The 72,089-nt window shown below is 37.4% G+C and overlaps 4 protein-coding genes across 13 annotated transcripts in view; 3 read left to right on the top strand and 1 right to left on the bottom strand.

The window, feature by feature from the left end:
- The first annotated feature begins 2,678 nt into the window (after positions 1-2,678).
- Positions 2,679-43,758, top strand: clint1b (clathrin interactor 1b). Of its 4 annotated transcripts, none has more exons than XM_084387453.1 (12): positions 2,679-2,863; positions 19,927-20,031; positions 23,981-24,077; positions 24,590-24,698; positions 27,579-27,749; positions 29,453-29,633; positions 30,364-30,605; positions 32,197-32,274; positions 34,893-34,970; positions 37,381-37,649; positions 39,880-40,054; positions 41,953-43,749. In XM_084387453.1, exons 1-12 carry the CDS (start codon positions 2,823-2,825, stop codon positions 42,291-42,293), a joined length of 1,887 nt encoding a protein of 628 aa, XP_084243579.1. In that variant the 5' UTR covers positions 2,679-2,822; the 3' UTR covers positions 42,294-43,749. The 4 variants fall into 4 exon arrangements, with proteins under 4 accessions (XP_084243579.1, XP_084243578.1, XP_084243580.1 ...); XM_084387452.1 differs by having other exon boundaries at positions 30,364-30,604; positions 32,193-32,274; XM_084387454.1 differs by lacking the exon at positions 34,893-34,970 and having other exon boundaries at positions 30,364-30,604; positions 32,193-32,274; positions 41,953-43,758.
- Positions 43,759-45,317: 1,559 nt separating this feature from the next.
- Positions 45,318-48,851, top strand: LOC311276828 (uncharacterized protein). Of its 2 annotated transcripts, none has more exons than XM_084386774.1 (5): positions 45,318-46,086; positions 46,481-46,705; positions 47,238-47,399; positions 48,117-48,231; positions 48,316-48,851. In XM_084386774.1, exons 1-4 carry the CDS (start codon positions 45,432-45,434, stop codon positions 48,212-48,214), a joined length of 1,140 nt encoding a protein of 379 aa, XP_084242900.1. In that variant the 5' UTR covers positions 45,318-45,431; the 3' UTR covers positions 48,215-48,231; positions 48,316-48,851. The 2 variants fall into 2 exon arrangements, 1 of the variants encoding a protein (XP_084242900.1); XR_014625132.1 differs by having other exon boundaries at positions 45,360-46,086; positions 48,020-48,231; positions 48,316-48,567.
- A 1,836-nt stretch (positions 48,852-50,687) lies between these two features.
- On the top strand, positions 50,688-68,417 carry tcerg1b (transcription elongation regulator 1b (CA150)). Of its 2 annotated transcripts, none has more exons than XM_084387466.1 (20): positions 50,688-50,818; positions 51,908-52,124; positions 52,239-52,385; positions 53,881-54,145; positions 56,201-56,449; positions 58,962-59,159; positions 59,305-59,405; positions 59,485-59,573; positions 60,240-60,400; positions 60,516-60,594; positions 61,717-61,852; positions 63,760-63,849; positions 63,933-64,051; positions 64,206-64,356; positions 64,449-64,613; positions 64,761-64,943; positions 65,034-65,213; positions 67,327-67,410; positions 67,495-67,595; positions 67,820-68,417. In XM_084387466.1, exons 1-20 carry the CDS (start codon positions 50,772-50,774, stop codon positions 68,019-68,021), a joined length of 2,964 nt encoding a protein of 987 aa, XP_084243592.1. In that variant the 5' UTR covers positions 50,688-50,771; the 3' UTR covers positions 68,022-68,417. The 2 variants fall into 2 exon arrangements, with proteins under 2 accessions (XP_084243592.1, XP_084243593.1); XM_084387467.1 differs by having other exon boundaries at positions 60,519-60,594.
- Positions 68,418-68,463: 46 nt separating this feature from the next.
- The window catches only part of ppp2r2bb (protein phosphatase 2, regulatory subunit B, beta b), a 73,109-nt gene continuing 69,483 nt past the window's right edge, over positions 68,464-72,089 (bottom strand). For 3 of the 5 annotated variants that reach the window (XM_084387468.1, XM_084387469.1, XM_084387470.1), the window contains exons 6-9: positions 72,016-72,089; positions 70,245-70,414; positions 70,011-70,102; positions 68,464-69,730 (exon numbers count right to left, since the gene is read on the bottom strand). The exon at positions 72,016-72,089 is cut by the window's right edge and continues 91 nt beyond it. In XM_084387468.1, the coding sequence (XP_084243594.1) occupies positions 69,451-69,730; positions 70,011-70,102; positions 70,245-70,414; positions 72,016-72,089 (616 nt within the window). In that variant the 3' untranslated portion in view covers positions 68,464-69,450. The remainder of the gene's footprint in view (positions 69,731-70,010; positions 70,103-70,244; positions 70,415-72,015) is intronic. The other 2 variants (XR_014625185.1, XR_014625186.1) reach the window with 1 other exon arrangement.

Here is a 72,089-nt window from a genome sequence, read left to right on the forward strand (position 1 = left end):
TTTATTTTCAAGGAAGTAACGTGTCTATTAATGGGTAAAGCTACAGTAACGTCTTCAGCTAGTCAGGTTGAGATCATTTCAATTTAAACTGGTTATATCTCTTAAGCCTATGAGCAGTAGGAGAAACCATATTTATCCGCACAATCACACAGAGCCAAAGCACAACCAAAACAATGTTCTTCCACAAAATACAGCACCGCTAGAAGGCCTTCTTCCTTATTTTTCTGCCCTAAAACTGTATGGTCGTCAGACACTGTAAATCAAAGAGATCCTCAAATTGGCAAGATTTTACCAATCATGCACCGATACACAGGTGCACAGACACACACCCGTCTCTAAAATAAAATAATTTGCATTTTTTATCATAACTTTGGAATCCCTAGAATATCCCTGAGTCAAGCACTACAAAATGTATATCTCTTATTTCATTTCCACCAATAAAATTTTTCCACCATTTAAAATGTTTCTAAAAACCTAGCCGACTTTTTCGAACTTCTAGGTTGTTGGTCTAATTTTGACCAAAATAGGTACACAGTAGCTAGGGATGGTGCTGGCAAAAAGTTATCAAAATAATTTAAATGTTGATTAAGTTAATTAGTTAGTTAAGACAACAGCCATTTAGGAGTTGACCTATAGCTGCTGAACGCAATCTTCAAGCTTTATAAAACGTAACACAAATACAACAGGACATTCTGAGGAGGACGACACAGGGCTTTTGTAAAATTCCACCAATAGGGGGCACTACAACTAAAAAAACATTATAAATCCTCAAAAGTATGATCCATGAAGTTAAAAATTGACATGCATCTTCTTTGCTGGACGTCTTAACATATCATCTAGTCTAATATGACTTGGATGATTGAAAAAAACATCAAATTCCTGTAAAAGCCAAAAGGTGATGCTATTATAACCAACTTTACATTTTAGCTAATAACTCAGCAACTGTGCGACAGAATCAAAATTCGTATTTTTTTCTGAATCCTTGTTTGAAGCCCAAACAATCGTTAATAAGATTTTTATGATTATTTAAAATCATAATCCTCCATTCTAATTTGTAAAAAAAAAAATGTTGTCTATACGTCTTATAACTTCTCAAAACTTTTTACATACTGAGAAGTAATTCTGAGCAAATATGCCTATTTTCATGAATTTATGATGCTCAGGAGGCTAACAGCAAATTCAGAATTTCAACTGAAAGATAAAGGCTGTCATATTAAAGTTGTCCACATAATAAGGAATCTTTTAAGCCTAATGTTTTTTTTTATTTTTTTTATCAGTTTCCATCCCTTTGAATGGAAATAGATCTAGATCATTTGTATATGGTGTACTGACAGACTAGTTTTATATAATTAGTGTAAGTGTAAATATAAATCTGTGAAATGCTTATAGATCCTTAAATGTTTAACTTTTTTAATAAAAATAAAACACATTTTCAAGTTGCCAGACATGATTAAAAATATGGCTTTACACTTAAATAAAGAGACAATTTTTTTCACTATAATTATTATTTTTTAAATCTATAAAGACCATTATTTTTGTTGTGGTATGAATTATAAAATAAACACTTATGTGTTAAACTGCAAGCATAAGGTTAGAAAGCAATACATATAGCCTACACTAGAAAACCATAATAAAAATGAAAAGGGCCTTGATATAAATACTTCAGATAAATAATGTTTTGAGCAGCAAATGAGCTGAAAATCTTCACATTCATTTGAAATTGTCCTGTCCATGCATTTCATCTAAACTTAAATATGAATCCACACATATTTTGATCAAACGCTATCTTTCAGTGAATATTCAAAATGGACTTTGCTATAAAAACCACATCACATCATGGGCCATTGGTGCTTGGACCCCGATGATTGCCACTTTTATAATATAGCCATGATGGCTATATTATTAATCTTCTTTTCTTTTAGATGCAGCATTTACACTGTATTGGCAAAATCATATGGTTTGGTATTGAAATGGTATTGCGTGTATTATTAAATGGTATTATTAACTTTTTTTTATAGACATTTAAAGTATTCTTATGTGGAGAAACCTTGTATTTATTTGACAATAATAAAGGCTTAAGTCTAGGTTTTCTAATACAAACGCTGATGAGTGACATCATTTGACATCTTTCTTTCTTCTGATATAATATTTTTAAGGTACACTGTAAAAAAATAAATATGCTGCTTTAAATTCAAGTACAATCAACTTGGATGTTTATATCATTTTAACTTACATTAAACTGACTTTAAAATTAGTTGAATTTTGTATAACAAAAAAGTTGAAAATTGCTAAACTTATTTTGATGAGATAAAGCAACATGTTGTCATACTTGTTGACCATATAATTTTTACAGTGTACAGAGCTCAATAATTCAGTTGGGTTACCACTATAAAGTGTAGCCACGCTATGATGCTAACCTGGTTAGTTCGATTTAAAATCTTTAATGTCTTAAGAAATAAAGAATATGCCTGATCTGTATCTGCAAAATATATAAACTAACCTGGAGGAACCTAGCATAAAAATCTAAAACTGCATTTCATGACCCCTTTCGGTGATTAACAAAACGTTTCTCGAAAAACTACATTTCCCATGATGACCACATACGACGTCATGCCCGCGTCCTCTCCATCCTGACGCACAATACGCGTCACCGTAGTAACTGTCCGCTCCGCTGCGCTGCTGCTGTGTCGATTAGCGCTGGAGAGGCGGAAGGGGCTGAGGGATTCTGTTATTATCGGTAACAGATATCCGAGTCCACCTGTGTTTTAGTGCGGACTGGACGACGAGATATTGAGGCGGAGAGCCCCTGCTAAAGCGCCGAGATGTTGAATATGTGGAAAGTCAGGGAGTTGGTGGATAAAGCGTGAGTATGCCCGGGCTTTTGCTTTCTAAAGATCTTGTGTGTCGATGCAGAGGCCCGTTACTTATGAAGGTGCGGATCCCGTGACGTCACACCCTCAGCTGATCACGAGCACCACACGGTTAATATAACAGGATGATCTCTCTTATTTCACAATTCTAAACCTATTTATGACCCCTTCCCGTTGAAGCGTGTTCATCTATTAAATCTACACAATCCACACGCTTGTCTTTCCCTCTTCTCTGGGCTGTGTTTCAAACCCTAGTGAGCTGCCTAACGTTACTTAGGCATCATCTTTGGGCATGACAGGAGCGTGCAGCATTTTGGAGCATAATATGCGCGTTTTACCTTCATATAACGCTTTACAATGTTGACTAGGTAGACAGGCCACTACTTTATCAGATACATTCTTCTTATCTGTACATTTTTCTTGCCAACAGTGGTATACCGCTAAAACATCTCTTTAGTCAGCAGCAAATGAGCTTGAACGGTCTCTGACGGCATATGTCCAACTGTCATATCTGTTTTATTTGTGTGTATAATGATGGAGTTTGTGTTGTTTAAATGTTATCAATTTAGACGGTTCGCAGGCCCGTTATTCATGCTAGCTAATTAGCCTATTAGCTTAGCTAAAGGCACCATGCTAATTTCATGTGGTGAATGGATAACGGTATCGCTCAACCTTAACATCACAACACACTTTTGTATTTTGTTGTTGTTGTTGTATTTTTAATAACAAACTTGACGATTCAGCTGTCAACCCTTAAATACAACGCCGAATGACCTTAGTAGTACATACCTGCGGGCCTTGTTTTGATCCGTCAGTGCTCTTCACCTGAAAATGAGTTTCAATTCAATCTTTCAGATGATTTATTCTGTAAGTGGTCACTCTTTATGGTGCAAATTGATGAGAAACATCATAATTAGTCAATATTAGCCCAGCTTAGCCCAATGAAAAACTGCATGGCTTTTCTCAAGTTTTGAAAAAGTTAGTGCATGCATGTGCTTTATTGATGGTCACAAGTTCTCACAACTAAAACTAGATTGACTGAGAGAAATTATTTGTCTGTATGACATAATAGAAAGTTTCCAACAATAATCTTATATATATATATATATATATAAACCATCCTGTTGCTTGACTAACCAGCAAAAGGATGCTTTACTTAGTCTGCAAAATAGCTACCAATGTGATAATCTCAAAACACTGGTGTACATTTTTCCTAAATGACTTAACAGAAATTACTATTTATCTGCTGGTAACATCATTATATAATTCAAAGACCAAACAACAGCTGTATCTTAAACGTACAGTATGTCATTTTTTTCGCCGCTAGGGGTCGAACCTCTTACAATAACAAAGGCGTAGTTTGATGACGCAACATTTGCTAAGAATAATGGATCTTGTCGTCAACGTCAGGCCGACCGATTTAATAATGTTTATGGATGAGTAAATACATCGATGTTTTTATCATGACTGTGATATGAAGCAGGTCGGGATTGCTAAGAGACAGCTATCAGCTCCACACGCGACGCGAGTCCCGCGGATATAAAAGGAATATGGACATTTTATTCTACCGAGCTACACGCAAGTGCAGAATTACTACTCACTGGTCAGTTTATTAGACAAATTAAACTTGTGAGGTAACGCAGCGCTGTTTCACTTGGTCTAACATTACACTATCACACTAAACTGCATTTGAATGTGTTGAAATTTATGTTATTCTATGTGTTAGTTTGTCTGTATGAGACTAGCAGTAAGCTAGATCAACATTAGAATAACATACAGATCATATTCTAACATTTTATCATTGTTGAACTATATAACATTGATTAGTTTTATGTAAATGTGCTCACCTGTTTAATAAAGTACATGTAGGAGCGGTCGAAGTCTCGGACGTGGAGCTCTCGGCATCTCGAAAACACCGCGCTGATATTGATTCTCGTTTTAGTCCAAAGTCTGCTTGCCATGGTCCATAAGGCCATCCTTAAAAATATTCTTGTTTGCCGTAACCCGACCGACCCTGTCAATTTAGTACCGACCCAATTATTTATTTTTTTTCCCTTTCAGTCCGACCGACTTGCCGGTTGTAAACTTGCGTTAAGACCGACCGATTTTTTTTTAACTCTTCAAACAACTAATACAAATGCAATAAAATAATATTAGTTAAGTATTGTGAATATAAATTGCCTAGACCTACATACAAACATAAGCTACGTTCTTTCTTTTAAATAAAAACCCGTGGCGCGTCATCTATGATTATGTTTACACCATTGGTTAACCGTTAACGCATGTCACACTAATGCCTGCAAGCTAAGTTTGCTTCGTTTCATTCACTGTCAATGGTTCGCGCTTGGTAATGATGGCTGTGGCTTTACTCTAAAGATTATTTCATTTTTATATGTTGTTGAATATGGTTTATTAAAAAATAAACATGCGAGAGCGTGTTATAGGCTATATGTCATGTTTTAGTCAGATATGACGACGCTACTGCAACACGCATTGCCGCAGATGAGAAGCTGAGCATCAACGTGCAAACTATCGCAAATCAAAGTGAAAGTAAGTCGCTGACGCTTAACACACAATCATCATCATTAAATGTAAAGAAACGAAATGATCTTACCAGGGCTGTTTCCGCTTTCTCTTATTGCGGGCTTTGATTCAGAAATTTTAGCTGATGATCAATAAAATAATGTAGTCATAACTGTTGCTTTCGGTGACGTGCACTCCATTAAATCTACATATAGCGGTAATTGAAGATCGGATTTATATCCGCAAAAAAACAACACACATTTAGCCTATGTAACCAGGTGTAAATGGAATCGTTTTGATAAATCAGATTGCAATCCGATCTGAGAAAACGCATGAAGTGGCCTGGTGTAAACAGCCCTTAGACATAGGTGAAAAATGTCATCCCACCCCCCCACCGACCCTGATTTTTTTTTTTTTTTAAATGAAAAAATATATACTTTTTTATATTATTTTTTTTATATATAAAAAAATATAGACCGACCTACCGACCCTTTTTTTCTTTTTTTTTGCTGTTACTGCAAACCAAAATATTTTTAAGGATGGCCTAATGTTTGAACGAAACAACAACAGCGTGCAGATAGACATTGCGAACTACACAGTTGTCCACGTCTGTTGCCTTGGTTACTATCAGAGGGCTCTGGTTGCTATGGCAGTACGAGCGGAAACCAGGGACAACGCAGATATGACGCCATTGACGGCGACAAAACGGAAATAAAGAAACGGGACGTGTCTTCGAATTAAATTACAAATTTCTCCTGGTTTGAAAGTTGTTGGAAACAGTCGGGATAATGTAAGTACACAACTAAAAAAATATATATAACATAGATATAGTGATTTTTGCTATTTTTAAAGCAAAAAAGTTACATATTGTGCCTTTAAAGTTTCATACTGTTTCTATTAACATGGTCTATTGGTGAATTGCTGTGGGGGTCTCAAACAAGTTGAAAAAACAGATAAAATGGCCTCTGAAAGTCTATCTCAATATTTTTGTTGTGACATTCCCATGACCTACCCAGAAACAATGAATTGATTGTATTAAGTCCAAAGGTAAAACTGCAATAGTTGGTGAAAACTAACCCATGGGAATTACATTTTAACTCATGTTTAAGAATACATTTCCTAATCCAAGGTATCAAGGAACATTTTAACTGTTGAACTTAGGCCTACTGTTTTCATTTTTGTCAGTTTGCCCCATTTAGTGGAGCATTGCGGTTTCTAAATTGATAAAACCGGCTGATAAAAATCTGCGTCCGATACATCTGTGCATCTCTAATGTAATGCTTTCTGTAAGAACTGCTTAAATAGTTATCCTACTCATCATTTTTCTGACTCCCTGTTCTTCTGGGTGTCTGTTGCACAAACAAGCCCCGCAGTCAAGTTTCTGTAATGTAATGGATGCCAGAGCTGAAGGGATATTTTAAGCATGCATGAATTCAGCTGAAAGGAGGTGGATATTGATATAGTTGGCCTTTTCATTGTCATTCGTTGTGTAATGTTGGGTTTGACTTCTTTGTATGTCCTTGCAGTGGTACCACATTGATAAATAAATTGGTACAGGTGCAGGCAGCTTTTGTTAAATAGTGTGTAATTGTTTGAGGCGAAACAAAATGTTGCGGTTTAGCATAGTGTTTTTTCTTCTTTTTTTATGGCTGGATAAATGGAATGTGCTGCTAGCTAATCAACAGTTTACTTTTTTACTCTAAAATAGGGCTGCACAATATATCGCAATTATCGAAATATCGCAAATGTATATATTAGGGCTGGGCGATATATGGCTCAGCTTGTCAGTGAACTACGGCTCTGATCAATTTAAAGGTGAACTAAGTAACTTTTTTTACCTTAACTGAACAGCTTCGGAGTCATTGGAATGGTTATAATACTTATTTCGGGTTGAATGGTGGTCGTTTCGCACCCCCCTGGTCCCCGTGAGCGGAAAATACGCACTTGCAACTTTGGGGAAGGAAGTATCGCGTGATATCAGGTCTCGCGATGTAAACAATTGCTTTACGGCCAAAAGAAATCTGCTAAAATGCTGTCATTATTGCGCTCCCTCACGCTGTCCGAACCCGAATGAAGAAGACGTTTTAAAGAATGTCCCATCTGCTTTGATGTCGTTGATCTACTAGCCTCTGGTGTCTGAGAATAGCCAACGAGTTTTTACAACAGTGTTGTCAAATATCTATTCCGAAGCTGTGGGGGGAGCTCTAGAGAGAAACCTGCGAGCAAAAAGCGAGAATACAGCGTAGAAATCCCGAAGCTGCTGAGTGCAGCTTTAAAGCTGTATTTCATCTCTCCCTTATTGCATTTATTTGTGCTGTTGTTTAAAATTTGTTTATTGTTCTGATTTAATTTTTTACTAAAATATCATTTTAAAACTTTTCTTTTTTGACTTTATAACACGCAATTGCGACTTTATATCACGCAATTGCAACTTTATATCACGCAATTCTGACTTTTTTCTCACAATTTCGAGTTGATTTCTCGTAATTGTGACTTTATATTAGCCTGGAAATCCAGACCTAAATCTAAAAGATTAATGGTCTGGCGTCGACTAATGAAAATCGGCCAGCTCAAGGGGCGGCACCAAGCATGCATTTGAAAATCTCACTGCATGCAGTTGGATAACACTACTACGACCAATCACAACAATAAACCCCATACGCTTAGCTACCAGCGGAGCTAACTGGTAGATTAGACTCTTACCGTATGTAAATGCCGCTCCATCTGAAAGCAGGTGATGGCGATTTATCAAGGAACCGGCTTTACTGACGAGATGCGCATAACGATGTCATGCGATATATTGCCTAGCCCTAGTATATATCGCGATATATATATCGCAATAACTGAAGAAAAGACAAAGAGAAAATTACTCACTGCTCTTGGCTGAATAACTTTTGTAGCTTTAATAAGAATCAGTATATATTTCATTCATACAGTGAAAACTAAACAGTGTTTTATTTTTACATTTGATTATTCAGTCTCTGTTGTTAAATAAACCTAATGCAGGTCTGAAACCCTAAACCCCGTGGTTTACACTGATGTTAAAATAACACTTCTTATGCTACAGTAAAACACTGCTGTTCACTTTCAGAAGGTGTAGGGATGTTTTATAGTCACAAAAAGAATGTGAAACATATTTAAATATATTTGACAGATAATTTAAGTTTATTTTACACACTTTAAACATTATCGTATCGCATATTTAATGAGTTCTATCGCATATCGCATTTTTCTTCAATATCGTGCAGCCCTACTCTAAAAGCTTTTGGATGTACTCTAACTCCTCTGGACAGGACATTCACTCTTAAATGTGTTTTTATCAATTACAGTCTGACACAAATACACATTCAATTCTCAGCATTGCTGCAAATTATTGTGAAATTTATTAAAAAGTCTAATATTAATATAACTTATGAAAAATAAAAAATAAAACATTTTAAAGTCTTTAGGACCAGAATTTTCATTTTGGTGCATCACTAATGGTTACACTTGAAATTGTTACAAAATAAATGTGTATGATCTTGTAGATGCTATAAAAATTACAAATGGCCCTTTTTGTTGGAACAAGAAAACAAATGTCCTCAGAGATGTTACCCACCACGGCTGATTTTCACCCGCGTTTGGTTGGTTGACAGGTGTTACTTTCAAACCCTGAGCTCTTTTACAGTCAGTTTTCGCAAAGGCAAGTTGTATTGACTACTTTGCCAAAATTTAGTTTGAGTCTCTTAGACTTTCATCTGTCTTTTAATATCCCAGAATTAGGAAAAAGAAGTATGAAAATTCGTAAATCAATCAAAAATGTTGACATTTGTTGAAAGTACTTAGTTTTGATTTAGTATGACAGGATTCATGTGACAGGAAAATGTAGTAGTCCTTTACTTTTGTAAAATGGATATTTATTGAAAAATCTGCATTAATAATTTTTTTTCTAAGAAGCACCTGTAGTTTAAAGCTTGTTTCCGCCACAGAATAAAAAAAAAAAAGATTATTGTGACTTTATCTCACTATTTCCACGACTTTTTTTCTTGCAATTGCGAGTTTACATCTCGCAATTCTGACTTTTTATCTTAGAATTGCATGATATAAAGTTACCCTGGTAATCCAGAGTTCTCGTGAGAGCACAAGTTGAATTTGCTCAGCGAGTTACTCTGGTGTCGAATAATTAGGCCTGTCACGATAACAAATTTTGCTGGACGATAAATTGTCCAAGAAATTATCGCGATAAACGATAATATTGTCGTTCTGAGACCATTTTCATTTAATATAATTATAATGGCATAATAATGCAGGTACACCTTTTCAACGATCTATAAACTTTTATTTCTAAAGAATATTAAACATTGAAAACGGAAAACATTTTAAATATCCCAAAAAATGAACAAAACAACCAAAAACAATAAAAGCAATGGACTCTCAGTGTCTGTTAACAAAATAAATGTCTGTTAATAAATAAAATGGATGTAAACAAAATTGCACTTCAAAAAATATTAAACATAAGGCTTTAGACATTAGGCATAAATAGTGATACATACATTCCATAACAGGCAAATCTGACAGTTAGGACCTTTGTAAACAAAAAAACAAAAAGCCTCAACAAGCCATATCGCGCAATTTTGCACTGTTACTCCTGTTACTTTGTCCTCCTGTTACTTTGTCAAGTGATTGTGTACTGTCGGGAAGACGGAGACGCGCTTTATTACGTGTATGCTACGCACTGAAAATACTTGGTTAGGATTAGGGGTGAGGAGTGCGTGCGTATTACACGCCATAAAGAGCGTATCATATGCACGCAAAAACTATTTTTGGCGTATAAATGGCACGAGAAATAACATTCGTGGTATAGATACGCATTTTCATGTGATCGGGCTCGCTGTCGCAACTCACAACTAGCGTCTTCTCTCTCTTCCGGCAGTCGCCGCAAACAGTCCCGCCGGCGCTTTCCCGCACAAAGACCATGTGACTGACAAGCGCCGCGGCGCCGCTTCCCCACACAAAGACCATGCAACTGACAAGAGGGTTCACTCCTCCTATACGCTAAAGAACCGAGAGTGGTCATCCAGTCTCTTTGGTAGAGACTGAGAGAGAGAGACGAGGAAAACAAACAAGCATGCAAATGGAATTATCGCGGCCGGAAAAATGATCGAGCTCATTTTTTTTTATCGTGCGATTAATTGACTTATCGACTATCGCGACAGGCCTACGAATAATGATGCTCATTAAATATGCCCCTCGATCTGAGCTGCACCAATCACATCGGGTTATCTGATATAGGCGGGCCAGAGGCGAGCTAAACAGATGACGACAGCGCTGTGACGTGGAAGTCATTAGTAAACATTGCAAGATGGCTATGAATGAACACCAGTTGTTTGAAACGGCTTTGGTCGCTACAATGAACGAGTTAGACTTGGCTTTTTATCTAAAACAGGAACAGAAGACGGCGCTCGAATCGTTCCTTTGCAAGTAGGGCGTTTTTGCTGTTTTGCCGACCGGATACGGTAAGAGTCTAATCTACCAGTTAGCTCTGCTGGTAGCTAAGCGTATGGGGTTTATTGTTGTGATTGGTCGTAGTAGTGTTATCCAACTGCATGCAGTGAGATTTTCAAATGCATGCTTGGTGCCGCCCCTCGAGCTGGCCGATTTTCATTAGTCGACGCCAGACCATTAATCTTTTAGATTTAGGTCTGGATTTCCAGGCTAATATAAAGTCACAATTACGAGAAATCAACTCGAAATTGTGAGACAAAAGTCAGAATTGCATGATATAAAGTCGCAATTGCGTGTTAAGAAGTCAAAAAATGATATTTTCGTAAAAAGTCTATTAAATCAGAACAATAAACAAATTTTAAACAATAGAGATGAAATACAGCTTTACGTTTTTCAGGTGGTTATACTGTATATTCAGGTAAGAAATACTATAGAAATTAAAGCAATCAAATGTAAAATACACTGGATAGTTCTCATTGTAAAAATGAAATGCAGATTAATGCTTGCAATTAGTTAAAAAATGTACAGTTAAGAGCAGAGAGTGATTTTTCTCTGTCTTTTGTTCTTTGATTAACATGACAAGAGAGCAGCAGGAATATTAGACTGCTGTCACTTTAAGAGCTTATGCACGGATCCAATATTATACTATAACACAACTTATATTTCTCAACTAATTTGGTTCCAAAACTAACTGAATACTGACTGGCAAAAACTGGCATTTTGACAATTTTGTGTGTATTTGAACTTTTAAGCGCAGTAAGCCACTCAATTTGGTACTTTCGACTCACAAGACAGAGAGGCGGCTTGTACTCTTCCCTTATATAGATCAGTAGTGCGATTATTGCCTGTACCGCTGGCAACAAAACCGTCCATGAATTGGGAAGACGTGAGACTGACCAGCCGGTTACTGATCATGCAGAAAAATGTCCGATTCCGGTCTCCGGTCGGTCGATCAGTGCATCTCTGTCGGCAAGTGTATTATGTCTAATGATTTAAATGTCGTGCAGTGTATTCCAGCCTTAAGTTGCATGGTATGAACATGTTGCTTAGGGAGTCCCTTTGTGTCCCTCTGTTATGGGACTCCAGAGACTGAATTAAAAAATATATATTTTTGGCAAAATGGAGATGATCCGTTGTTTGGCAGCTGGGAGATGGTTTGGAGTGGTGCATAACCTCAATGACTTGTTTTGGTAATCCACCAACATTTCAACAACCTACAGATGAGAATCATAAATTAGGCTTAAATCCACCCCAAACTAAATTTTCCAGCATATTTCCAACAGAAAGAGAGAAATGCCATGTTAATTTTCCTTTTACATGCCAAGTCATGACACACTGCATGGACCTGATTATGATAACTAACAGTACATTACATGATTAGATATTGCAATATTAATATTATTCCATCTTCATTGTTCTTATATTGTGTTCACTGCGCTGTCTAAGAAGTTAGAGTTAGCAGACACCTAAACGGGCAACAAGCTTGCGGTTTGTGCCTGGCACACGCTACAGTGGAAACCATTCTTGTTGAGAAAGGACTTTTTCCAAACCCTATTTTAAAGTTATTTGCTCTACAAGATTGTTTACAGAAGTAATCTTCAAATTAATGTTAGCATCAGCACTTCCAGGAAAGTTAAAGTTGAGCCAAAGGTGTGAGATTGGTTTCTTATTTGCACTTGCCCAGTATATTTCATCATCATCACATATGGTTTTGTTTCTTTGTGTAACTTTTAATAATAGAATAGTCTAATAGCAATTTTACTGTACTATTCTACTAAATGTGATTTTGAAATAGCTTGTTGCAGGTAGATCAGATGTCAGGTTATGTGAGAATAACATTGCTTGCAGTGGCTTTTGTGGTCAGAATGTGAATGTCCAGCTTGTCTGCTTTAAATGTGTTCTGAATACTAAAATATTCTTCATTGATGTGACTGTCACTGGAAACTTTTAGTACATAATCAATAGCAGCTGGAAATTTCCATGGAATTATAAGTGAGATTGATCAACAAATAGTCTCCCTTTATGCTAACCAATTTGGTCAAATAAGGTATTGTAAATATTTGAGACCAATCTTGATGCTGATCTGTGTGAGTTGAACAAAAGTTCAGTTGAATCACTTGCATTGACCGAGAACGTTTATAGCAAGCGTTGTGAACCTGATCTAAACCGGCTTGGATTTGTTTGGTTTGGTCTAAACCTACTCTGAATCTTAAAGTTTGTTCAACTAGCTTCCTGTAACGGGCCGCTGAGCTTTATTTATACATGTATTTGTTTGCTGTTGAATGAAGAATCCAGTGGTAGCCTCAACTCAGAGTCACCCGTCTCCATAATTCACATCTCTTGGGACTTCTTTCCCTAACTTTCCCTTGTCCGGGTATCACGCTTTTCATCTCTTAGCTGGCGCTTTCGTTCCCTCTCCATCATACTTATTATAAACCGCCAGCATCCTCATCTCCATCGTAAAGCTTTATCCAGACCTTTGCTTCCCTCAGAAGCTCTAGGTAGTCTTTTTAGTCTGAGGTGGCGGAGCAGGAAAGCTGAAACCACTCAGAGAGCTTTCATGTTAGGCGTCTTGAGTTTGTTTTGGGTTTTTTTTTTTTTTTTTTGCAGGCCATAGTGAATGTGCAAGTACACCCATTCATTTCTAGCGAAGAACAGCAAAGGAGGGAATAAAAGAAGTGGAGAGTAAATCTCGGCAGGCCCATAGAACAAAGAGGCTGCGGATGCAAAGGATGGCAAGACGCCCCTACGCCTGTCTGTGCCCCCTTCTCTTTGTGCGAAAGAAAGCCTGCCTCTTCTGCTTTTGTCTTTCCTGCATATTGAATATTCCAGTAAAATATGTGCAGCACAGTACACAGCACCGTACGTGTGTCTGGAATGTATTCATGTGTGTGTGTGTGACTGCTCTACAGGCCGCTTGCCTGCATAAACCCACATCATTCATTATTCAGTTGCCTGAGATTTTCCTTGTAATCTTACGCCAACTTTGCAGCGTTCTCTCTACATGTTTGAGTCGCATTGATTGCCATTCCCACTCTCGTGAACTCTTACTTGTCATTGAAGCAACCGATTTGTGGTCACACTGGTAAATTTGCTTCTTGTGTGCCTGATTGGTGATTTGGATTTGAACATTTGCATTTATTAGGTTGTACTTTTTTAATTATTTATTTATTTACAAAAGTCTCTTAAAAAGTCTGATAATTTGACCATTTATGACCAGAAATGTTATGTTGTAAAATGTGGTGCTACACCCACAAAACTTTTGTTGGAAAATATATTTTACATCTTTTTGTTGAAAATAAATAATGATCACTCCAATGTATATTGTATGTCTATGGCGAGTCACGCAGGTACTGGGCTACTCCGCTGCGGTGCCGACCCGACCCGACCCGACCCGTCTAAAATAGTCCCAATATAAACGCTTATTATAGTGTACCGTAGTGATTCAGGATAAGACAAAAACAAAGTTTGGAAAATGGATTCATGTCGTACTTGCTCATTATTATATACATTTTGTACATTTTGAACCGTTACGGACTGCAAAATTATTATTATTTTTTTTTACTTTGGCACATGCCCTTTCATTGACCCTTGTGCTACAGTATCAAACAAATTATTCCTTTGCAGAACAGCGGATTTTTACCATAATTGTGCATGTTCATTGTACCATATTTGTTAGGCTATTTCTGCATCATGACCGTTACAGTTCAGATGTGTAATATTAAAGTGCAGTGAATAATAACAATAATAAACAAAACAAAATCACAAAAATGTATCACTGGATCTAGTTGCCTGTAGAAAACAAGATGTGAGAACCAAAGAACTTAAGTAGCATCATCTCGCCTTTAAATTGCAGTTACCTAAACTCTAGCAATAAAAAAAAACTGTTAGATGACCTACTTGTTCGTTAATTGTGCTTTAGAAAAGGATATAAATACAAAGGATAAAACGTATGGGTTGTTTTAGAAATAGAATCACAATATAAAGATTAATAGGTCTTATTTATAAAATATGAGCAGAGAGAGTTTGTAAATTGTACATAAAAACATTCGTATGGATTGGATTAAATGACAATTTACATGCTAATGGATTCCTGAACGATTTACTTATTATGCTCGTGTTTTATTAATAAGACCCAAAGATTGTATCCACACGCACAAATACATGATGTAATGAAGCTGGAAGAAGAATTTAAGTGTGGCTTTTTATGGAATAGTGCTGGTTAAGCAACTTAACATTCTTCCTTGCCAGCTGCCACACAGTTAGATCCATCTTTCAGTCATCAAGACCATATGTGCAGCATTTGCCTCCATCTGAATAGTCTGAATTACTTGAGGAATTTTGAGGTTTTGTTTTTGAAAGTGTTTACAGATTGAATTTGCTCTTCCATTAAGTCAAACTGGTCCATTGGAACGACCACGCCACCCACAAATCCTGAAAGTGACGCAGCTGAGCGGGATTGATTTCCTTGCTGCCAGTTTTTGCTGAAGTCATTGATTTGGATCAGATGTGATTTTGGCTCTCTGACTCTTCGAATGATCGTGAATCAGCTACGTTGTATTTCCAGACCACCTGCTTCCACGTTCCAGCGAGATGCATGTTGCCCACCTGCTCATCATCCAGCACCACTTGACTGTCTTTAATAACTTCCAGAAGTTCACTTCCACTCTCCCACCCTCTTTACCCTTTGGGACTGTCAGAGTGAGGCGGGAAAAAGCCACGTTTTCACATTAGTAATGATTATGGAAAGTGTTTGCAGCTGTTTTGAGAGTTCGCATTTTAAACCTCTGCTGAGTGCCACCTCTGCAGTGGTTATGTGGTTCTGATTTCAAGTATGTTATTATCAAATGATGTGGAATTGATCTTTTATTTACAGGCTGTGTCCATGTTGATTGTCTGTATTAGTAGGATGCACTGGATAGTCTGGCCTTAAGGTCGTGCTACGCTAAGCTTACAGTCGGCCATTGTTGAGCGTCTGTGGACCTATTTTTTGCCGTTCTGCTCCGTTGACTCTAGTCGGCTCTTGGAACTGTAATAACAACAACATATTTGCATACTAACAGTTGATTGGACAACTACTCTCACATGAAATGCATCAAACCATATTATAGATGCGTCTTCAGATTTGGGATTAACCGCGGTGCACGTACATGCTGAAATGCAAGTAGAGAATGGTACCTACATGTACCGGCCATAAATATTTTTTAACAGCCATGAAACAGATTAATCCTTATTAAAGTTACAAAAGTTATTCAGTCTAGAGCAGTGAGTAATTTTTCTTTGTCTTTTGTTGTTTGATTGAAATTAAATACATAGACAACAGCAGGATTATCAGGCTGCTGTCACTTTAAGAGCTAATGCGCGGATCCAATATACTGATACATGCGTTTGCTTTCTCAACTCTTTATGTTCACTCAAGACATAACCGACTCTGTATTTGAGGATACTTGCCAAGACAGGCAATTTTACATAATTTAGTTTGAATATGTCTGTTCAAGCACAAGAAGACGTGAAAGAGAGCTCAATTCAGTATCGCGCGCAGTCTGAATATGCGGATTTCTGGGCACATGCTTCGGATGTTTGAGCACAGAAAACTGCCCACACAGCACACGAGTAGCAAATTGAATTCCCTTTCGCGTCTTCTGACTCTTGAATATTTAAATTGGCTAGGCTTAAACTTTTGTGACGATGCAGCACTGGCCCGTCAACTGTCCCGAGCCGTTGTTCATGTTCTCACAATATTGCATTGTTAGAATTCATAATGTAACCGGCCAACTGGTGATTGGCACCATTTCATATACTCGCCAACTAGGGCTGGGCGATATGGCCCAAAAAAAATATCACGATAATTTTTTTTTATATCAGTCGATATCGATAATTATCACGATAAAAGTCAAATCTTTATTTCTTTCAAGTTTAAAGGCAGATTTTTGCTCCTAAGTGAAAGTTGTAGAAACCAGAGCGTTAATTGTGGTTTTAAACTACTCTTTATTGTCAGTCAGAACATATCATGACAAACACTTGCCAAACAGGTGAACATTTCACAAATCTGAGGTAGAACATTCAAACATTTGTAATTTTTCCTTAACAAAATAAATATCTTTATTGGACAATTAATTTCTTAGTTTCTGCATGTGCTAATTTTTATTTGGTCAAATGTAATATTCTGACTGTTTGAGTTTTATTAAACTTAACCATTGGTCATCCAGTATCATGCATTTAGATCATGATAACCTCACTATCATGGCAAAATGTAACTTTATGGTTTCTATGGTATTTGTATGAAAAACAGTAGCCTAAATACATTATTAAATACTGTAATTATATTCCATTAGTCCTTTAATACATTGTCTACATTAATAATATAATACAATTCAATATGTATATCCCACATTTCATGGTGCAGTTAATATTACTAGGCTAACGTTACAGTAAATCCATGGTAAATGATGGGAATTTGTAGACGAAAAAGCCTTCTGACAGTATCGTTGCGCACAGTGTTTCTCCTGTTTGTCAGCGCTGTTTCATCTGCCTTTAAACTGGTTTAAATCACTGAGACATTTGTGTTCTTCGCTGAATTCCAGCGCTTCTAACTGGATCTCGTGACCGAGACCGATCAGAGTAAACGCATCGCCTCTAGTGAGCTCGCGCTGCGCTGCCGGTTGGACTTTGAGCCGAGCGGATAAATGGTCCGTGTGGCGCTCTGTTCAAATGAGTTTCGTTCCGCTTTTGGCGCATAAACATTATCAAACTCTTGATATCGTTTTATCGAGAAAAATTATATCGCGATAATTATCGTTATCGTTTTATCGCCCAGCCCTATCGCCAACACTGGTTTTTACTCTCATTTGGCACTTGGCGAGTGTTCATTTTAGGCCCTGGTTACACCCCTACAAACTACAGAGTATATAAAAAAGTACAGAAAAAAGAATGTGATTTGCATTCTTCTAAAGCCATATGATAGCTTTGGGAGTCATTATTCAAAACATTCAAATGTAAGAAGTCAGAACTAATGTTGTTAGATGTCAGTGATGACAAACCTGGCCGGACACATATGAGAAGCCTTGTTTGATGACATTTGAGAGCTATGGCAAAGAGGGTGATTTATATATCAGAAAACTTGACATCAGTTACTTTTACAATGTTTTATTGTATTTATTTTTTTGTAGCCAAGTCATCATCCATTTTTGCTGAGTTAAGAGCAGCTCGGACATTTTGTTTAACATCTATTCGTCGTCTGGTTAGGAATGACATGATGAGAAAAGGATGATCAGTTTGGAAGGATAAGTTTGTTTGAGTGAACTATTCCTGAAGTGTAGTTTAAACATTTTCCCAGGCTGTGGAAACTTTGTAAGTTGAGGAATGAATTTGCATTACACTGTGTCTTCCAAACCTGTTAAAGAGTAGTGTGTTTTTTTTTTCTTTTTTCACAAGTATCGTCCTAGGTTAATTGTCAATCTGGTCTTTGACCTGTGATCATCTAGAGTTAAAGGGATAGTTCACCCAAAAATGAAAATTCTGTCAGTAATTACTCACTCTCATGTTGTTCCAACCCCGTAAGACCTTCGTTCATCTTCGGAACACAAATTAAGATATTTTTGATTAAATCTGAGAGCCGTCTCACTCCTCCATAGGCTTCTAAGGGATTGAAACTTGCCGGCCCAGAAAAGTTATTAAAGACATCGCTAATATAGTCCAAGTGACTACAGTGGCTCAATCTTAAGTTTATCAAGCGACAAGAATACTTTTTGTGTGCAAAAAAACCCAGACTTTATTCCACTATTCATTTCCTTCTCTCTGGGCCTCGAGTGATTTCACGTAGTGTAACAGCGCAGCGCTTCTGTGTTGTACGTCACACGTAGGCTCACTATTGGCCGACGCTGGTCATGTGTGTGATGCGTGTGACGTACAACACAGAAGCGATGCATAGTTTTACTACGTTAACTCACTCGAGGCCCAGAGAGAAGGAAATGAATAGTGGAATATTCTTTTTTTTTTTCACAAAAAGTATTCTTGTCGCTTGATAAACTTAAGATTGAGCCACACTTGGACTATATTAACGATGTCTTTAATAGCTTTTCTGGGCCAGCAAGTTTAAATCCCTTAGAAGCCTATGGAGGAGTGATCCAGCTCTCAGATTTAATCAAAAATATCTTAATTTGTGGTCCGAAGATGAATGAAGGCATTACGGGGTTGGAACAACATGAGGGTGAGTAATTACTGACAGGATTTTTTATTTTTGGGTGAACTAACCCTTTAAAACTGCACATAAATTATATTTATTCCTCACTTTCTCCATTTGACTTAGAATGTCTATTAATCAAAACACAGGAGCAACTGTTCTGCACTTTTATTTCCAATTCCAAATAAAGGCACATCATTTCATTGTCACGTCCTCCTACGCTTCCTCACATCTAAAGTTTTGTGGAAAACAAGTTGACATGAGTATTAACAGTTAATGATGTGCCCTGCTCCCAATTTCCTCTTCCTTGTCATCTACCTTCCTCGTAACTAGTTATTATAAACCACAAAGATTGGTCTATAAGTTGGTCCATTGCTTGAATCTGTTGGTCGGGGGAACAAAATTATCTTTCGGACCTCTCTCGTTAGGCCAGACAAGTGTGTGCCCAGACAGATTTTATAAAATATTTGTTTGTAGAGAAGCTTTTTTGGACTTAGTTTCCTTCATATATCTTTGGCCAGCATAACTTCATCATTCAATCTCGTAGATTTTTCCTAGTATTTTTTCCCCATAGACTGGCAGGTTGATCTACAACAATGTCAACGAATTGGCTTAGTCACATAATTGCTCAGTAGATTTAACACTGAACAGACCTCTCGGTTCAGTTTTTCACACCGGGCTTCAACTGAACACATTTAAACCTTGGCAGTCTGTTCTCTTCTATCAGTCCAAAATATCAGTCAACCAAAATGGACCTGCTTGAGTTTTTTTTTTAACGCCTTCATGTGCAACAATATATTGACTTGTGTGTCTGTGTGTGGTTGTCTGGTGTTTATTTGTGGTTCTCTGTTTTTCGCCGTTTCCCAGCACCAATGTTGTGATGAACTACTCAGAGATAGAGTCCAAGGTTCGGGAAGCCACCAATGATGACCCCTGGGGCCCATCGGGTCAGCTCATGGGTGAGATTGCCAAGTAAGTGCTCGAACAACATGTTCTCCTCAGTCTTCAGGCATTCAGTGACTCTTCTCTGAATTACCGCAGAGCATTTGTGTAGGGCAATTACTGTAGAATTACATTGATCTCATCATTGATAACTGATGATTTCATTTGCATTGCATCATGGCATAGACTTGTAACTCATAGTTACGCAAGTTGATTCATTACCTCCTCATCTACGTTTTCTTTTTATCATTTATTTTATTTTATTTAGTGCCTTACATTAAATTTGTACAAAACAAGTGTACATTACATCATTACACTCTACATTAAAATCAGAAACAGGATGGATGGTTTGACAGTATTTGAATATGCCAAACTTTGTGATGGAAACCCTGTGTTAGTACTATCAAACATATTTGCTAGGAATAATAATAATAATAATAATTGAAATATGTGGGAAAATATACAAACATCTTTAAAGCTGTTCTGTTTTTGACAGGTTAAAATAACTCTCCAGATTATAATATAGTAGGGCTGCACAATATTGACGAAAATATGATATACGATAACTAGAATGCGATATTTGCTATGCAGTACGATTAAATAATGCTTTAAGTGTGTAAAATCTATATAATTTATATTTAAATATATTTAAAAACTGAGAATGTTACAACCAATATATGTTTCACATTCTTTCTGGGAAAATAATCACTACAACTTGAAAAAAAAAAAGTGACCAGCAGTGTTTTAGCATTACATAAAAGTAATGTCACAAATCTGACAATGTCATTTCAACGTCAATGTAAAACAAACAAACAAAAAACTATTTAAATACCAACAACTCTTTGCTCAACTCGGTGGTAATATATAGTTATATTAATCTGAAAACTTAACATCAAGAACATTCAGGTAAAAAAACACCCGAAACTAGAGGTGGATGATTAGTTATTTTTGTTAATTTACTGTATCTTTGTTATTAATAATATGAACAAAGAGGCAAAATACAAACAATAGGACAAATACAATTAAAAAAAAAATAAAGATAAGATACAAATGAAATAAACGGTTCTAAGTTTTTCAGGTTGGCCTACATTAGATCTCTTTTCTCAGTGCCATTCAATTGAGAAACAATACAGAAATGAAATAATCAAATGTACAAATAAAACTCTGCGTAGTCTTCCCATGAATTAAATATACATTGATTCATATTAAAGCTGCAAAAGTTATTCAGTCAAGAGCAGAGAGTTATTTTTAGGGCTGTAGTCAACCAAAGAAATGCTTAGTCGACCAAAGTCCTGTCCTGCACAACGATTAGTCGACTAAAAAAAAAAAAAAAAAAAAAACCGGCCAATGGGAGTGTTCTCTGGCTAGAGCGCAGAACAGCGGAGTTTGTATGAACCGAAGTGCATGCCTGAGCTTGTATTGCTGCTGTTGCTTTGACATTGTGGAAAATAGAATAATAGAAACAAAATGTATTAGACTTTTTACCCAAATTAATCTCGTTTTTAATTTAGGCTAAATTAATTTCGTTTTTCTTTATTTAAATTTCGTTTTTTCTTTATTTAAATTTCGTTTTTCTTTAGGCCTATTTAAATTTCGTTTTTCTTTATTTAAATTTCGTTTTTCTTTATTTAAATTTCATTTTTTCTGTATTTAAATTTCGTTTTTTTCTTTATTTAAATTTCGTTTTTCTTTATTTAAATATACCCTTTACTGTGTCAGTAATTTGTTTGTCAGAAAAATATTAGACTACCTTAAAAGTATTGCTTAATTAACAGACTGTGTGCGTTTTATATCACTAGTGCAGGGTCCGTTCTCGGAGAATATAGCCACCCTGCTCGCGTGAGGTGCGCCGCTTCCCGCTCGCGCTGTTCTGTAGTTTACTATTAATTCTGAACGTGTCGCGTCTCGCGTGTCTGTCTATATTGCACCAAATGCGACACTGCACTCCCTTGTGAAGTCGATTGGATGAACGGTTCTCGAAATAATCAAAATGCAAACGGACGGACAGACAGACACATAGAGATTACTACCTATATTCCTTACTGAGCGCGAAGCAGCAGTGCAGCCAGCCACAGGTGCGGTTCCCGAGTGTTCTACGTGGTGCGCTAAACTGTGGCGCTGTTACAAAATAGCCTAAATTAAAGCATTTAAAGTTGGGGATAAAACATAGGCTAATTATATTTAGAATACAGTAATATATAACTGCTTATAAAGGAATAAATATCAAGGAAAAAATATGAAAATTTCTTTATTGGTAAAAAAAAAAAAATTATGCGACTGGTCGACCAATGGGAATGTCAGTCGACCAAGACGGCATCGACTGATTAGTCGACTAAACGACTAAAGTTGACAGCCCTAGTTATTTTCTCTTTTTCTAATGTTGTTTTTTACAGACAGCTGCAGGTATACTGTATTAGGCTGTTGTCACTAGGGCTGGGACGGTATGGATTTTTTCTTACCGCGGTTGAAAAGCAAGAAATTCCCGCGGTATTGCGGTAAACCGCTTTAAACCTCAACCCCCCTCCCCACCCTCCCCCAGTTTTTTTTTTTTTTCTGCGACGTTGCAGCTGGAACAACAAACAAAGTGTGTCAATGATAATCTCAGGTAGTGTTTATGTGCTTTATTTAATGTTAAAAGCATGCAATGTGACTTTGAATATTGTTTAGTGCTCCAGCTTTGTAGCTGTAAAAGCAACAATGGATAATTCACCTCAGATCTTGAAATTAAACAAATGGAAACAAGAACGTTCAAACTGTGAACATACAAGTGTATTCTTTGACAAATATTGTTTTAGTAACTCAGTAGCTGTATTTTTAATAATGTTTAAATGGTGTAATATTTGTGAATTTGATTATGTAGCCTACTTATCCATTTTCTTGCAAGTGCCGTCAAGATTACTCTCTGGTGCTGTGAGTGTGCACTTGCCGCGACTCCGCGAGGGTTGACAAATGCGGTCTTCACGTGAGAGAATTCTGTTAAATAAGCACGTGCAATTAAAAGCTGAGGTCCTGCTTTTACTTTTTTTATTTATTTACGGCTTGGACGCGGCGTCCGTCGAAAATAGACTAGGCGCCTATCTTTATCAAAGCGGCGCTGAGAGACGCTTCTGAAACGCGCCGCGCCGTGGCTGTTGTAAACACAAGCATTGACTAGAGTGGGCGCGATCAGCTCCGGTAGCCACGTCGCAGCCGTAACACGCCACAGAGTGTAAATAAGGGGTTATAGTCAATAGCCTACGAATGGAATGTTATTATGTGTCATGAAACAACTTGCGAACTTGCGAAAGGTCGGATTTGTTCCATCTTTTGATGATAAGTTTTGTTTAGAAAACCTTGAATCCATGTAAGACACAATGTTATTAGACACAATCCATGTCATTAGAATCAATGAATCCATGTCATTAGACACAACGTGAACACATGTGAAGGCCAGTGTTTATTTATTTTATTTATTTATTTATTTATTTATTTATTTGCGGTGATGACGGTGACTAGCTCAGACCCGCGGTAGGTGTCACGTGACCGCGGTAATGCGGTAATGCGGTAACCGTCCCAGCCCTAGTTGTCACTTTAAGACTAATGCACAGATCCTACTGACACACCATATTTCTTTCACAACTTTTTGTAACTTTTTAATAGATATCGCAAGCCGTTGAGATATGCATATTGCGATATATACATTTGCAATATTTAGCTAATTTCGCGATATCATGCAGCCCTATTATATAGCTTTTAAGAAACCAAGCAAAATTGCTTCTGCATATCAACTGGGCAGAATCACTGCATTTTGTGTAGAGATTCCACTGAACTTTATATTTAGACAATTTGTCATGGCATCATTTCCACTGAGGAATCTCCTGCTGGAAGTAATTACTGTTCTCGGATTGTTATTATATACTTAATTAACCTAATACAAGGTTTAGAAACTTTGAATTCATTTAGTATCTTGCCATTGTAATCCTTCTTATTCATGCTGCAGATCCACATTTATGTATGAGCAGTTCCCTGAAGTTATGAACATGCTTTGGACTAGAATGCTGAAAGACAACAAGAAGAATTGGAGGAGAGTTTACAAGGTACAGTCCACTTTTCATCTCTGTTAGAATCTTTCTTTCTAAATCATACTTTAACTTTAAATGAGGAACAATTACTGAAATTAAGTGTACATTCATTTGTGTACTACATTTATACAGTATTTAGTAAAAAAGCAAACACCAAATCACTAGACTTGCCAATGTATCGGCCTATTTTTAATCTTCATTCATTTCTTCACACAAAGAAATGTTTGTTCCGTATGTGGTTACACTTCCTAAAAACCCATGATTCACTAAGAATTTTCAATAGTCCAGCTAAACCTTTTCAAGTTTAGAGAGTGTAAAGGAATATTTAAGGTTATCAACATAATGTCTGTGCTGCATCTGTAGCATGTATGCTGTTGATCACATACAATGATTTTGACTTGAACCTCAGAGTGTAAACAAAGTGTGTGTTTTTTTTAAACTAATTATACACCCAAAATCCTGCATTTAACTCTTTTAATTGCTTGACTTGGAAATATCCCTAATAACTCCCTCTTCCATATGTGCAGGCCTTATTGCTATTAGCGTACCTCATCAGAAACGGGTCAGAGCGGGTGGTCACCAGCGCCAGAGAACATATTTACGACCTGCGTTCTATGGAAAATTATCATTTTGTAGGTAGGTTTAAATAGATGAAATGCTTAGAAGGTTAAAGTGCCCCATTATGCTTTTTTAAAATGTACCTAATTTAGTTTAAGAGTTCTCCTACAATAGGTTTACATGCATCCATTGTTAAAAAAATTCCAATTTTCTCATAATATGTGTTGCAGCATCACCTCTTTTCTCACAGTGTCTGAAACAGTTTGATGAAGGATTTGTTCTCTAAACCCCTCCTTTCCAGGAGCCTACTCTGCTCTGATTGGCCAGATGGCCCAGTCTGTTGTCATTGGTTTACCCCTTACAGCGCATGTTGGAAACAAAATGTCCATTACCATATCTGAGTTTAAGCTCCAGAAGCTTCCTCAGCCCTTGTATACACTGTAGGGTTGTAACGGTATACCGGTATGATACGGTTATCATTTCATGCACATTTGCTTACCTATGGTATTGGGAAAAAATTAATCAGGCGGAGAATCTCGCCTACGCATAAGCAGCTTCTTTCCACTTGACTGTTTAGACTCAACTTGATCCACCCACACACATACAGCGGAGAAAATGTCAGAGACAGAGGCTGTTATCTCTAACCTCTATCCCCTGTCGAAAAGAAGTTAAAAAGAGCATTTCATCATTTTATTTGAGAAAAAACTGTCAAATACACTCTGAAACTCAAAGGTCTTCACTACAACCCGTCAAAATAAAAGTTCGGTTTAACCTGAAGAAATTATGACAAATATATTACTATTGTACAATAGAATGTACTTCTCAAATAATGATAATAATAGTATTACAATTTATGTAAACATTATTAAAGGAATATATTTTTGCCCAAAAAAGGATACAAATTGTAAAAAATGTATTTGGTTACATTTTAAAGAATTAATTAAATTGCTAGTTGGTAGTAAATCATAAAAAGTCAAATTAAAAAATCAATTATTAATGATAAAAAAAATAAGTTATTAATCTAATCTATAATCAATTATTACATTTAATGTATTAGACATGTTTTTGATTACTGAAATTTGAATAAACAAAACAAACAAATGGTTTCAAGTTTGTTATAATAAAGCATTTGTTCAACCAAAAAAACTTTTTTCATTCATTTAACAGTAATTTTAAGACTGTATCATACCGTGAAAATCTCATACCGTTACAACCTTATGCACAATGATATGAACAGTAGCGATGGCATCGGAAGAAAACACTTCTCGACTTGACAACAACACAAACCGAGCTCTTCCAGGCCTCAGCTACTACTATATCATCTCAGGTTCGTGCAGGAAGCAAGACTGGAATTACTGACGGCTCGTCAGAATCGGTTCTTTTTTTTGGGAGACAATAACTCCCATTTATCTGCACTTAGATTAGGGCGGCACAATTAATCGAATTTCTAATCGCGATTACGATTACGGATGTCACGATTACGTAATCGTTCAAAGCCGCGATTACAAAAGAAAATCCACTCTGAATGCTTGTGTTTAGAGCATGTTGCTATGAGAGGCGAATCATGACTACTTCAGAAAACCCAGCACAATAGGAACTACCAGGCAGTGACGTAAGTGTACGCTGAAATAAAAAGTATTTCACCTCAGAAAAATGGACTTACTTGTCATGTCAGCCGTTATACTGTGCTCGTAGCGCACACTCTTCAATTGCACGCGCAAATGCAGCGGCGCGCGCAATATATAATTTTATTTTTTTAATTTTTTAATGTAAATTGTGATAATCGTAATTAATAATCGCAATTACAATTTCAAGGGAATAATCGGCAATTATGATTTTTGTCATAATCGTGCAGCCCTAACTTAGATCTTTGGAACTTTGCAGACCTTTTACATTCACAAACCGCTATATAACACGCTACATGAAAGGTAACATTCGAAAAAGCATAATAGAGGCACATAAAAGGAATTACTTTGTGAAAATCTTTGTTCAAGCTGTGTGCAAATGAGTAAATATGAGCAAACTGGGTCTTTTGATGCTGTTGCAGAGGGTGATGTGAAATAAAATTTGAGCTCTTTGGCCTGAAAACAGTGCTTTGTTTGTCATAACCCAAATTTAGCTCAACACGCAGGTAACAGTATCCCAGATGTCAAGCAGTGCTGGATGTAGCCTCATGTTCTGGGGTTTGCTTTCCAACAGGAATAACTTTCAGAGCTTGTTTGTACAAGAGAAATGTTTATATTTCATTAAGGAGAAATAATAAATGAATTCATAAATGAATTAAAGGTGAAAAATATTCAATTTTTCATCAAAAATGTGAAAAGTACTAAAGTCTTTCTGAAGGCACTACATATTTTAAGCTGCATTGTCTTATTAGTGAAAGACAGATCCTGCAACTTCATAGTCATAGTGCTTGAGGTGTTACTGTCGGTTTCTTTTCCTTTTTTGTAGCTATTAAAAGCTCTACCTTGTTCTAAATATGTTTCAAAGAATCTGTGGCTTTTCAGAAGCTATTCTGTTTAATTTTTCATCATTTTTCACGGATTTTCAATCATCTACTGAGATTGTTCATGAACGTTAACACATCAGTAGCTTTGGGTTCATTTCGGTTTTCAACCCAAAAGGTTTGCCTTTACACCACTGTATTTCTGAATTTGTATACAATGCATATTTAATGAGGCAAACAATAAGAAATAATTTAGCAGCCTACCAAGACTTTTGTAGAAGAGCCATGCAACCCTTCCTTTCCAAGTGTTCCAGCTGTTCTGGCATTGAAAGAAAAGTTAACCACAGCATCATCTTATTTCATAATATTTCAGCTACTGAACTTTTTGTGTGGGGTCACATTCTGACATTGGGGGGGTTTATCTTACTGTATCTAATGGAGGTTTGCAAAAACAAGAATAAATGGGCCAAACAGTTACATATGACTTGACATGCTCTTTTCTGTTTTGCTAGATGAGAATGGGAAGGACCAGGGCATTAATGTACGGCAGAAGGTTAAAGAAATGGTCGAGTTTGTTCAGGATGATGATCGGTTACGTGAGGAGAGGAAGAAAGCTAAGAAGAATAAAGACAAATACATTGGAGTATCTTCTGACAGCATGGGAGGCTTCAAACAAAGTAACTGTAAGTGATCAAATGTAGCAGATTTGAGTGTTGCTAAATTTGAATGTGCATGATTTCTACAACCACTAATGCCACTAAATGGAACTGCCAAAATGAAGGTTTTCGAGACAGGTTTCCCAGATATTCTTGCTGTCTGCCGCTGGTTGAACAAAGAGATTGTTGTGCCCCTAACCTAAAAACGTAATAAATGTTATTTAAGACATTAACTGGGAAAATGGGCAAGAAGCTGAAGCTTGCATAATTTATAAATTGATAATCCGACGACAACTTGTGCCAGTATAAATGGTGCAAACTCATGCCATGATAATCTGCTCACGATTAATATCAGTATACTAAGACTGTTCTGCAAACATTTCCTAGACAGAGAAGCTAATACATGTGTCATATACAATTTTGATGTTCACAAAAAAAAGAAAGAAATGCCAAGTTGCTGGTGCTTTCAGAAGTTCACAGGATAGTTCTTCCTATCAAGTATTTTTTTTTTTTTTTGCATTGTGACGTTGTGTAATCAAATAAAGCATGAGATTCCCTTTGGTCCTAGGTCATTTTGAGGCATTATTTTTATCTGTTGAAACTGTGATTGACCCCAAAAGGGAGCTGCTTTGTCTCTGTACTGTAGGCATCCCACAGGGATTTGTTTTAGGCCCTCTGAAGTTTTCTCGCATAGTATGGAAAAATTCCCCCTGGATTCCCTTCTTCCCACAACTGATCTTTTGATTAGAGCTGTTTTGATTTCAGGGCTATCACTTTTTCAACTTTACTCACTGCATCATTTGGTGATGTTTATGATCAGGTTAGAGGAAATAATCAGATCTCTGCTTTTTGTATTACATGTTTTCTCTTAGAGCTGTCTAATCAAGTCAAGACGCCATGTCCCTTGTCATGTCATTAGTGATGTTACTTGTGTGCGAAGTCAAAAGATTGTGCTTGGTTTCTGCTTTGATTGCTGCTCAGATCTTTCCCTTTATTAGCTGTACTACAGGTTCAAATTTCCATTCTTTTTGGTTGTGAAAGATAAAAATACCACAGGATCAGAGGTGGGGTAGACGGCTTGATTTTAAGTTAGGGTTGAGTGTTTCTAGTCGGGTGTATTTTCCACACTTTTCGAAATTTGAAATGCGTGTGTATCCAGTGGCGGAGCCAGAGGGGTGTCCGGGGTGGCAGTTTGATGGTCATTTAAAATTAAATTTGATCTCTTTTTGAAAAAAGCATTTATTTTGAAATATCGGATGCATTAAAGGTGAACTAAGTAACTTTTTTTACCTTAACTGAACAGCTGTGGAGTCATTGGAATGGTTATATTACTTATTTCGGGTTGAATGGTGGTCGTTTCGCGGAAAAGTCTCGCGTGATATCAGGTCTCGCGATGTAAACAATTGCTTTACGGCCAAAAGAAATCTGCTAAAATGCCGTCATTATTGCGCTCCCTCACGCTGTTCGAACCCGAATGAAGAAGACGTTTTAAAGAATATCCCATCTGCTTTGATGTCGTTGATCTGCTAGCCTCTGGTGTCTGAGAATAGCCAACGAGTTTTTACAACAGTGTTGTCAAATATCTATTCCGAAGCTGTGGGGGGAGCTCTAGAGAGAAACCTGCGAGCAAAAAGCGAGAATACAGCGAAGAAATCCCGAAGTTACTGAATGCAGCTTTAAATATCTCAAATGAATTCAGCACCTAACTAATTCTGTATCAACATTCCCAGCGGGAGAACGATTTGACCCCGAATCCAAAAGCAACTGGGACGAGGACTGGGACAAAAACAAGAGCAGCTTCCCCTTCAGTGAAAAATTTGGAGAGATAAGTGACAAAATTGGAAGCACCATTGATGACACTATCAACAAATTCCGCAAGAAGGAGAGAGATGACTCGCCAGACCGTATCAGGTACGTTACTTAATTTTCAGTCCATAGAATTGATAAAGCTATAGAGTAAAAAGCTATGAAACGAAGTAGAGACATCTTTTCTTAAGGCCAGTTCACACCGTACAGACAAACGCCAACAAACAAGTTGCCCGTTGGATTTGGAATATTTTGAAAAATAACTCACAATGCCCCAACAGACACCGAAAAACGCTGATTGACTATGACTATGTTCAGTCGGATTAAAGCGAACCCCGACCAACGGCAACAGACTCCGACAGGAGTAACACACTGATCCGGCAAAACCCGACAAACGTGTGGTTTTGTTGGCATTTGTTTCTGCGGTGTGAATTGGCCTTTATGTATTGTAACGTACATCCGAGTGTATAAAACGGATTATCAAAGAAGATGGAGACTTGGTTCTATCCGTCGTTTGGTGATTGGATAAGGCACATCGGCTGAATGTGAGCTTGCGGTCAATAGTAAGGAAAGGGGTTAGGAGGACTCTGCATGTATCACCAGAGAGATGTCTGGATCAAGTGATGACATTTTGATTAAGAAATACGAAGTGAATTGTTCACAATAACATAATTTAGAAAATAGGTATATTTTCATTTAATGCTGATTTTAATGCTTTGAAATGTTCTTTGAATGAAACCACCTGTAGATAAATCAACTAGCACACTTCTGCCCTGTAGTGTAATTTTTTTGACTACTTTATTAGTTTTTGTCTTACTGTTGCCTCTTCCTGCAGTGACAATGAGGAGGACAAAGTTTCACGGAACGGTCGTCTTGCAAAGTCAGAGTTCAAGGATGATGAAGAAACTGTAACAACCAAAAGCATCCAGATCACACAGAACACAGATACAATCACCTCCACCACCACTACCACCTCCACACGCAAACGCGGCGGAGTCCCGTCCAAAACCGTCGACCTGGGCGCAGCGGCTCATTACACCGGCGGCAAAAGCAGTCCCGATGCTGACAACAACAAGGTAAAATACTGCCTTACAAATGCATCCTCCTTCCGTTTCATTAAGTTGTTTAAAGCCGTTTTAAAATATTAAACACATTTGGCCACTTTTGTAACCGCAGGAGTGTCAGTTCCACAATCTAAGGCTACATTCACACTGTCGTTCCAAATCCAAATAATTGTGTATCAGATTGAAATCTGATCTAAAAGACTGATTTGTGCACACTTTTGTAACACAACTGTTTAAATTTTCTTTCTAAACAGTTTTTTAAAATCTCTGCTCTCTATTATGATGTTGTGATGAAATGTATGCCTTTCTCCACTGGCGTTTAAAGCGTTTAAGGACACTGATGTTCAGAAGGCAGCTGTCTGACTCTGAGATGGTGAACGGGAACATGTTTTGTGTGTAACATAAGCAACACATTATTAGCTGTTTGATAACATAGTCAAGCAAAAGGCTAATCACATTAATTACCGTTATAGATAGCAATACATAAAATGCATCACCATTCTGATACATCGACATCGAGCCTGTATAATTCACTCTTCCACTTCTTCTGAATCAGTTTCTGGTTCAGACATATATGGCTGAATTAAACCAGTATTTCCACATGCCATTGTGTAACGTTTACTACAGTAAAGTTGACCGAGTGTATCAGGTAGTCCGAGCTCGTGAGATTGAGTGGAGGCCGAAACTAAACGATAGTCCATGGATTATCAAAGATGAGTTTTAAGGGATAAAATTATTGACTGTAGGACTTTAACAATTTATTTTTAAAAACAATAATAATAATTAAAATGTTTACATATTGGGAAATAAATGGAATAATTTCCATAATGTTGAGCAGGTATAATTTCCCATAGGTTGAATTATTTATAATATATTGATGTTATTGACTTTATAAATGGGGGTGGTGTGGCGCAATGGATAAGACACATGCCTTTGGTGTGAGAGACCCGGGTTCGAATCCACTGTGAGACACCAATGTGTCCCTGAGCAAGACACTTAACCCCTAGTTGCCCCAGAGGCGTGCGACCTCTGACATATATAGCAATTGTAAGTCGCTTTGGATAAAAGCGTCAGCTAAATGAATAAATGTAAATGTAAATGTAAATACTTATTTCGTTAGCCATAATAATAAAGAATTGCTGTAAGTTCCTAAATGTTCAAGTGAGAGAAATTGAATTATTTGTAGTATTGGTGAAATAAGCATCAATTTAATTTCCATCATTTTAATCATGTTTTTATTTTCCATAGGTTGAATTATTTATAATATATTGCTGTTATTAAGTTTATTTCCATAAGCAATAATAATAAAGAACTGCTGTAATAAGTTCCTAAATTCTATTTTTTTATATTTTAGTGTTATATTGGCCATCTTATTTTATAAATAATTATTTATATTGGCCATAATAACAACTCGACCAGTAGTTTACATTTTTACATAGACACTGCAGAAGGTGTCTTATAGAAGACTGCAAAATCTAAACAAAAACACATGACTGCACCCACAGTCCTCTCTGTGATAGCGCTTATGGTTGCAAAAGGAAGCCTGTGCTGCCTTCATGTGGTAGAAGTGAAATATGACATTCTTGATTTCTCTTTTCAGGCATCATTGAGTCAGTCATCCAGCATAGGATTTGCAGACCTGTTGATGGTGGACTCTGGCTCTGGTCAACCAGTGTCTTCAGGTAAGACCTTGATCGGCTGCAATTTCCACTTTTAAAATGCTTTTTGCTATAAGCATCACTATTACTATTTGAACCCAAACCTCCTGTATAGATACCACGGCTCAGTGTGTGTGTGAAGCAGTGTTTCCCACAGAATTAGATTCTATTTGCGGTGGTGTGGTGTTTGGGGACCGGGGGGAGGGGGGGGGTTGTTGTTAAGTTAAATATATCATATATATGTATATATCATAAATATATCATATATTTTTAGTGACAAGTACACATTTCCATTGCCAACACTTTGTGTCAGATAACTTAAAGACATTGCTATTGCTACATTGCTATGCCATTGCTACACTTTATATCACAGACTTCTTGTTGCAAATTTTGCTCACACACACACACAAACCTGGAGATGGACACACTCACACCAACCAGGACCTGGAGATGGACACACACACACACACACACACACACACACACTCAAACTCAAACTCACAAACTTACTGACACACTCAAACACAGACACACACACACACCAAACTGGACCTGGAGGTGGACACACACAGACTCAGACTCAGACACACACACACACACACACACACACACACACACAAACAAACCTGGAGATTGAGGTGGACAAAAACCAACACGCACCAACCTGAACCTGGAGATAAAAATAATATAATGTCTAGTCTGGTGGCTGTGATATATATAAACCTACCAACGTCCGTTGCCATGATTTTTGGAATGACTGATCGCAAGAGGAAAAAAAATACGTTTTAGTCGCATAACATCGGTTAATGAAAACGCCGTCATTTCGCAATAGTTGTTTATCGATATTTAGAAAAAAAAAATCGCAAAAGTTTTGCGCGAATCTGTAATGGAAACGCGACACCGCTTAACATAGACTAACTTCTCAGAGTTATGTTGAGCAACAGTGTTCATTACTAACCATTCAACTCCGGATTAATTCTGGAATCTTCGCTGGGGGAATTAGCATTAAGCACCAGCAACAATCCGTCCTCTAACTAACGCATGCTCATGTTATGATTCAGATCGTGCTCGAAGAGGAGGGGCTAGTCGCGCCTCCGTTGTAAGTTTGTGAGAGAGAGAGGGAGCAAGCAGCGCGCAGCTCTACAATAAAATACAATTTTACCCATATTAAATAGTTAAAAAATCTGAATCAATCCGTGGCGGTCAGCGTTGATATTGTGGCGGGCCGCCACAAATTAATGAATGTATGGGAAACCCTGTGAAGCATATCCTTTTACTACTTTGACATTGTTTTTGAGCCCAATTTCCTCCATACAGAAGCTTAAATCTCAAAGAGAAACTTTTTTCCTAAAAGTTGATGTACTTTTTAAAGTCATACTCATGGAAGAAGTTCTTCAGAGATGCAGTCAGAGGCATCTAAGTGCCCCAGATGGGTGTGAGTCGTGTGTGTGTGTGTGTGTGTGTGTGTGTGAGAGAAAGAACGAATAGGAGATGGGTGCACAGATGCTGCTGTCCCTCCGTATCCCGTCACCAGCCCAACAGCTGTGCTGTGTCCGTTGACATCAGTCAGGAGGTCACGAGCTGTTGCTACCAGGTTGTGACAACCTGATTATGTTGTACGTGGATGGACACGTGTGTTTGCCTGTGCATATGAGTTTTAGTCCTGACCGGTTGTTACTATTCTGCATTGTCACGATAGGAAATCATTATTTTGATGTAAAAAGATTTTCTCTTATATCGTGAAAAATATATTTGCATTAAAATATTTTACTTTTATTCAGCAAGGATGCATTAATTCCTTAATGTAAAGAGCTTACTTCATAATTAAATAAGCAAAAAATGTCTTAAATCCACTCTTAAAAATGCAACCGATCTGACGCAGCAATCTTTGCTCGTTGCTTTTTGAAATCATAAAATATATTACTCTTGTTATGTTATATTAACAATTTTTATACCCCAAATAAAAAATATCATTATCATATATTTTCAGTCCAGTATTAATATAACAACATTTTGGGTTTTTTAAACACCATTATTAATTTTGAATGTATATCTCTGTTGAGCTGGGTGATTTAGTTTGTTCTCATTGAAGCTGATGAAAGTGATGTGCTGGTCTTAATTTTTTTTGGAAAGGTCTTGAAAATTACATTAAAAAGTATTAAATTGGAAGCACTGATACTCTGAATTGATGAATAATGACAGTAAAGACATTTATAATGTTACAGATATAATCTTTAAAACAAATGCTGTTCTTTTGAACTCTATTAATCAAAGAATCGTTAAATGTATCCTGGTTTCCACAAAAATAATCAACTGTTTCAAACACTGATAATAATAAGAAATGTTTCTTGAGCAACAAATCAGCATATTAGAATGATTTCTGAAGGATCATGTGACACTGACTGGAGTAATGATGCTGAAGATTCAGCTTTACTGGCACAGGAATAAATGACTTTTTCTTTAAATATTTTTAAACAGATAGTGTATTTTCAATCAAACCTTTAAAAAAAATCTTGCCGATCCCAAACTTTTGAAAAGGGTGCGTACATACTCATATGTTTTTGCCCTGTTTATACTTGCAATTCTCAATAATATTCTATAATCTCTTTCTAAAGACTATGCGTCGTCTTGATTGTTTACAGTTGGAAGCTCAGATCTCATTGGTGACTTTGCTGATTTTTCCTCACCCGCTGCCTCTGCCAGTCTCCCGTCAGCTGCTGGTATGTGTGATCCAACTGCACGTCCTTTAAGATCACATGCAGAGTACAATCCTGAGCAGGACCAAAATTCTGTTTTTGCCTCACCTGATAATAATTGGTGATCTGTTTATGTCTCTGTGCAAGTTTGCATGGAAAAAACATTAACATGTAGTAATGTGAACAGTGTAATCTGAACACTCAAACCAATCAGAGGTACAGATGTGCTCAGATTAATAAATAAATAAATATCGAATTATGTTTTGGAGAAGCAAAATTCTAGAGTAACAAAAGCTACACTAGCTTTTCTTTAGTATACATTTGCATCCCTTTGACCTAAATTTGTATTTGATTTTACTTGCCAAAGCCATTTTTATGCTCCGTTCGTGCTTGGCGCATGACTTTTAATCTAACATCCGCAAAATGTGTCCCTTTTGAGCATTTAGGAAGTTATTACAGCAATTCAACGTGTCCCACATTACAGAGAGAAATGGGTGGGCTTGGGTTGACTTTTCCCACCATTCTCTGAACCTCTGCTCTCCCTGAGCCTCGCCTCAATGCAGAGCGAGTGGCACTTTGCTGGTGGGCAGTAGGATGACAATTCTGTTGGCTTGTCTGAAATATGATTGGAGTAGCAACACACGACGCAGTGAAATATTGATGAATGACTGAGGGGTCCAGATGGAGCAGCTACCTGCTGAGTGTTATGAGCACAGACACACGTCAGCTCCCATCATCCATGCTCCATCTCCCCTGACAGAGACTCGCTCCTTAAGAGCAGTGTGTGCATGTGTGAGGATCCAGTTAGAAGTCTCATGAATGGCCACACAACAGTGAACCAATAACCATGTAAGTAGGAGAATTAACACAAATCAATAATAAACGTGTATGTGAGCATAAATGTAGTGGAATATATGTCAATATATAAATGGCATGTGGGAAAAACATTATGCAGAAACATACAAGGGACAAAAAAAGTGTTTTATTAATGTGTGCATATAAGTTACTTTTTAAAAAGTAATGCATTACAATATTGCGTTACTCCCTAAAAAGTAACTAATTGCCTTATTTAGGATGCAGGACACTCTTACTCCAGCAATAAAAAGTCGGTCAATAAATGGGAAAACAAAGTAATTTGCAAAAAGTTTGAAAAAGTACCAAGGATATTTTGTTGTTCATTTAAAATGAATGCATTGCTTTACTAGTTACTTCAAAAAAGTAATCTGAAATATGAAACTAAAACCACCAGTTGGTAGTGGTAAGTCAGTGTCTTAATCAGAGTCATTCATTCAAACCGTCTTTATGAATGAGTCACTGAATCAGTGGCTCGCTCGATTCGTTAGAAACCACAGATTCATTGAGTAATTAATCACCGCTGGCGCTGTGTGTTGCTCAGAGACGGTTCTGCTGTGACTTTGCTTGGAACTCATTTTATTGGAGAAATTGAGCGATAACAGATAATATTGTGACTAAAATGTTTCACAATATTAACTTGTTTTATTGAACTGTTGTATAAAATCAATGTCACATTTGCAATCGTGCAGATATTCGTGGGGGAAATATACAGCACTCTTGCTCGTGTGATATTGCTTAACTATATCATATGATATAAATATAAGACAAAAACCCATACAGGGGCATTTTTGCCCTCATATGTTGAATTTTATATATAGAAAAAAATATATATATACTCGCATATATACATGCAAGGCTACATTTCATTAAAAATTCAATAAAACATATTAATATTATTACAATTAAAAAAAACTGTTTTCTATTTTAATGTATTTTAAAATGTAAATTATTCCTGTGATGGTAAAGCTGAATTTCCAGTCTTTAGTGTCACATGATCCTACATAAATCATTCTGATTTGGTGCTCAAGGAACATTTCTTATAATCACAGTTGAAAGTGGTTCTGCTGCTTAATATTTTTGCTTAAATCATTTTTTCTTTTAATTCTTTGGTTAGAAAGTTAAGAGAACAGCATTTATTTGAAATTTTTATTTACTTTATGTATAAGTCTTTCGAGAAGTCACTTTTGATACCTCACTTAAGGACTTATTTAGTAAGATTATGCCTGAAAAGGTTTTTGAATTATAATTTTTTTTATCATATGTTAATTAAAAAAATCTTGTATAATATGACTTGCTGTTTTTATTGTATTTCTATGATATTTGTATTTTTGTAATTAAATTTTTGCCATGAAAATAGCTTTGAATGCTGACATGGCACTAAATGAAACAATCTGAATCTGATTACTTTGGATTAATGCATTGTTTCTGAATAAAAGTAATAATTTATTTGTAGAAAAAAAAAATCTTTCTGACCCCAAACATTTGAACACTTGTTTGTATGTGTGTGTGTGTGTGTGTGTGTGTGTGTGTGTGTGTGTGTGTGTGTGTGTGTGTGTTTAATGGTTCGCTGTCTCCTCAGGTTCGCTGTCTACTGGTAACGGTGAGTTTGGTGACTGGAACGCCTTCTCCTCCACCAGTCCTCCCGCTGCCACTGCTCAATCTGCCATCCCAGACCTGTTCAGTGACGTACCCGCTCCGGCCGCGCCCGCGCCCACATCCACCCAACCTCCCTCCGCTGACCTCTTTGACCTGATGGCCCTCAACAACAGCAGCAGCCTCAGCGCATCCCAAAGCATGACCTTCAACATGTGCTCGCAGAACGCAACCACACCTCTGTCCAGATCACAGGTAAACAGTTCACTTTATCAGAAAGACTTGGCAGATCTGCCATTCCGCACTCATTTTGCGCAGCAGGTACGGATTTTGACCTCAAAGCACACTGGTACGATTTGCGACTCTAAATCTTGCTCGTGACGCCTTTGTGTTCTACACTTCTGTCATCAAAGAAATGGAAATTAACCCTGTCTATTTTCTAAATGCATATAATTAAGCCAGACTCACACCGTACGATTTTGGCCATGATTTGGTCGTCTGAGACAAACCTCCTTATCTTTTCAGTTTTGACTGCTAGTTTGACATGTTCTCTGACAGCCGATTAATGACCATTGCGATCAAATTTTACCCTCGATGAAATCCTGCCAGTGTCAGACGTTTTGAAACACAATCCTGCAGTGTGGCTTCTCCTACGACACCGGTCCTATCGGTTGATGACTTAATGATGACTCAATTAGTGTGACAACAACAAACCACTTCCTCCACAAATTTCTGCATTATTATAATTTTTTTTCTGTTTTTCCTCTCAAGACAATTTCAATCCCACATGTAAATGCAGCTCACTGTCACCAAACGCAAGTCTTTACGTCTGTTTTTAATGAGGCTTGACTGCCATACAGTCTGATATTGACAACTGAGATCCTACAGTGTGACATAACTTACAGTGGAGATCATGTTCGTACAGTATGACAAAAACAAAATTGTATAGGATTATTATAATCTCGTACTGTGTGCACCTGGCTCTATTGTGAACAAAATTCATGCATGTTTCATTTAATTTTTTTTACCTTATGTTTAATCAGAATGTTTTAACTAGACTTTCTGGTGAAAATGACAGACTTCCCTCTGGTGATGTATGCACAGTGTTGGGGAAAGTTCCTAATAAAATTAATGCAATTTATGCCTAAATTAATGCATTAAAAAAAAAACTAATTGCGTTACTCAGTTACATTTAATGAAAAGTAATGTTACATTTTACTTTTTCTCACCTGGGCTGGGCTGGGCTTGCATGTTTGTTTTATAATAACCAAAAAAATGGCACATGTAAAGGCCCTTTCACACTAAAAGTGAAATGAATAAACCAAGTTTAAGTAAATGCAAACTCACTCCTGTACAGTAGAGGGCTTCGCTCAAACAAACCTTTCAGCTGTGCTGCCATTCTGAATTACTGACGAATAGGACACACATAGTTCAACATGACACAAACACACATGATCTAAAGTCATTTTTGCTTTTAGTATTAGTATTAGTATGGTTGAATTGGATCATTGGAAGGTCAGCAGCAAAGACATTGGTTAATAAAAAGAGATTAAATGCATAAAGTATATTTGTGATGCGATCTGGGAAAACCCGTCGGATGTCGCGCTGGGCCGTTTTCAGTAAATTCCAAAATAGTTTGAATGTCAGTTTTTTTGTCAAATTTTTTTTTCCATTAAATTATTATTCTATAACATCTTTTCTCTTATCTCTGAAAATATCTTGGCAAAATTCCCTTGTTTAGTGCAGAAAAACAGCGATTTATAGTGTCAAGCTGAAAATACTCTCTTTCTCTAATGCATTCTAGATGCGACCATTAACGCCCGGCAGAGGTGAAAAAAACAAAACAATCGCCGTATATCCCATACACCTGTCCGTCTCGTAACACTACAAAGATAGTTTACCTTTAAAATAAACCACATACATGTACAGTGAATGTGTATAGTGCGCATTTCGCGCCAATCCTGTTTAAACTATAACGTCACGCAGTTTCATAACAATCGCGAGATGGACGCGTCTCAACGGTGACAGTTATTTAAACCTGTTTTTCTCAAAATTCCGTTCCAGAAAATCATAGAGATCGGCCGACTTCAGATAAACATAACTTCTGCTACCAACAAGCTATGATAAAAATAAAAACAGATTTGGAAAGGGCTTGATACCAGCATCCATATGATATCAAAACCTGTAATAGGTACAATTTCACCATGTGGTGCGTTTTCCCAGATCGCATCACATTTGTGTAACATTTAATTATTGCAGGTTTGCATTTCACTGTTTTTATTTATACTGAGTGAATCTTTTTTTGGTTATTAATTTAGGCATAAAAATTGCATTAATTTTATTAGGAACTTTCCCCAACACTGTGCATACATCACCAGAGGGGAAGTCTGGCGTTTTCACCAGAAGGTCTAGTTAAGACATTCTGATTAAACACTATAAAAAATAAATAATTACAGTAATTTACTTGCTGCTCTTTCTTTGTCAGACAATAGGGGGTCCGTTATTGACTCAGCAGATGGGACTACAGAAGTCAGGGGGGAAGGTATCAATGCCCGCCACCTGGTCAGACCCGAGCGTCAACATCAGCCTGGATTTCCTGTCTGCAGGCCTGAATCCTCCCAAGCCCACACAGCCCACACTCAATACCATGATACAGCAAGGTCAGAAATCCCATTGCTTGACAAAATCTTTATGATTCAAACCAGATTGTCTTGCTTTGAGTTGATAGTAACTTGTTCTTTGAGGTAAAAAGTACTGAACCATATATTTATTCTAGTCAGACTAGTCGGCACTAAGAAAGATTAGTGCATACAATTTAGTATGTATTGCAAATAAGGAAACTTTGGTAACATTTTATGTAGTTAATTATTATTACACAGTACTTAAAGGTATAGCGGAGGATCTTTCCGAATTTTAGATAAGAACCGCCCTCTCCACTTTTTGAAAAAATGCACATGCGCAACACTCTACCTGCTCCCGAGAGGGAACGCCTATTAAACGTGTGCGAGGTTCTCCTCGTGCACGCTCTGTTTAAAAGTTGCTGTCGGCATCGCTCATACAAGATTACTTTCCAAAAGAAGATTTGCACTTTTTCTCCAAATAGCATGCCAAACTTTACCTGTCGAGTAGAAACTTCGCGACTGAGGCATCAGTGGGAAGCCCAACCTGTGTTTTCAGAGCACGCCATCGTGTGAAACAATCTCCCAAAAACACTCTGATCTTGTTTCTCTCTTCTAAGGCCTTTCTCTTCTTCTCATACAGTTCGTACAAACTTTTTCTCTTGCGACCCTCAGACATTTTCAAAGGACCCGGTGAAACGGCGAGCTTCAATGAATGGCTTAGCTCTAGCTCACCACACATAAACACCTGAAAGTGCGCATGCGCAGAAAGCGAAAACTAAGGGACGAGCACGTACGACGGCCTTACGTAAACATATCACCAGAATGATTGACACTTAGGTGGACCAATAGTTTACACTACCCACCCGGAAAAAGAAAATCCTCCGCTATACCTTTAAATGCATAATTACACTGTAACACTGACACCTTAAAATAGTGTAACCCAAACTTTTTATTTTAGTAACAACACTTATTATACTCTATCAAAACATTAAACTTTAATATACTAAAATATCAATTAAAGTTACTGATAATTCAAGTGTATTCAGACAAGTGGGATTCTATACTGTACAGTATTTTAAAAATGGGGAAAAACTAAATGTGTAAATATGTGGCGACAAAGTGTATAAAAATACAATGTTCAGACCTCATATGGGACACAATGCGTTAACATTTCAAGAGGAAAGCTATTCAAACATATCGCCTATACAGACAATGACACACAAATGCGGACATTTAAGCATTTCAATGGGCTTAAAAAGCTGATTTCGTTCATAAATAACTGATAGTCGTGACCTAAATAAGATTTCACTGACAAAAATCAATAGTTATTTTCACCATCAGTCGGTCGCACATTCGATATTCCTGTTCTTGTCTCATTTTGACCGGATCATTGAATTGAGTTGTTGACTCAAGAACAGTGACTTGCTCTGGCATATCTTTAAATATGTCAGTGTCATTGTTTTGTCTCAAGATGCACACCAGTAATGTTTTTTTCTAAGGCACGTTTATAAAAGCTGCTGAAATGTCCTAATTGAACTAAAGCCTAATCCTGGCTTACTCTTAAGCCCTGTCTGTTAAACTGGGCCTGTAACTGCAATTCGCAAATGAATTGTTCAGTGTTATTTGTGAACCAACTCCATCAGGTCCATTGGAAAGAATCAACACGAATCTGACATCGCTCTTACGATGGGGAGATTTCTTCAGTTCGAAATGGCATGGAAACGATATGTTTGAATGTAGTGAAGTAAAAAGTACAGTATTATGCCAAAGTATGTAGTGAAATAAAAGTAAAAGTTTCCCAAAATTAAAACACTCTAAATAGAGACGTAGAAGAAATACATTGTTACTTTCCAACACTGCTAATTGAGGTGCTTTCACAGTCGTAAGTAATTGCATGTATTATTTATTTGTCATATTTTATATGTTTCTCATTTTAGGTGTTCAGCCACCCTTGAACATGGTCACCCAGAATTTGGCCGGAATGGCACTCAACGCCCAGCCGCCAGCAGCTACTCCCAGAGCAGGAGTGACCCCCATGATGGGCGGAGGGACCATGGGCATGGGAATGCCTCCTACTATGGCAACAGGCACCATGGGAATGGGCTCTGTGGGTATTGGAGGAATACCTGTCAATCAAGGACTAATAGGCATGAATATGGTACCCGCTGGAATGGGTGCCCTTGGTGTGCCCAGCATGAGTATTGGCCAGGGCATGAACCCTGCCATGGTGCAACCTAAACAAGATGCCTTTGCAAACTTTGGCAACTTTGGGAAATGAAGGCTGATCCACTCCAAGAGGGTTAACGGTCCAAATACACCTTCTCGAAAGAAGGAGCTGCATCCAGTAAAATGGACAAAACTAGCCAGTGTCACAACTCTTCAATCATTTGCCCCTATACGTTAACAGATACAGAGAAACGAAACACACACACACACACACACAAGAATCTGCTTTCATTTCGTGTGGAGTTGATAATCTGATTTTTCTTTTGTAAATGGTGCAAAGCATATTGTATACTTTTAAAAGGAAAAAAAAGATGGCTGTGTGCAGTTTGGTACATTTTTCCACTGTTTCATAACAGAAACCTCAGACTTTTTTCTTTCTTTTTTTCTCTCCCTGTTCACCATTTCAAACACATCTGATTTCAGAAATTACCTCATATTTTGCATCACTCATGCTGTGATTTAAAGGCCGTGAAGGGTTGACTGTAAATATCTCGGTGTGCAAAAAGTAAATTATTTTACTCACTTCTCAGATGGTATAAGACGGGACAAACTACCACAGGTCCTTAATATTTACTATCGTTTTCGTTTCCGATTTGAATTGTTACGGTTTATCTGATACACCGTCACTCCTTGTATTCCGTTATCACTCCAGCATCTGTTATTTAGATGAATACAGTCAAGGTTTTTTGCGTTTTTGGTTTGTTTTTTTACAGACTATATAGTTTCAGTACTTTCGTGTAGCAAGCTGCCTGAGCGAAATTTGAAGTGTGCCTGCTGGTGAAAATGGCCACCTTTTTAACAATACAAATTTGTATGTTATTAACTGTACTTGATGGATCCGAAACTGTTACATGAAAAGCGTAAGCCATCACATTCTTGAATGATTTTTAGGGGTCTCTTCCAACCGAGTTTGAGAAACATGTGCTTTGGTGGTAGCAGGAGTGGTGTTACACATTTCTATTAACTACTTGAATTGGTATTTATAATGCCTCATAATGACAGTCATATCCATTGTCCTTTTTTGCATGTCGATTTTACAGTTTTAAGCATTGTTGCGGGTCAGTTACATTTATGAAATGTCTATGGTGGCTATAGAATCGATGAAGGCATTGTGAACCCTAAATGAAGTTTACTGGCCCCCCCTTTTTTTTTTTCTTTTTTTACATTTGGTTTTGTCCATTTTCCCATATGCTGCTTTACACGTAAACAAACAAGGGGTCCTCCAACAGGCATTATGTTCCAAATGACCAAATCTTTATTTTATTACTATTTAGATTTATTCCATAGGGGTTTAGTTTCTTATTTTAATACTTAACATTATACAGAGAGATCATGTGCTTAAATACATTGTTCTAGACATGGGTAAATTCAGTAAACACTTTTTAGTTTATGCAAATGTGAAGAGAAACAGAAGATCGAGCGCCTCTTTCATTATTTTCTTTTCAGATTTAATTTTTTTGATTTTATTGTACTCAAAAGATTTTGTTTAACATTAAACGATTTCATCAAAAACGGTCTTTGCGACTTTAATGGTGTTGTTAGGTGTCCAGCCTTTTAGCGGTCAGTAGGAGAGAGGACCACTTTTATCAGTGGATAATATGTTGGAAATATTAACAGTACGTTAATATGATTTTGTTCATGAAAGTAGGTTACTTACACTTGGATATTTCCCTATAATTTTAATGAATTGGTAGTACTATAATTCAAAGAGGTGATTAATAGTGCCTCTATTGAAACCAAATTATGTTTATAATAAATAAATAAAAAACAGCTTTTCTATGATGGTCTCTTGATTCGGTACAGTAGAGAATCTCTCAAATGTCTTGTGTCCTGTGGCTCCCTCCAGTGTCGACACCAGGGTTAGTCACAACCCTATAAAGCCTCTGTATCATATGATGCATGCATTTTTATGTTCTTTAAATTATCAAATTGAACAAAACTTTGCTGAAAAACCTGTTCTATAGAATCTTCTACATGCCCTTCTACTCTGATAGATGGTCATTTATATTAATTTCTCAAAATGAACATTTACTGGACTGAAGCAACTTCATTTACTTGATTATCCATTCATAATTTTGAGAAAAACAATGCTAAAATACAGTATGTATCATATATGATCCATCTGGCTTTCGAGGAACGGTCATTTGTACATTTCAATCATCATTGAATTGTTTTGCCCCACAATAAGAACTACTGAGCTTTTGATTGTAAAACTAAGCTTTTAAATATCATCTTATGACGAATTATTGGGAGTGACAACTGCTATGCATATGCATATTATGCAAGGCTGTTATCCTATAAAAAAATATAATTGATTTACATTACAAGCTATCAGAATGTCATCGTACTTTTAGGCTATATAAATAACATTGCACCAAACTGTTTTTTTTTTTTTTTTTACTTTTTGGCCTGAATTCTCTTACTTCCCCAAGTATGAGCTCCTATATCATAGTATATGAGCCATAAAGTCAGATTTATCACGTATAAAAACATGAAACGCATATGCAATTGGCTTTAAAGAGTTAGATAGTTCACTCGAAAAATGAAAATTATCATTAATTACTCACCCTCAAATCTGTATGAGTTTCTTTCTTCTGTTGAACACAAAATATATTTTGAAGAATGTTGGTAACCATACAGTTGACGGCACCCATTGACTTCCACAGTATTTTTTTCCTACCACTGTGGAAGTCATGGCTACCGTCAACTTTTTGATTTTCAACATTAAAATGTAATTTTTATGTGTGTGTTCAACAGTAGAAAGAACCTCATACAGGTTTGGAACAAATTGAGGGCGAGGAAATTATGACAAAATGTTCATTTTTGGTTAAACTATCTTTTTAAGAGGACATGTGGAACTTTGAAAGTGGCTCATCTAACTTTACCCAAATAACGGTTTTATTAATATTATTATATATTTACTGTTACAATAATTATAATTATTGTTATTTCGTTTTATTTGTTTAAATTCTGGATTAATGTGACCCGACAATAAAATTGACCCAAATACAATTTTGGATAAAAATCGCATGAGAATTTACGGTCTTTGTCAGATGACGTCAAACTCGCGAGAATCGATTATCTGACGTTTAGAAACAATGTTTGTTTTTGTTCTCTTGACTTAAAGGATGCAGGAGTGTAATTTGTAACATTCCACAACCGTTACTGTTGAGTTACACATGACAAACTAATGGACAGACACCCCAAAGTGAGAGCGAGGTTGAGGTTCAGAGAAGCTAAAGAAGGTTCAACAACCGATGAAGCGGAACCCAAATGTGCCGAAACTGAAGAAAATTGTGTTTTTATGGCTAATAGTTCTGTCGAAGCTCAACGAGTCGGTTACCGAACTGAAGTTAACAGTTTGACGACTCACCGACAAGGTCAACCACCGCATGAAGATTACAACTCAGTCTACAGGTCGATGACAAGAGACGTTGGTATTGAAAAGGAAAACGCTGACATGATTAACTGTCCACCTCATCCCTCGGTTCAAGATTCACTGGAGATGAGAGATCACGCACTTTCCTCGTTAAACATTCCGCAGGTTTTTTCACCTAAAGACACGCATCAGTCATTTAATTGTAATTTGTCCAGTTTTCCTACAGAAACCCATCAGCTAATCGGCGTGCCACCTTTTCAGATGGTAAACAATCAGCAAATCAGACAATCGTATTTTCCGATGGTAAACCATCAGCCAATTATCGTGGTGCCTTTTCCAGTGCTGTACTATCAGCCAATCAGCGAGGCGCCATTTCCGATAGTAAATCATCAACCAATTAGCGAGGCGCCTGTAAACAACCGTGAGCCAATCAACGAGGCTTCTACTCAGGCGACTTCAGGAGCAAGTAAGTGGATGGAGGAATATTTGCTCTGGACCAGAACTTTAAAAAGCGCCATTCTCCTAAGTATTTCAAGCATTCATTTTAAAGTATAGCTATAAAGATAAATGGTACATTTAATTATTATACTTTTTTTTGGTTCAAGATCAAGATACGAGTTTTTAGCTTTAGGGCAAAAAGGAAATTCATTGGTTAAAGGGTTAGTTCACCCAAAAATGAAAATTCTGTCAGTAATTACTCACCCTCATGTTGTTCCAATTCATTTTTGGGTGAACTAGGCTATCCCTTTAAGTGACACATTTACTTTATGACCTATGTGACCTTTTGCACGTTAATGACTTTGTAAAGTTTTCACGTGCATGCAGATGCAGCATTACATTTGAACTGTTTTTGTGAGCAGAAAGTAAGGTGGCAAGAAAAGGTGGCATCAAAAAACCCATGAATGCCTTCATATTATGGGCAAAGATTCACCGACCCACCTTGTCTAAGGCCAACCCTATTGCCAGAACCTGCGAAATCACTGTCCAGCTGGGGTTAGCATGGAACAAACTGTCTGAAAAGCAGAAGGAGCCATACTACATGGAAGCACGTAAAATCAAGGCAGAACACATGCGGAAGTACCCAGGTAATCTATGCGGGAATATTCAAAGACATTAAAGTGTCCCTATTATGCTATTTTAAAGGTTCCTAATTTTGTTTTGGAGGTCTCCTACAATAGGTTTACATGCATCCAAGGTTTAAAAAAAAAACCCACTTGAACACCTCCTTTCTCACGGTGTCTGAAACAGTTTGATGGATAAAGCAGTGGTTTTCAATCTTAGTCCTGGGGACCCACTTATCTGATTTGCATATTTTATATTTCTCCCTTATTTAACACACCTGATTCAGATCATCAGCTCGAGAGATCCATACACTGAACTGAGTGTGTCAGAAGAGAGAGACGTACAAAATGTGCAGTGTGTGGGGTCCCCAGGACTTCATTTATCATGTACTTTGGGACTTTGCGGACCTTTTACATTCGCGAACCGATATATTACATGCTACATGAAAGGTAAAATTCGGGGAAAAAAGCATAATAGGGGCACTTTAAAAGGCATACAGAATCTCTTTTGAAACTGCTTCAGATTTCTTTTTCTCATTTTTCTGCATTAATACAGATTGGGTCTATCAGTCAAAGAAGAGTTCCGTCCCCAAAGGGCCGACGGCCATCCCTGCTGCGACCCAAATCTCCTCACTCTCCGCTCTGACACGGGCACAGAGATCTAACCCTTACCCATCAGTCAGAGACGTCATAGGCCAGAGCAGTCTAATTCCTCCAGGTTCTGCTACTTCTTTGTGTCCTTGTCTTTGAATATTACACATTCAGTATAAGTTAAAGGAATAGTTCGCTTAATTTAAATTCTGTCTTCATTTACTCACCCTCAAGTTGTTTCAAACCTGTATGAATTTCTCTCTTCTGCTGAACACAATAGAAGATATTTTGATGAATGTCAGTAACCAAACAGTTGATGGACCCCATTGACTTCCATAGTAGGATGGAAGTCAATGGGGTCCATCAATTGTATGGTTACCGACATTCTAAGTCGTAGACTTTAAAAAAGTCTAGGATCATAGGAATTTGATTTTAGTGAGTATATGCAGTAATGATAGACACGGGTACAGTAGGTCTTTGATACTGTCCAGATTGGCAGTAATAAACCCACCTTTATTGTCTTTATTATGCTTGATATAAAATAAAAGGTGCTTTAAAAAGTCCTTGAATCATAAGAAGATTGGGAACCCTGTATGTAATTACCTGTTTTATTTTTTCCAAGTTATAGTGTCTCTGAGCCCTCAAACTAATGATATTTCAGACATGATAAAAACACTAATTACACTAAACACTAATTAATTAATCTTACAGATATTTAAATTTTTATTAATTTTTTTAACCCTCCAGGAATTGAATTATTTGGATCATTCTGTTAATACCCTGCAAACATGATATGAAGCCAAAAAAAAATGTCACCCTAAAAATTTCTCAATACTTTTGTCAGCCAACATAAACCAAGGCATGGAGATGCATCAAGGTGTTACCAACAGTCTTCACTCCGCTCCTCACTGCATCTTCTCTGCAAACCTCCACATGACTTGACCGCAGTTCTACCCAGAGTGAGCTTCTAATATTGTAATGTGCTTTCTTTTTTTTTTGTAAATATAAAAATGTTAATTTGAGAATTTATATTTTTCTCACAGATCCATCCCACATTCTTCATGAGACACTATGAAGACCAGAGGCATGAGACGCTGAATCGTGAATATTCACGAATATTCATGAATACTGAATATCAGACTTCTGGGTTCCTGTTTGTTCTCTTGCCTGGACTGCAGAGAGTGTGTGTCCATTTTCATATACCTACTGTCTCAGTAATTGATTTTTTTTACAGGTCATTATTTTATTTTTTTTAAGGTTCTGTAAAAATAAAAATGTTTTGAATTTCCTGCATTCAGGAGTGTCTGCATGTTCATGAACAATGGACGGGAATGAGAAACATGCAGAATCTGTTATGAAACAGATCAGGCTCTGAATCGTGATTGCCAATAATTCATAAATGCCACTCAACCGGTGTGTCACAGATTGAATTATTTGACCCTACTACCAGACCCAGACTTTTAATAATATGAAAGTCCATTGTAAATATATGTATTGCAACATCTTATTGCTAAATTTGACTGCTTGAGATGATTGATGATGATTATGAAAGATGTGATGTGCATAGAAATACTGCTTTACTTTTAACATCAATACGCATAACTACACAAATAGAACATTTAGGAAACATTGGAACAATATCTCACCAGAACTGGAACAACAGGTGAGTCAGCCCGTGACATCCTGTAAATTGAAAAATAATTACAATATTACTTTGGGGTTAGTCAGAGGAGGAAAAAAGAAATAAAACAATAAATAATAATAGATGTAAAGTACAATAATAAATGTATAATAATCATGATAAATAAAGTAAATGAAAAATTAATTACAGTAAAAATCAACAGTTGTACCTCAAAATGACTTTTCTGTTTAGATTGTGAAACCAGTCCTTTTCTCGGGCCAAAACATGTAAAGGAGAGCAGACCAGTACTGTAAACTGGTTCAAATGCAGATCACTTGGCGACCTCCATGACCTGCAAAACAAGTTCTTTACCATCAATATACATGCTTGGTCCAACAAAGTATTCGTGGCGTCCTTGCTACAGAGTCCTCTCAACAAGTGCCCAAAGTTTGTTACGCTGCTCTCGATCCAGCGTGAGTCCACTGTGACACAGGCAACGAGATTTAAAGATGAACCCATCATCTTAGATTTGCACTTCTTATCTTTTGTCCTTGTCACACACACACACACACACACACACACACACACACTTTTTAAGTTAAATCACGAGTTTAATCACAGCACTACTAAGAAGTATGTGTTGAAACTGACGACAGATAGTGGGATTTGTTAGCTAACAACAAGCAGTGCTGGGCAGATTACTTGCGAATTACATGATGAAAATTGTAGTTAGTGACGTAATCTAGATTACTCATTTTAGGTAATGTATTCAGACTACTTTTTGATTACTTTTGACATAACTTGTTTATCACTTAGATCTGAATGGGATTATTGTGTACCATAGGCCTACTGATATATGAAAAGAGAGAGAAAGAGAAAATATTTTCCTAAAACATTACAACATGCATTAAGCATTACATTATGCCCGTGTTTCCCAAACTAAGGTTAATCAAAAAACTTGTGAAAAAAGTTTAGAACTCTTGTGAAGAATGTTGGTAGACAGGTGACGGCACCAGTTGACTTCCAGTAGAAAAAGAAATACTATGGAAGTCAATGGGTGCCGTCAACTGTTTGATTAACAACATTCTTCAAAATATCTTCTTTTTAGTTCAACAGAATAAAGAAACTCATACAGGCTTGGAACAACTTTAGGATTAGTAAATGATGACAGAATTTTACTTTTGAACTTTCTTTTTTAATTTAAGTAGATAATCGTTTGTTTCACTCCCATTTTTGTCGTTTCTCCTATTAAATCCAGTCCCGTCTGAAGTGAAGGTTGTCAGCAGGAAGTAAAATGATGCTGCCACATTTTGGCTAAAAATCGAAGGGAGCATCACGTGACATTTGTGATTTTAAGACTTTTCCAGAATGCACTGAAAGACATTTAGATAAAATATTTCATGCCGTATGTGTGTGCCATTTTTTTTATGGATGCCACATTTATATTTTTTGAAGAGCTGCAGAGATATTCAACTCCTTTGAGTTGTGAATTTTTTATTTTTGTAGTTTTAGATCAAGAAATAGGCTATCACCATATGGTTAAAATATGTTTAGTAATCATACTAAGTTTTGTTTTTTGAAAAAAATTAAAATGCAGTACGTTTTGTGTAATGGGTAGGTTTAGGGGTAGCCTAGGGTTAGTGTAAGGGGATAGAATATAGAGTTTGTACAGTATAAAAACCATTACATCTATGGAAAGTCCCCATAAAACACGAAAACACACCGTGTGACTTTATTTATTTATTTGATCCTGTGGCGTTTTGAGTTAATAATGCCAATAATCATGTCCAATCCAGCCAATGACGTAAAGGAAAGTGTGAGGAAGTGCTTCGCCAACAGGAAGTTTAGCTGAAGTGTGTTTGTTTAGTTTCTGGAGCGATGGCGGAGAACATAGAAGGAGAGAGCGCTGGACTGGCGGAGAACAGGTCAGATAACTACACTATAACATCCAGTATGACGACGCTAGATGTATATTCTCGCAGAAATCGGTGCTTATTCATATCTTAGCTATGTAGCCAGCATGTGTTACAGTGTGAGTGGTGGAAAAGTCCGCTGGCGCAGTTTAGCGCAGTTAGCATTTTTGCTAGCTTCGTAAACGTACACTGTTTTTTTAATTTAGCTGCGTGAATAGTTCAAACTTTAAAACGCAAGCTAAGCAAAACTGTTCGCCTCAGAACAACGCACTAATTAAAACGAGAATATTTCCTGTTAGAAACTAATGGTGTGTTTGCAGTTGATGTGTTAGCTATGTCTGCTTTGCATGCTGACTTTAGCCCACCTGCATGTTTTTGTACGACAGTGGTCCTTTTTTATGCCATACTTATTTTGTTTATATTTAATTTGTGTTAAAATTAGCACCGAATAGAGAAAACAGGTGAGATTCATTTTAATGTCCGTAGGGGTTGATCAAAATCTTAATTTACGATATCTATCTATATATCTAACAGCCCTCTAACTTAGTGCTAAAAATACTCCTGATACCAACCTATCCACTGTGCACACAAAAAACTGACAACCATGAACAGATTAAATATACTCATTCATACAGTCCTGATGATAATACTGTTAAAAATCAAGTGTAACAACAAAAAAAAACTCTTATTGTGTGCAACTCTTTTTCATCATACTTATTATACTCATATTGCATACAAAATTATACCAAAAAAATACAACAACACTCTTTATGAAGCGAAATAATTATTAGTTGTGTCTTAAGCCCCTTTCACACAGTGTTTGATTCCAGAAATTGCCATAGAATTGCTAGAGTGCCTTCTGTGTGAACGCAAACACGTCCCGAGATGGGGACCTTGTAACGTTGCTGGGATCAGTCCCGGTCGGAACGCGCCCTGTGTGAACAAAAGGCAGGACCACTGCCGTCATATATCTAGGAGCTTATTTAGATCATTTCCCTAGACAACAGTTGTTGTAGAGCTTTTAGTGTACTTAGTGGTGGTTTTGCATACCAATAATATTGGTAGTTTCTGGGGTTTTTTACTGATTTTTTTTCTCCTCAGTATGGTGTTACGTTTTCGTAGCCCCGCTCCACCACCTAGCGCAGTTTTGCGAGGACCTCCTCCATTACTACGACCCCCACCTCCGCCCTTCGGCATGATGAGAGGACCCCCACCACCCCCTAGACCCCCTTTTGGTAGACCACCGTTTGACACCAGTATGCCACCTATACCCCCACCCGGAGCTATGCCCCCACCTATTGGACCTCCACACCTGCAGGTAGGAATTATTACAAAAATACAATATTATATGTGCACTATCTTTGATAGTGTCCATTCTCTGTCTCTCTCTCTCTCTCTAGTCTCTAATAATCTAAGATTGTCTTTTTCACAGAGGCCACCGTTCATGCCTCCACCCATGGGAAACATGCCTCCTCCTCCCGGGATGATCTTTCCGCCTGGAATGCCTCCATCACCAGGAACAACTTCAAGTTTGACTAGTGATGACATCTGGGTAGAGAACTCCACGCCAGAAGGAAAGGTGCTGAATGTTACTCGCCGATAGCTCTAGCATTGCGTTTGTAAATATAATATTTAAATGTAATAATTTATTATTATAGTATTTTTAATGTAATCTTTTATTTCATATTGGGTGGAAAAACCAAAGGAATATAATCATATCAGTTGGCTTAATTCGTTGAGCAAATAGATGTTTCCTTCAGTTATTTTCATGCCTAATTAAGCCTGTTTAAATGTATTCTGTTCTATATTTCATCTACAGCGCACATTTAAAGCCGCTCCAGTGCAGTGGCACAGTAATCACATGACATTTTCCTGTGATAATGTAGGGAACCACTTATGCAAAAATACGTAACAGTTCATGTTTTTACTTAGGCTGCAATTTAGTTTTAATCCAACAGACGTGTGTGTGCTGAGTAAGCTCAGATCAGAAATCAATTGCATGCAACAAGTGTCTCTCTCTCTCTCTCTCTCTCTCTCTCTCTCTCTCTCTCTCTCTCTCTCTCTCTCTCTCTCTCTCTCTCTACCATCAAGTAACGCTAGTAATATGTGCATCGTTTTACTTTCTATGCTATTCAAATATCTGACTGAACTACAAACATTCCAGCAATGCCTTTGTGCATTTCATAGACGCTCGAGCGTACGTCCCTTTTTTCAGTGTGCTCAATCCTAATAAAATAGCTTCACTTCTGAATCGCTACATTATATTTCTCAGCAACAAGGGGGTCTGTGTTTGTCTGGATACAAACACTGTACTGTACAAATGCTGCATGATATTGTTTTCTTGGTATGCAAGCATTTACAAATACACAAGCCCAGTATCACGTCCGATGCCAATATTGGTATCAGTGCATCCCTAATACACACACACACACACACACACACACACACACACACACACACACACACACACACACACACACACACACATCTTTCAGAAAGATTTTAATTTATTTTTCAAATCAAAGTGTTAATTATAAGACTTACACACACTATAGATGTGTAAAACTTTTGCCCAAGTCAGTCAAAATTGTCTTGTGGGAAAAAAAACATAAGTTGCATCGGACACATTGTATTATTACATGTAGAAATAATGTAAATGCCAATAAATTAAACATTTACAAACATTATCCTTTAAGTTTGATGGTATTCAGAACAGGAATGAAAAAATAAGTATAAACCAAACATACATTTTCATTACAAACAACATTTATTATAAACGGCAAGCCTAAAAAATAAATTAAAAATAACTCTTATTCGGCACGAATCCAAACGCGTGCGCTTTGTGCATGTTTTGCATGCTTGACTTTCATAACATTATATAAGTTGCAGCACGTCTCAGATTAAAAAACGACTTATATTCTGGAAAATATGGCATAATCACTTCTTTTTTCTTTTTTTTTTATAGCACTTGCTAATTAATCTGAATGGTGGTTGGACAACTAGTCAACCATCCTGACCCAGTCCCAGCATTAGCGTCCTAAGACTTTTGAAACCTTTCTACTATGCTCTTCCAGGTATATTTCTATAATTCCCGGACTCGCGAATCGGCCTGGACCAAACCAGAGGGAGTGAAGATCATCCAGCAGTCAGAGCTCAATCCTCTAATGGCAGCTCAGTCTGGAGGAGCTGCAGCTGCTCCTGCTTCTACTGCAGCTAGCAGCGCTGCTACGGTTGTGACCGACACGGTCTCCACGCAGAGCATGTCCCCCTCACACACCCTCAGCTCCAGTCCCGACCCCAGCACCAGTCCGGCCCCCAATGCCTCTCAAACCTCCACCAGTGAGTATTAAACACAGAGGATGAGCTATGAATCATGTAATGGCCTGTTGTTCTCAACTTGGGGTTCCTGAGGGAACTGCCGGGGGTTTAATTAAATTAAATATAAAATTAAAATAAATGTCTCTGTATAATTAATCAAACTAAAACTTGCATCTTATTTTTAATGTGAGACAACCCTCGAATTGGCTTGAGCATCTTGGCAAAAAAATTGCCATTAACTAGTAAATGTTTGTTTAATCGCCAGAATTTTTTATATATATTAGGGCTGTCAAACGATTAATCGCGATTAATCGCATCCAAAATAAAAGTTTGTGTTTACATAATTTATGTCTGTGTACGGTGTATAATTATTTTCTATATATAAATACACACACACATGCATGCATATATTTAAGAAATATTTGCATGTATATACTGTGTATATATATTTATATTATATATAAATATTTTATATAAAAATAACTCATTTTCTTAAATATATATATGCATGTGTGTGTATTTATATATAGAAAATAATTATACTCCGTACACAGACATAAATTATGTAAACACAAACTTTTATTTTGGATGCGATTAATCGTGATTAATCGTTTGACAGCCCTAATATATATATATATATTTATGTAAGTATAAGTCCTATATGTATATCTCCACCAAATCAGCTTATCTTTGGAAAATTGCTTTATGCATTAAGATACATTCATATGTGATACACTTTTAACATCAGTCAATAAAGGTTTTTTAAAATCAATTTTAACTTAAGCTTTTAGAATTAAAACGTGGTATTATGTTTGAACGAAACTGTTTGTCATTTAAACAGAACTTAGGGCTGGTGCTTGAAACGTTGGTTATTCAGTGTTTGTAAAATAAAAAATCCTAAAAAAAACTAACTAATTCTGATAAGATATTACTACTAATTCTACTACTACTAATAATATTAAACACGCTAAGATCTTATGAGCTGCTGGGTTAATGAATATTAATCACGTCTGCGTTCGCTAAAGCTGATTTGCTGAAATCAAAACGGGAACGGTAATAGGTAAGCGCTTGCACATTAGTTCCACCCACTACTGAAGAAACCGGCAATGGCTTCTGCTTGTTCTTAAAGGCTGAATAATTCTAAATGAACTCTGTTCTGACAGGAAAATACAATATCATTTACATGTAGCGCGTCAATTCTACGTGGCATGTTAGACTTTCTTGCTCACGCTCTTTCTCTTTGCATGTTATCAAGTTATGCAAGTTATCAAATACTTCAGTCTTCTGCATGAATGTTAAATTCAGTATAGATTAATCCTTCTTAAAGCTTCTAACGTTATTCAGTCAAGAGCAGTGAGTGATTTTCTGTCTTTTGTTTTTTGATTAGCAGTAATGACTGACATCACAGCAGCAGGTTTATTAGGCTGCTGTCACTTTAAGACCTGACGCACGTCCTATTTTCTCACAACTCTTTCACCAAAATAGGAATTTGGCATAAATTTGTGTTTTTGTCCATTCAAGCGCTGTCTGAATCAGCTTTCTGTGGCCTTGAGTGTGTGTGTGTGTGTCACACAGACAGGAGATTCACAGATACATGCCTGTAGTAGCGCACTCTTTTGTGTCTTATCACGTGAATAAGAGCGTGATCATATATTGTAACACTAGCCAAAGGATGACGGGGGAAAAAAACAGATGCTGCGTTAATTGCTTTAAAATTAACGCATTAAACTGAAAAAAATTATTGTGTGTTAATTTTGACGGCACTCATTAGGGCCCGAGCACCGATGGTGTGAGGACCCTCTTGGAATTGCTCTGTTTATTATTTATTTTTAGAATTAGTTAAGATAATAAGCCACATGTAAGTGCAGCCCTATTATATTAAATCATTTTGAAATAAAAACAATCATAATAAAACCCTTACTCTTATCTAAGGGTTTGGCTGACAAAGTTTGTGAACCCCTGATTTAAAAGATTGGTAGTACTCATGACCAATATGATAAATCTATAATGTTTTGTCTTGATATCTTTAATCACTTCTCTAATCAATTCTTTCCCTTTGCTTTGTTGTTCTTGTAGCGTCTGTTTCTGAGATGCCTCCAGTGGCCTCTACTCCTCCTGCCAGTGTAGGAGTGACCCCTGTTGCTGTGGTCAGTGTTCCTACAGTAACCGCTACAGTCACTGCAGTGCAGACCATGCCACTGTTGCATCAGAGTCTCCCTCCTGGCCTGTCTGTGGCCCAGCCAGCTGCTGCTATCCCAGCATTCCCCCCGGTCATGGTACCACCGTTCAGAGTGCCTCTCCCTGGCATGCACATCCCACTGCCTGGTATGTAGAAATTAATTTCTTCTTGAAAGTTAGCCAAACAAGCCAGCAAATATAGTGGTGAGAACAGTTTCAAAAAGGCTCAAATGTGTACAATATATCCTCCAATAAGTATATACAGGCCTGGTTTCACATAGCCCTTTTCCACCGACACGGTTCCAGTGTAGGTTCCCTGCCTGTGTTTGTTCTTGAAACAATTTGTGCATTTCCACTGCAGAAAAGGTGGCTCCATGCCAGAAAGATCGGTTCAACTCTGACTTGGCGGAGAAATTCTGTTGCTGTCTATGGCGGTCTCGTTGAGCAATGTAATAACGTTGCACTACATTGTTCTTAAATCTAAATTTATAAAACTGTGCGCATGTGAGAGGCCGGAGAGCAATTGAAACAACAGTTTGGGTTTCAATATATCTCCAAAAAGGACAGATGAGAGTACCAGGAGTTTATGCGAGCTGCCTGTAAACTAGAATCACTCCCGGTACTGTGAACAGCAAAAAAAAAGCTGCTCTACCTGTTCAAACACCTGAACGCACAATGTTTGATTTTAGACTGTTTATAGTCAGGTAAACAACACGCAGCAGTGTTACATCACCATTCGTTCCTCAAGTCTGTGGAAAAACATTGCCGGTTTGCGACAGGCTCCAGTTTGCCCGGCTAAGAACCGTCCGGGTTCAGCACAGGAACGTAAACAACGTCAGTGGAAAAGGGGTAACAGACAGGGCTTAGATTAAGCTAGGATTAGTTCAGTTATGACATACAAGTAGCTTTTGTAAATGTGTTTTGGGAAAAAACATTACTGGTGTAATATGCTGTGCATCTTGAGACAAAACAATGCCACTGACATATTTTAAGATTCAATTAAAACTGCTCACACATGCATTTTAGTCTGGGACTAGGCTTAAGCCTTGTCTGTGAAACCAGGGGATAGTGTTGTATTTGGTGCTTTTTGGTATTTGAGTTAGTGTAGACCGTAATAGAAACTAAACTTTATTAGTGGACTTGATTTACTCAATAACCAGTAGATGGCGCCCTCCTCTTACAAAGTGATGTGGACAGACTGCCTACACTTACACTCAGTGTTGCACACAACAAATATGAGGACATTTTAAAGTTGTGATTTCCAAGCATTGAAAATTCATGGAGATTAATAATCTTAAATCATGGAAATTTCTACAGTGTATACAATATTCTGCTTTGAAATGTAATGGTCACCCGAGTTTTCAGGGCCTATTAATTATTATTATTATTATTGTTATTATTATTATTATCATTATTATTATTATTATTATTATTTTGTCATGATATAATTTATGCTAATACTAGTTCAGTTTTGACACCCCTTGGTTCCAGTTTCGGTACCATAGCAAAAAGTATTTAAGTATTTAAAGCTGCAGTCTGTAGTTTTTCCTCTTTGTCGCCATCTCTGTTCGAAATCTGCAATTGCAATTATTTGCGAAATTATCACCTTTATGCGGGTTGTGCCTCGGCACGGCACGGACTAATCTAATGTTTTGAGGAGAATTGTGCGGCTGTCAGTCACCGCGCCGGTGTGGAAACTGTCATTCGGAATCAATTCGGAGTAACATCCACTTTTGTTCTGACCAACTAAGGAAAAAAAAAGCATTGCAGTAAATCGCGCTGATTATATCTAACGATCGCTTATCAGGTGAAACCATGCAAATTATACTTTGTTCTCAAATTGTTAATGTTAACAACATCAGCATTGCGACTACATTTAATGCCCTTCCGATATTTATCCTCGGTTTCACATGGGCCCGGTTGCAGTCTCTTTTTTTTTCTGTAGCCACTCCGAAGTCTGAAGTCTTTTGCATTTTACAACGGGTGAATCTCCAGTTGTCTCTGGTGATTGTCGTTTGAATCTTTCTGGATCCGCCATCAAGTTGATAGGTTTAATTCTATCAAGTGCTGTGAGAAAAGGCTATAAATCTCCACCTCCAACATCCTCACGCGCAACATGGCCTACTAGCCGAGACTCCTGCTTTATGTGTACAGATGTGACGTAATGACGCAAAGACACGCTCGAATTTCCCGTGGAAATCCACCAGTACCACTGGAATTAAAAGGCAACCAGATAGGTTTGACCACTGGCTGGTTATGTACTTGCTCAAATTTATTTTGGATAATTTTTAACCCAAAGAAGTTACGGACTGCAGCTTTAACTGTTTGAAGATAAAACTATATATATTAAATTAAGTTAATTATTAATGAGATAATTTTACTATTATAAAAGAATATATTAAAACATTAGCATGTTGCTTTCAAATATTTTTAATTTATAAAATATTGCTTTAAAAAGTTAGTAATAAAAGGAACATCCTTTTATAATTCCAAGGATTATTATCCAGCCTTAAAATCCATACATGAAAATCCACCCCATAAATCTCAATAACATTAGTTTTAAAAATCTGTCCATTCATCGTGAAAATTCAAAAGATGTGGAAACCCTGTAGTATTTTCTTGAGGTTTGATCTGCTGAATGTACATTTTTCATTTGCAGGGATGCCAGGGATGGCCCCACCTCTTGTACCCATGATGCATCACCAGCTAGCTATCACTGCAGCTCCTGCACATCTAGTTGGGACTCTCTCACTTCCTGAATGGTCTGAGTACAAGACGGCTGATGGGAGGATCTACTATTACAACAATCGCACTCTGGAGTCCACCTGGGAAAAACCTGCTGAGCTAAAAGAGAGAGGTAAGCCAGACCTCAGGTTTTTTTTGTTTTTTTGTTAACTTGACTATAGTTACACTTGACCATTAACATTTGTCAATTCAACATGTCGGTTTAGCACAGCGAATCAATGTTATTTTCAGAAATATTACTTTTTTTCTCTGAACAGATAAGAACAGTGACAAGGCTAAACATGGCCATAACCATGCTGATTCAGTTTTAAAGGATATAGACATGGAAGTCAAATCTGACTTTGGCAATTCTAAGGAGGTGAGTGTGAAGTGTGCAACCGATTTAGACTTGTTTTGAGGATTTGGGAAACATTATTGATAATGTTTTGATGTTGTAGTTGCCCAGGGAAGAAGATATGACAGAGGAGGAAAAAGCAGCACAGAAGGCTAAACCTGTTGCCACAAACCCAATTCCCGGTACTCCCTGGTGAGCCTTTTTATGTCTTCAGTGATTAAAGTCTTTAAAGGCCTCCTGAAATCAAAATTTAAGTTTTTTTTTTATCTTTTAGTATGAATATGTTGGCCTTAAGGTTATGAATAAGCTGGTGTGTTCCAAAACAATGACACTTGCATTTAGGAGATATAAGCATTCAAAACGTAGTCTTTCACTTCCGCTAAAATGGATCACAGATCCATGGTTTTGCATGACATCATCGCAGACTTCAGCTTCTCATCACAACTTCTGTCCAATCAAATGCTCTGTAGAATCTAAAGTGTTTGTTGTGTGTTGCTCAAACGCACGAGTTTTATTCTGTTTTCCAACTGTACGTTGGTTAAGAATGAAATGGCTAGAATTTATTCACACCTCTACTATTGAATCCAACGTATCATCAGCGCTCGGATTCGCTTCCATGGTGCTGTCAAGTACGAATTGCAGTCTGAGGTAAACTAAACACTATTGGCTATTTGAAAAGGGGGCGGAGGAGCCATTCAATATGTCCCGCCTTAGCTTCCTGTTTCAGTGGAAATTACATCAACGCATCATACAAAGCTGCGCGTTCCAAGGCACTTCAGTGGGCCTTTAATGTAAAGTCATTAAAGTGCCGTTTTTAATGTAAAGTTACAGTAAAAATGATACATATTTGTGTTTTAGGTGTGTGGTCTGGACTGGAGATGACCGTGTGTTTTACTACAACCCCACCACACGACTGTCCATGTGGGACCGACCTGAGGAGCTGGTGGGCCGTGCTGATGTGGACAAATACATTCAAGAGCCCCACCACAAAAGGGGCCTAGATGACAACAAGAAAATAGGTAAAACGCACTGTGATTTGCACTTCATAAATTTTCAGCTTGCTTTTAAACTTCGATTCTTGGTCCAGAGTACAGTAACGCAGCAAAAGAAGACACACTCTTTTATTTCTCACAGCAGGTTTCATCAAAGAGGAGATTGAAACAGCCATAGAGGACACACTGGACGATGAGCCTTCTAAGGCTAAGAAGAGAAAGTAAGTACCATCGGCTCTCAGCAGGAACCATAAGGGGCCGAGCACTCACCCCTGCAGAACACCTAACTTTTGTATTATACAGAAGAAACTGGAAGCATCACGAAAACTTTATTTCTAATCATATGAAGAGATAAGAAAATGAGGCTGCTTCCGTTTAGGCCCTGAGCAAAAACATGTTGAATGGACTGTTTTGTGTCACAGGTGTCGGCGTTTTTTTTTTGCACCCAATGCTGACTTGTCTTAGCAGTGGTAATCTTTAGTTTGGGTCTTTGAAAAGTGGTGACTCCATAACGTTTTCCAAATCAAATCAGTCACTGTTTCCCATCAGTGCCCTTCACGCCTGCCTCCCCCTGACCCCAAACAGTGGTCCTGTTGCACAGGGGACTATTTTTCAGGGAACGCTTCTAAGCTCTGGCGATGCCAACGTGGGCCTCCAAGGTAACCCACCTTGTTTGACCTCTCTCTAGCCTCCATTAGGCAAACCCCAGTGAACCAATCAAAACTTCAGCCCTTCAGTGATGTGTATTAATGTAATAAAGGTTTTGGGATTTGTTTTCAAGAACCGAAAGCAAAAATACCAATATATTTGTACTTGACTGCATTCTCCCTTACAAAACGCAAAATAACTCGATGCAAGGATTGCATGAATAATGCAGTCCTTAGACTTTAAGCACACCTTCTCAAATACAAATTAATTTTAGTAGGGATATCAAAGTAACGCATTCTGTTAATTAAGTATACACTTAGTTTGTTTCGACATTAACTTTTATGAAATTTGAAAAAACACAACAGTTTCATTTCTAGAAATATGCTTTCTATCCTTAAAAGGAACAAAATGCATTGTTAACTACAAAAAGTTTTGAAGATTTAAATATTTTAATCAATTGACGGTTCTAGTAAATAGATTACAGTTCGATAGAAATGTCAATTCTCTCAATTTAAGAGAAAAATCTTCAGTATTTAAGTCAAGTCACATTTATTTATATAGCGCTTTTTACAATACAGATTGTTTCAAATCAGCTTTACAGAGATAACAGGATTTTTTTTTTTTTTTAAGAAGAACAAAAAAGTAACAAAATTCAGAAATGTTCTTCCTTACACTCTTCCTCTTGTCTCTGACAGGAAGGACGATGTGAAGGAGGCTGACGCAGAGAAAGACGCGGCCATGGAGGCCGAACTGAAGGCCGCTCGTGATCGGGCCCTGGTGCCCCTGGAGGCCCGCATGAACCAGTTCAGGGACATGCTGCTGGAGAGAGGGGTAAAACACTTCAATCCAACGCAATACTCTAACCAGCTCTGTAATGTTAGACACATAAATCTGAATGGAAGCCCATCAAGGTACAATCTTAAGTTCATTCTTGTTACTATTATTCTTTAATATTATGTAATATAGTCTTAAATTCCTTTCTGCTCATTCTGTCACTCCCGTTTTCTTACCTGTTATTTCTGAATTGCTTTAAAGTCGTGTTAAATGATGTGCTTGACTATAGGGATGGGCGGTATGACCAAAGTATTTATATTACAGTGATGATATTGTGATAACTCATCATAAGAGTTATCCTGGAAATTCAATGACTAAAAGTCTGAAATCGGCCCATATATGCTCATTCACGATTTCCTAAATTTGTCCACTAATTTAGTCCAGTTGATGTACAAGTGAATGAAAATAAGTGAATTTGGACGAATGCGTTGGAAAGGCTGCCGCTTTTGCGTAGTTTTTGCTTTGTCAATGGAGGAGAACCTTCTGTAATACAGGGAGATTTCAGAAATGAAAATAGTGACTTGGGTAATTAAAATCAGATGATTTCCTATTAATTCATTAGAAAGTGTAGGAATAGCAATATAGCAGTGCTATACTTGACTATATATTTTATATACACTGCCGTTCACAAGTTTGGGGTCGCTAAGATTTTTAATGTTTTTAAAAGAGTCTCTTCTGCTCACCAAAGCTGTGTTTATTTGATTAAAAATACAGTAAAAATTGTGAAATATTATTCCAGTGTAAATCAGCTGTTTTCTATGTGAATATATAGTAAAGTGTAATTTATTCCTGTGATCAAAGCTGTATTTTCAGCATCATTACTCCAGTCTTCAGTGTCACATGATCCTCCAGAAATCATTCTAATTTGATGATTTGATGATCAAGAAAAATGTATGATTATTATCAGTGTTGAAAACAGTTCAGATTTCTGTGGAAACCGTCATACATTTTATTTCTCAGGATTCTTTGAATAGAAAGTTCAAAAGAACAACATTAATTTGAAATATAATCTTTTGTAACATTATAAATGTCTTTACTGTCACTTTTGATCAATTTAACGTGTCCTTGATGAATAAAAGTATTAATTTTCTTTAACTTCTTTCCAAAAAAAAAAAATTCTTACTGACCCCAAACTTGTGAACGGTAGTGTATATTTTGAGATAGACAGACATATGTAGATATATAGATTCAGAACAGTAACGCATTCCAAATATGGTTGCGGCATAAATGAAACTGTAAAAAATATATATATATATATATTGGCAACAATATTACAGTACCTTTTGATACTTAAGTCCTCCAGTTTTGTTTTTAATAGTCGATTAGTGAGACTCAAGATGGCAGCAGTTGAGTTCGAATCAAACAAGAGAGAGCGAGTTCACAGTGTGATACGAGAGATATGAACGAATCAAATACGTGGATGAGCCGTGTGTTATACAGCAGAGCTTATACTGACGAATCAAGAGTCATACCACCCAGTCCTACTTGACAGTAGTGTTCGTGCCCTCTCTGTTCACTGTTCATACTAGAACCTCTATCTGTCTTGATTTATTTAAAAAAAACTTTGGTCCTTCATAATAGTAATTATTTGGCATTTCAAGCAACTATCACAGTAGAATGTAATGTTGCATTGAGTAATGGATAAGTTTGAACTTGGTGTTGTTTGATTTTATTTTCCATCCATGTCTATCAGTGTTTTGCAGTAGTGTAATTGTAGGTGATTTGATGTAGATTTGTGTATCATTGTAATTTTGTATGTTGTTAAAGGGATGTTGTGGGTTCAACACAAGTGAAGTTTGTATGTATGTCACATATGATGATTAACTTGAATGAAGTGTTGTTTTAACATTATTGGAGGATCTGTTCGTTGGTAAGCCATCTTTCTGCCCACTTCATACCTGCAGGTTTCAGCTTTTTCCACTTGGGACAAAGAACTGCACAAGATTGTGTTCGACCCTCGATATTTGCTGCTCAACCCCAAGGAGAGGAAACAGGTGAGAGCGATTGGTGTTTGCTGGTTTTTGCTGAATGAGCAGAAGTGAGCAGCTTTGTGAATTTGTCTCCATTCACTGTGCAGGTGTTTGATCAGTATGTGAAGACTCGTGCTGAAGAAGAGAGGAAGGAGAAGAAGAATAAACTCATGCAGGCTAAAGATGACTTCCGAAAGATGATGGAAGATGCCAGATTTCACATTAGGTCTGTTTTAATTAGGCCTTCTCTACATTTCGAGTGTTCAGCACTAAATAAAGGTCTGGTTTAACCTGCAGATATGCATCTTAATACCAAGTGTAAACGGATTAGATTGACAGACTAAAATGTCACGTGTGTTAATTTCCCTTTTATCTTTTAGGACCACATTCAGTGAGTTTGCAGCAAAACACTCCAAGGATCCTCGTTTCAAGGCCATCGAGAAGATGAAGGACAGAGAAACCATGTTCACAGAGTTTATGGCAGCCTTGAGAAAGAAGGACAAAGAAGACTCCAAAAACAAAGTAGAAAAGGTCTGTCACCGGCCTCCCACAACCACCCTGAAATCACCACTTGCACTTACTATGTTTTGTTAAGCTCTGACAACTTGTGTTTCTGGCTGCAGGTGAAACAGGATTTCTTCGATTTGCTGTCAGACCACCATGTGGACGTCTCTCAGCGCTGGAGCAAAGTGAAGGACAAGCTGGAGACGGACCAGCGCTACAAAGCTGTGGAGAGCTCAGCTGCTAGAGAAGAACTGTACAAACAGTATGTGGAGAAGCAGGCGAAGGTCAGGAGGATGCTCTTATTGTGCATGAGGCATTAGGACAGGGACCATTTTAATCGTGACACAACCAGAGGATGTGGAAAAATATGAACCAATAATATCGTAGCACATATGATGAGAAAAACGTATGCGTGTCTTTGTGTTGTGTAGAACGTGGATGCTGATGCGGAGAAGGAGCTGGAGCGGCAGGCTCGCATCGAGGCCAGTCTGAGGGAGAGAGAGCGGGAAGTGCAGAGAGCTCGATCGGAACAGACCAAAGAGATCGACAGAGAGAGAGAGCAGCATAAACGAGAGGAGGCCGTCCAGCACTTCAAAGCTCTCATGTCAGATATGGTCAGTGCTGGCTCACTCTGAAGAATCCTACATTGTATTAAATATAAATTTTTCTCAATTTGTTGTTGTCTCTTGTGTGTTCACATATAGGTACGGTCAACGGATGCTTCCTGGTCTGAAACGAGGCGCAACCTGCGTAAAGACCACCGGTGGGAGTCGTCATCTCTGCTGGAGAGACACGAGAAGGAGAAACTGTTTGAAGAACATGTGGAGGCTCTTACCAAGAGGAAGAAAGAACATTTCAGGCAGCTGCTGGATGAGACCTCTATGGTGAGACGAGACTCACAACAACAACAATATTTATTTAATGTGTATATAATAATATCAATATATTGTTATTATAATTATATAATAATAATAATTCTAATCCTAGAATAAATATATAATATATAATGTTATTATACAGGCATATAGTAACAATATTAATATATTGTTATTATATACTTCTATACTTAGAATTATGCAATACTATTATTATTATTATTATTATATACTTAATATTTAATTATATAGTATAAATATATAATGTATATAATACTTGCTGTTACTAGATGCTTGTATTACAACAATATTAATAAATTATTTACTTATAATTATAATATAATTATATACTTATTTACTATTTAATTATATTTAAATTGATATATAGAGAGAGAGAGAGATTACAGTCAAAGTATATTAGTTGTATGCCTTATTTTATATTAATAACTAAAGTATAAATATGTATCATCAAATTTATATAATTATTGGTATATGCATATAATAACATCAATAAATTGTTAAAATTATATAAATAAAAATGTATTATATACTTATTTAACTATATATATATATATATATATATATATATATATATATATATATATATATATATTAGGGCTGTCAATCGATTAAAAATTTTAATCAATTAATCGCATGATTGTCATGAGTTAACTCGTGATTAATCGCACATTTTTTTTATTTGTTCTAAATGTAGCCTACCTTAAATTTATACTTTTCAAGTTTGTAATACTCTAATCAACGTGGGCATGGATAAATATGGATGCTTTATGCAAATGTATGTTTATTATTGAAACCATAGTCAACATAGAGCATGAAGACGAGACATGTTTCAAAGGTCATAGATGTCTTTCAAAGAACTTGTTCATGTCTATTAGACACATGTACAAAAAACAAAGAAATACCAGGTTCCCATTACTTCTGTCTTTGCACTGAGCAATTAACACAAACATGTTTAGATTTTTGCATGACAGGGCAGCTCTTCTGAAAATGCTAAATGTACATTTATTATTTATTATTAGACATTATAGTTTGTCTCTCTCTGTGCCCATTTTGATGAAGCTAAATTCTCAATAAAACTGTTTTCATTGGTATATTTTACTGGTTTCTGTTGTCAAACAACGGAATGAATATGAAATGGTGACTGAAACGCGACCCATTAAGACATAACCAGCTCTCCCTTCCAAGATGTTAATCTGCACAAAAATCCTGATAGCCTAATCGAGCCGTCGTCTGATTAAATCAAATACACATAAGATAAACACAATATCTGTTTTGCGATTTCGGCTATACTTGCATGTAAAATTAGAGAAGCAACATCATATCTGTGTTTAACTGAATTAAAGCGCTGCTCCTCTCTCCAGCGCGAGACGCAGAGAGAGAGCGAGAGAGAGAGAGGCGCGCGCGCGTGCTGGGAGAGCAGTACCGGCGGTACCGGTAGATTCTCAGAAACAAAATAAGGTTTGGGCGCTTTGTTGAAGGGAAAAAATCGCTAAATGGGTCTGCAATGTCGCTAAGTTGGCAACACTGTGTATCTCCATTTCTCCAACTAGGTTTTGGGCCACGGATCAAACAGAAAATACGCGCTGCGTTAATCGAGCGTTAAAAAAAATAGTGCCGTTAATATGATTTTGCGTTAACGCGTTATTAACGCGCTAACTTTGACAGCCCTAATATATATATATATATATATATATATATATATATATATATATATATATATATATATATATATATATATATATATATATATATATATATATATATATATGTATATGTATATATATATATATATATATATATATATATATATATATATATATGTATATGTATATATGTATGTTACTATTATGATAATGTTATAATAATTATTATAGAAAATTAATACTAATGTTCACTACAAGTACCAAAATGATTTGGATAAAAGGGTCTGCTAAATGAACTAATCTGAACAAAAAAAAGACAAGAGATGGATATTATGATTTCCTATTTAACGGACGTTTAAATTTGAGTTATTAAATATCAAATGGATTATTAAAACCTTAAATCTGTATCTGTGGGTGGTCCAGGTGTTCACGCTGCTTCTGTAACTATTTAATCCTAGATCACTTTAACCACCACATGGAAAGAGGTGAAGAAGATCATCAAAGATGACCCACGCTGCATCAAGTTCTCCAGCAGTGACAGAGTGAGTTCAATTATTTGGTTGTCATATTGACACTTTTTTGCTTTGGCATCAACTTTTTGAAACGCTCTTTCTTTCACCTTCTAGAAGAAACAGCGGGAATTTGAAGATTATATAAAGGACAAATACATCACAGCCAAAGCTGACTTCCGAACTCTACTGAAAGAAACTAAATTCATCACGTATAGGTATGCACATCACCTTTCTTTTCAAAAATGGGGAATATTATTTTGTCTTGACTGACTGCTTTTGTGAAACACAGAAGACAGTCTTACAGGTTTGTGATGACATGAGAGTAACTTTAAATGAAAATCTGTCATTTATTCAATGTAACTAGCCTCACTGGCAACATTAATCTTCTAGAATTTAAACTTGGTCACTTCTAAAGCTGTCGAGCTTGTGTTCTCTGTAGATCACGGAAGCTGATCCAGGAGTCAGACCAGGCCCTAGGTGATATTGAGAAGGTCCTTCAGAACGATAAACGTTACCTGGTCCTAGACTGCGTCCCGGAAGAGCGCCGCAAACTCATCATGTTCTACATCGAGGACCTGGACCGCCGGGGACCCCCTCCTCCCCCCACAGCCTCTGAACCCAGCCGTCGCTCCACAAAGTGAAGCCGTAGCGGACTTCAGAGGACTGAGCATGAGCCTGCACTCATCACAGCACAGTGTTAAACACGTGTATTTCTGAAATGTCTGTTATCTTCTCAAACTGTGCAAGATGATTCCCTGTACGGCCACTAGGTGTAGGCTAGCACAAGGCAAACTGTCAATCTATGAACTTCAGTCGTCAGGCAGGGAATGTGTTTGTACATGTCACACTGCAGCCTCTAGTGAGCATCAATTGTAGCAGGCTAATATGACAGGTCAGTGCAGAAAGGGTGTGAAATAAGTTGTGTACCCTTCAGTACATGTGTATGTGAAAAGTTTCTTAAAGTGGTTTGATTTGGGCTTGTTGCTATATTTCTGTGTTGACTGGAAATAAATGCAACCTTTTTGTTTTGTTTTTTAGCAGTTGTGTTCTGATCTCGTCTTTTCTCAGTCCATGAAATCAAAGAATACAGAATGTTCCTCTCGATTTTTATTACATTTTTCTCCTTTTCTTTATAAAATTAGAACAAAAAGCAGAACATTAGTACATTTGCTACATCGTTTACTTCAATTTTACACCATTCCTTGTTGGTTGCATCAGTCAACCCTGAAGTTGGGTTTTGATGCACCTTTCATGAAGTAAACTGAGAAATAAAAATAAGCTGAGAAGTTGATTACCTCAGCAGCCACAACAACATATTAAATTATCAAAGCCATCTGCGTCCTCTGTCCTGCCAAGAGGTGAGAATCAGATGTAGGCTGAATACTGACTCAGTCGATAAGGCCCTTTCACATGACTCGATGTTATGCTACAGCATGGTGTCTAGCTAAAATGTTTCACGCACATTCGATTTGGCTTTTAAGTTTAACTGTTGAAGCACATCCAATGATTGCATGACATTACATGAATGGTGCCAGCAAGATGGAAGAGGCTGAGCCAAATGCATATCATGGCATTCAGCGGAACACATTCAAGGTCTTTCAAAGCGTGACTTTTTTTTTTCTACACTAAACACATTTTGGTTGCTTTCACTATTTTCATTTTGTACATTTCCTCTTTCTTGCTACCGAAGGGCATCTACAACGCTTCTCATGACGGTTAGAGCGGTCAACCCCTGATACGAGTCATGTGAAAGGGCCATCAGCTACATTAAAAGTAAAAGGATCCTCTCTGTATTGCTGTGCATAACCAATAAACCTACAGAGAGCAAGAACAATTGAAGTAATTAAAAACAAAAGCAGTCCAACAGCCGTGTTATTGTCCGTGGTTTGCAGTGCACCTTCACGTTTCCTTTGTTTAGATTCAGTGCAGTATCAAATCTTCTGTAAAGGCAAAGCTCATCTAGATGTTTCTCACAAGTTCAATGCTAGTGAGTCCAACCTTTCCACTCTCAAGCCATCTAGAGAAATGGTGCCTTTTGTCGCTGCGATAACGAGACATCAGAGGTACATGCTAGTTGACCTTGTCCTGAAATATGTAGAGGTTGTTGGTGGCAGCCACAGCAATGATGTTCTCGTAGGGGTGCCATGCAGTGTGTAGGATCTTCTTACTGAAGTCCAGACTGTCCACACTGATTTCGTCTTTCCGACGCTTGCTGCCAACACAAACTTTGCGTGGCTTGAGGATGGCTCTGGGTTTGCTGTTCTCCCGCGAGGCCTCGAGAGTCACATCACGCTTAGTGTTCCGATCGAACATACGGAAGAAATTGTTGTAGGAGCCTGTCATTAGGACACTAATGGGAAAGGAAAAAGACAATTATTAGTTCTTATTACCTGATATCAGCCATATACAGTCTAAAATCTATTTGCAAAACCTGATTGCTTTTGACCAGGGATTTGTCCAATCCTGCTCCTGGAGGGCCACCTTCCAGTAGAGTTTTCCTCCAACCCTAATTAAACACATCTGAACCACTAATCAAGGTTTTCAGGATTACTCGAAAGTTCCAGGATACAGCTAAACACTGGAATGTGGACATCCAGGAGGAGGACTGGACACACCTGCTTTTGACAAACCTGTCAGTTCCATTCCAGACACATTCAAACTTGTCGAAGATGCAGTCGTTTTCGTACAGAGAGCATAGCTTACTCCTAAGGTAGTCATGGACCTGTCAAAGAAAGAACCGAAAGCACAGACGATCAGTGCCTTGCGGAGTATTTGACCGAAAATGACAAGACTTGTTTATGGGGTCATCATAAACCCATAATGACTGTAGTCATTGGTCATGGTCTAATCTGCAGAGCAAGTACCTGGTAAGTTTCCAAAGGCCTGCTCTCCATGTTGACATCCCACACCCTCACTGTGAGATAGTCACGAGTCATCAAGTAGCGTCCACTGTGGCTGAATTTCACATCTGAGATGGAGGAGATGATCTCTGAGAAGAAGGAGCGATTACTGGGGTCTTCTGGTTCCTCAAATACTGATAGGGAGAAACAATAAGATACAGATGAGTAAAAATTTCAGGAGCAGAGTTGAGGCCTTGATCTTGTGGTCTTAGTCATGAGACCTGTCATGGCCTTTGTCTGAATCTCATTACTTGGTGTTTTGGTCTGGATCTTGGTGTAGGTTTAGGGCAGGGGTGCCAAACTCAGTTCCTAGTGGGCCACAGTCCTACAGAGTTTAGTTCCAACCCTGCTCCAACACACATACCAGTAGGTTTCAAAGTAGTTTGGATCAGGTGCGTTTAATTAAAGGGATACTCCACTTTTTTTTGGAAATAGGCTCATTTTACAACTCCCCCAGAGTTAAACAGTTGAGTTTTACCGTTTTCGAATCCATTCAGCCGAACTCCGGGTCTGGCGGTACCACTTTTAGCATAGCTTAGCATAGATCATTGAATCGGACAGGGCCATTAGCATCTCTCTCAAAAAAATGACCAAAGAGTTTCGATATTTTTCCTATTTAAAACTTGACTCCTCTGTAGTTACATCGTGTACTAAGACCGACGGAAAATGAAAAGTTGCGATTTTCTAGGCTGATATGGCTAGGAACTATACTCTCATTCCTGCGTAATTATCAAGAAACTTTGCTGCCGTACCATGAGTTCAGCAGGCGTAATGATATGACGCAGCGCCTGAAAATAGTCCCCAGCTCGGTAACTTCCAACGTGACCGGGACTGAGTTTGTCTAACCTATTAGACCTATTTTCAGGCGCTGCGTCAAGTTTTAAATAGGAAAAATATCTAAACTCTTTGGTAATTTTTTTGAGAGAGATGCTCATGGCCCTGTCCGATTCAATGATCTATGCTAAGCTATGCTAAAAGTGGTACCGCCAGACCCGGAGATCGGCTGAATGGATTCGAAAACGGTAAAACTCAACTGTTTAACTCTGGGGGGGTTGTAAAATGAGCCTATTTCCAAAAAAAGTGGAGTATCCCTTTTAAGGTTGAAGCTGTGGCCCCTTTTTGACACCCCTGGTTTAGAGTCTAAGATAAGACTACAGTCATTTCCAGCATCTTATGCCCGGTACACATTGTACGATTTTGGGTTGTCCCAGACAAAAGATAACCAATCGTGGTGATTTCAATGGGCGTGGCTCCTAAATGATGGTCCTACGTCGTACAGTGAGAGAGGTTCATAAACGATCTTTGTTACTGTCTTGCGACCAAAGACAGCCTGCGATCATTTTCTGATTCTGACAGTGTCAGAAATGTTGCATGATCTCACAGTGCGTTTGCTGATATGATCTACGTCTACTGACTAGCCAATAAAAATGCGACATGAAGTGCTATAGCAGGGGTGTCTAATCCTGCTCCTTGAAGGCCTCCTATTTCCCTAATCAAACACACCTGTATAAACTCATCAGCTTATTAATTAGAGACTCTGAAATGGGTGTCAGATAAATGAGATATCCAGAAGGTCTGGTCGTGACCCCAGCTCTGAGAAATTTCATAACCCTATTTGGTTTAAACCAAGATCTTGAGAAAAAGATCTAATGGCTGCAGTACGTTGGCAGACTAAATGAACAGCACATCTCAGTCAAAAGATAAAAAAAAAGAATCAAAGACTAAGGAAACTCACATTTAGAGTGGTTGTCACAAAGTGCGGAGGTTCTCATGTCGCACAATCTTATGGAGCCCTTGCTGCTACTATAG

This window comes from Rutilus rutilus (genome assembly GCF_951802725.1).
Source record: "Rutilus rutilus genome assembly, chromosome: 18".
Lineage (NCBI taxonomy): Eukaryota > Metazoa > Chordata > Actinopteri > Cypriniformes > Leuciscidae > Rutilus > Rutilus rutilus.

Coding starts and splice junctions, on each gene's coding strand:
- clint1b (XM_084387452.1), top strand. CDS start 2,823: ATGTTGAATATGTGGAAAGTCAGGGAGTTGGTGGATAAAGC. Junction 24,078..24,589: donor ATTGGAGGAGAGTTTACAAG/GTACAGTCCACT, acceptor CCATATGTGCAG/GCCTTATTGCTATTAGCGTA. Junction 32,275..34,892: donor TGGTCAACCAGTGTCTTCAG/GTAAGACCTTGA, acceptor GATTGTTTACAG/TTGGAAGCTCAGATCTCATT.
- LOC311276828 (XM_084386774.1), top strand. CDS start 45,432: ATGGACAGACACCCCAAAGTGAGAGCGAGGTTGAGGTTCAGAGAAGCT. Junction 46,087..46,480: donor TCAGGCGACTTCAGGAGCAA/GTAAGTGGATGG, acceptor TTTTGTGAGCAG/AAAGTAAGGTGGCAAGAAAA. Junction 46,706..47,237: donor ACACATGCGGAAGTACCCAG/GTAATCTATGCG, acceptor GCATTAATACAG/ATTGGGTCTATCAGTCAAAG.
- tcerg1b (XM_084387466.1), top strand. CDS start 50,772: ATGGCGGAGAACATAGAAGGAGAGAGCGCTGGACTGGCGGAGAACAG. Junction 64,052..64,205: donor GATGCCAGATTTCACATTAG/GTCTGTTTTAAT, acceptor TTTATCTTTTAG/GACCACATTCAGTGAGTTTG. Junction 67,596..67,819: donor ACTAAATTCATCACGTATAG/GTATGCACATCA, acceptor TGTTCTCTGTAG/ATCACGGAAGCTGATCCAGG.